Raw genomic sequence first — 72,089 nt, 5'->3', positions numbered from 1 at the left:
GGGATTACATAACAGGATTGCATTTTTGTTCGAGGTATACACTCACAAAGCACAGTGACTCGAGACACCGGTAAAACATATTTCATATATGTTTAATTTAATGAAAGAAATGCATATTTCTCAGAAGGAAAATCACAGAGTTCGAGCCCAGCTATGATTTTACAGGATACAGCCACAGCTTCTTCGGTAACTCCAAAGATTAATGTATGTAATATGATATGGGTAATATTGTATCACTCATTCACCCAATTCCTTGTTATTGAGACGTAGGCGATGGAAGCATGTTTCTCGATCGAATAGTGTTTACCTGAATCTAATACTGTAGAAATATATGACTAGGGAAGTTTATTTAATTGTATGTGATTCGTGGCATACAGTTACAATTATTGCATTTGCTCCCAGAGAACCATTCTGAAAACTTTTTTAGAGCAAATAATCACTTGTAATAATATAGATCAAGAAAACCAAACCCTAATCTTTTTCACCTGTGTTCCATGGCAATTTAAGCCTTTTTCTCCTGGCCACCTAGAAACTTCCCATTTGATTTCTGTACTTGTTTTAATTGTTTTTAATCGTATAACTCAAATAGAATGATGTAACTTATCTGTTTTAATGCCATTAATATTACCTCATAAGGTGACTGACTGAGTGAATGGATACATAGATTTATTATATGTGAACTTGGTGCTTTTCTAGGTCACCAGTTTCACGAGGTCATTCAGGCAGCACTGACCCTCTTCTCCCTCCCCCCCCCTTGCTTTACGTTTTCCATCAGAGCAGGGGCCCAGAGGTGCTGATGACGTCTTCAAAGATGCAGGCTCCGAAGCTGTACCACAAAGAGAGGGAATCAATGGCGGAGTCTGAAAGCTGCTCCCTGGGGTCCCACCTGCCTTTGTTCTCCTTTGATACAGTTTATTTGACCTTCAGTTCTCCATTAGGGCTGAAATAATTCAATGCAAAGCCCGACGCGCCTTCTCAGAGGCGGCCCAACCCCAGTGCAGAGCGGGGAGTAGACGTGAGCAGAGCCCTGGGGTGTTCTATATTATGTTAACTATTGCATATATAACATGTTTATTGTGGTGCAATGACCTTTGAAAATGCATGCTTCCAAACGGGTACACACTTAGGGAAAACAGCAGGTTAAATAATAGACTTTTCTGGTTGATTACATCTTAAAAATTGGAATCTGTTCCGTGGCTTCATTCAGATTGAGCAACAGAAGACATTTGCCCCTTGAAGTGAGAGATTTTGAATCTGTACTCTTCAGTGCAAGGTTCATCGAAGGTTTGTCTCTCGTTGCAATTGATGAACTCACATTGAGATTAGTAAAATATTCACATGAAAAAATAATGAGGATTTGCCTACCTTTCGGGAGAAAATACAGATTAAACTCAGGAGAGGGGTTACTTAGTCGAGCACTGGGTTTATGCTCATTATCTAAATGCATATTCATGCTTAGAGATTAATTAATTTGTGAGAAGGAAATCCAACTGGGTTCATCCCCCACCTTAGATGAAATTTAATATTCAAGGCTTCACACCTGTAACATGCTTTAGAAACTACCCTATTTGTACAACCTGGAAAGCCACAACACCTCATCCTTACAGGAGAGCCTCCCCACCATCGGACTAAAACAACTGGTCATAATGCCAACCCACTCAACAGGAAACATGCTTGACCCTATCTCCTCCGCAAGCAACAAAATCACCTTCAGCCACTCCTCCGACCACACTGGACCGACCACCACTGCGTCCACTTCTTCTTCACCTAACCCATCATATGCCACCATGCCCACCGCAATCCTAGTAGAAGCTGAAACAAGACCAGCTCACCACAACAAAACCCCACCACTGGCATTCACGGATGCTAACACCTCAGCATGCAACCTCCACCACTGGATCTCCGGCTGCGCCAACACGCTGGCTCCCCTCAGGGAACCCTCAGGCAGGCAGCCTTCCAAGGAAGCCAGCTGGTTCTCCCCCACCCTCCAGAAGTTCAGGTGCACCTGCAGATGGCTCGAGAAAAGATGGAGGAGCCGTAAGATGTTGGCAGACCACACAGCCTTCAAAACCACCGTCACCACACACCACCACCTCATCAGAACAACAAAGAAAGCAGCCATCCAGGAACACATCAACGCCAATGCACACAACAGCAAAGAACTCTTTTTCATGGTCAAAGAATTTGCCAAACCCAGCAAAGAGACAACAGACATTCCCCCCTCTCAGGACCTCTGTGACAACCTCGCCACCTTCTTCAACCACAAGATTACGGAGCTCTACAACAGCTTTGCTACCCAAAACCCACCAACCCTAACCACAACCACTACACCCAATGGCTCCAGACCCCGGCAGACCTCACCCAACTGGACCACCCTCACCTCTGATGACACCCTCAGGATCTTGAAGAGCATCCACTTCATAGCCCCCTCGGATCTCTGCCCTCATCACTTCTTCGACAGTGCCGGCACCACCATTGCACCTCAACTCTGCCGCACCATCAACTGCTCCATCAAGTACGCCACCTTCCTGGAAGACGGTAGCATGCAGCGATCAACCCCCTGCTGAATAAACCCTCTCCCAACTGGAAAGACCTCAAGAACTACAGAAAAATCTCTCTGCTCCCCTCCCAGCCAAAGCCATTGAGGAAGCTATCAACACACAACTCTCTGAGTTCATCGAAACAAACCACATCCTAGACCTCTCCCAATCGTGATTCCGAAGCAACCACAGCACTGAGACCACTCTCCTCTGCGCTACAGATGACATCCGCACCTTCCATGATTGAGGCGAAACTGCGGCCCTCATCCTCCTGGACCTATCAGTTGCCTTCAACACCGTCTCCCACCACTCTCTCAGCGCAAGACTCAATAATGACGGCACCCGCAACAAATCCCTAGAATGGATTTGCTTGTTCCTCACCGTCCGGACACAGAGAGTCAGACTTCCGCCAGTCAACTCAGAACCCACAGAGATCCTCCCTAAGTCCCACCCTCTTCAACATCTACATGACCCTGCTTGCATACGTCATCAAAAGCTGCAGACTCAACATCGTCTCCTACGCCGGCGACACCTAGCTCTTTCTCTCCCTCACAGACAAACCCACAGCCATCAAGAACAACATCCACAATCGGATGAAGGCAATCCCCACCTGGATGAAGGACAGCTGCCTCATACTTTTATTTATTTATTTATTTTAAAGGTTTTATATAGCGCTGGCTAGAGCCGGAGGTGTCAGAGCGCTTTACATGGTCGTGGACCTTGGTCAGCGGACTCGATAATTCTCGCTTCGGTGCTTACTCTAATCAGGGGTTCCACTCGGCAACTCTGGGCATTAGCTTGCCTAATCTCCACAACGGCCCCACCAATTCGGGGATGCCTGGCTCCACCTTGGGGACTCCCAGCAAGGGACCATCCCACAGGGAAAGCCAGGACGGGTTCCCCAGAGTTATACAGCGCCGGGACGCCCCGTTGCTGGGGCAGCTGTGCGCTTTACAAGTATACTACATTTACATTTACATGAGCATCAGATCATAGTTACAGGTTACATCGTTACAAAGGTTACACAGTTATTAGAGCCTGGCAACATAGTTACTTGTAAATCAAACATAAACAATAAGCACAAATACGTAAGGGGAAAAGCAGGCAAGGGGAAAGATTCAGGGGAGGGGGGAAGGAGCTGGTGAAGTAGACAGGTAATGAAGGCGGGACAGAGGAGGGGAGGGTGAAGGACATCGCAAGGAAAGAGGAGGGGAAGGGCGACGGGGACACAAACCAGTAGATGTGTCAAAGCAACGTCCAAGGGTCCAGTAAGCTGTGATCCCAGGGGAAGTGGTATCACTTCCCTATCTCTGTTGTGGGAGTCTCCCTTTACGCAGTGGACTCTGTCAGAGGGGTCTCCGAGACTCCAAGGCCTACATACTGGATCCTTCCCCAAAAAGGGGAGAGAGAGTACTTTGGCAAGGGGTGCCATACCATACCTCAGCTGTGAGTGGTTCCCTTGGCTCAGTGGACTCTCTCAGCGGGTTTGCTAGACTCCAGAGTATAAATATTGGATCTTTCCCCAACAAGGGGAGAAGGAGTGCTAAGTCAAAGGGCACAAAGGACAGGGGGCTAGGCAGACTAGCAGGCAAGGTGAGAGATCCAGGGGAGAGTGGATAGGAGCTAGGGAGGTAGACAAACAGAGAAAGATTACTAGATGGGAACACATTTAATTAATGAGTTAATATATAGCGCTGGCTAGACCCGATGGAATGAGAGCGCTTTACATGAGGGACAATAATGTTGCAATTTACATCAGTTAAACGTTACATACGTATCAAGAAAAGCATTTAAAGAACATAGGGGACAAGGTGAATGGAGCAAGGAAGGCTAAGGCATAGGGTAAAGGGGTAGGAGGAAGATAGGACGTAGAGACGAGGGGAAAATCTACCCAAGGTCTGGCTGGGTAGGTGACAGCAGGGAGGGGGAGTCCACAACCCATCTCCTCTTTAGCTATATGGTAGCTCCACCGAGCATCAGCCAAATCGCTAGGTCTCCACAGTCTGGGGTAAGTTCTGCAGGATCCAAGTCCTGATGTGTAGGCAGGTTAGGGGATAGGTTCAAGGTCTGGTCAATGTCCAATTGTTGTCCCAGGAAAGTAAAACAACGTGTAGGGGACCACTATGGAAGCCATCTTGGGGTCAGGCAGGGGACAATACTGTACACTGGTGGTCATCCTAAGGTCAGGCATCAGGCAGTTAAAAACAATATCCAGGACAGTGGCCCCCAGAAAATAACAAATCCAGCGTGCACACACCATCACATGCACAGACATGCACAAGCACACTCCAATGTGAGCACACACTCTCATATGCACACTGACGCACACAGACACACACATAGACAGAAACATCCAAGAACACAAGCACACATAAAATCTCATGCTCTAATACTAAAACACCCAAATACATGCACACGCAAACACCATCACATGCACAGACATGCACAAGCACACACAAATGCGCTCACTCTCATACATGCAGACACGCACAAACACACAAGCACACATACAATCACATGCTCCAGAACAAAAATACCCAAGGACGTACACACAAACACATGCACACACACACACACACCAACAAGCACAGACATGCACAAGCTCACAAAAAATGTGCACACATACTCTCATACGCAAACAGAGGGCGCACATATAGAAACATCCACACGTACCCATACAATTCAATGCTCTAATACAAAAACACTCAAATACATGCACACACCATCACACACACAGACATAAGCACACATGTAGAAACATCTGCGCGCACAGACACAAGCACACATAGAATCGTATGCTCTAATACAAAAACACCCAAATACATGTCCACACCATCACACGCACAGACATGCACAAGCACACACAAATGAGAACACGTGCGTCCGCGCAAACCCCCTCATACACGCACAGACGCACACACAAAAGCACTCCCATGACACATTTCTCCAAGACTGCTGCAGCATTGATGGCACACAAAGGCAGAGTCAGCGGTACCGATGTCCTGAGGGCGCCGCCATCTTAGGACCAAGCAGTCGGTCCATGTTTTAGCGCAGATGGGTGTGTTCCTCATAAGAGAGCAATGGGTGCACACTGATGGTCACGCTGTTGCTCCCGGGTCCGACCAGATGCCACCAGGTCCCAGGAGCTCGCAGGGTGGTCTGCGGCACCTATGTCATTAGGGCGCCGCCATCTTAAGGTCAGGTGTCGGCACGCGTGGCGTCTCTGCCGGGTGTACATCTCACAGTGGAGCAGCACCTCTGCTCTGTTTATGCCCTGCCTTATGTCCTCAGGTTTACTAGTAGGTGTGCGGCTCTTTCTTTGGCCTGTGCGCCCCAATGCCTGGGTACTCCTCCTTACGGTCCAATACTGGTTTTGCGCGCCACTGCCTTCACCTGCTGCTTTTGCCCCTCTGTGCCCACAGTGAGTTGCAGAAACTGTCACACAGTCTTCCGATATGGCGGCCATGCCCGCTCCCAAGCCCCATTCAGCCCTATTCCATGACGTCCGAGGCGGGAGACCCCACCAGGTCCCTCGCAAGTCTCTGCTTCCCAGATGCGTCTCTATGTCCTTCCGCCATTGAATTCACTCCGACCCACAGCTCTCTAGGGCTCCTCCCCGCAATTAGGGGGGCTCACACCTTCGGTTTGCCACAACGTTCCTTCCTCAGCTTGTGGCGCAGGGGTCCCAGCAGTCAACCAGAGGAGGCATAATGGGACCCAGTCGCTAAAGAACGTACCGCCTGGGGTTTGGCAGCTGTGTAGCGCTAGACAGTTCCGGCCGTCGTCCACACAAGGTCTCTTAAGGTGGCGGATCCCCGTATATAGCCCCCTCAACCGCATCGGTTCTGCAGATCCTCAGCTCAGGGGGTCCCTCCGATTTCCACACTAGGCTTCAATCAGTAGGCTTCAATCAGCTGGGGTTGCCCCATGTCGTCCGTCTATTTCCGGCGCTCCGTACCTCTTTCAGCCTTGCCACTAGTTTCTGCGATTGTCAGGCAGGTCTTCAAGGATGAGACCAAAGTCCTCATCCTGGGCTCCAATCCCTGCGCATGGGATGACTAATGGAGGCCCGCTGCACTCGGAACACCCCTCACCCACGGACGATGAATAAAACCTTGACATCGACTTGGACTTCTCGTTCTTAATGAAACGCCAAATCAATGTTGTTTCATCCTCCTGCTTCTACATGCACCGCCTGCTTTGTAAGATGGTCAAGTGGATCCCCAGAGAGTCCATAAAGACCGCCCCCCAGGTACTCATCAGTAGCAGAATCGACTATGACAATGCACTCTATGACGGCATCTCCCAGAAACACCTCGCGAAACTGCAGAATATTCACAATGCATCCGCCAGCCTCATCCTCAACATCCGCCACCGCAGCCACATCACCGACCTCCACTAGCTCCCAGTCAACAAAAGAATCAACTTCAAGCTCCTCACACATGCCTGGGTCTGAATTTCTTGTGGTCCATCGGGTAGGCAGATAATTAGATGGGTTAATATATGAGTTTACATTGAAAGCTTTTCTTGGGCTGGTTTTAATATAAACATGAAAATTATAATATCCTTTACAAACCCAGGAAAGGGCATTTAACAGGATCAAGAAATAATATAATGTGACAATACACAGAGTAAGAAAGTATGTGTGAATGGCTTTGTGACTCTGTCCCATCGTAATAAGTAAATAGTAGGGATGTGCATAGCTCTTCGATTTGTTAAACAACATTTTCTTGAAATAATAAAAAAAACTTTTTAATTTTTTAAGTTATGAAACTCAACACAGTTTTAAACAGGGAGGATCCAATATTATCAGCATTTTCACGTCCTCTTTTCTAGGCCTCCACATGTGGGCAAGTGATGCCTGCATCCCATGCATTTGCCCAGGCTAGTCGACAAATAATGCGTACCCCATTTCGAAACAGCTATGATCTGAGCTCCCACCGAGAACCTGATAATCACGCCCCACCATTTGCACCACCCCACTTCCTCAAAAGGCCTCATTCTGCTAAAGGAGAGTTTACTGTAGTTGTCTTGGGTGTCCTTGGAATTTATTAGCTCAGGATGTCTTGCCCATGGTAAAATTTACACATGGGAATATAGTGTTTAGACTGGCTAGATTGACTTTCACTGCTCTATCACAAAGTCATCTGCACTCTTCAGTTTTGAAACTTTGGGTTGTTTCCAAAGGCATATATTTTGAACGTTCTGTAGAAATAGATGTCCACCCCAGGAAAGATTTAGAAGCCCCTTTATTCAGAGCACATCATCCACATACCATCAGCATCCCAGGTCCAGCTTCAGCTGACTTCAATGGAACAAGCAGAATACTGACTTCTGGTGCTTCTATGACAACAATACTGGTTGCCATAGACGCATAGACGCATAGAAGGTGATTTAAACATGTGTGGTTAAATCATACCTATGAATGAAAAGATCAATTTTACATTAACTGATTTTATTAAAGAGACGCAGTGCCCATTTGTGTAAAATCTTCTAGCCCTCAAACCCTGCCATGGTTTGGTTGGTCTCTTCTCTCAACAGTGTGTATGTAGAATATATATGTGTTTTTGCTGCATGCTTGTGTAATGCAGATCTCAGATGCAGATCTCTGTGGGACCATGCTGAGACAAAACTCCCATCTTTGCTTGGACTTTGCTGATTATTTACAAGATATGGGGCCAGATGTAATAACCTTTAAGTGGTCACAAACACTGCAATATAGTATTTTCTTATGTACTAATCCCATTTTGGGAGTCAGAAATGTTTTCCAACTTCCTTGCCTGGAGGGTGTAGTTCTTCGTTCCAGAGGCATTGCACTTGAACACACTGTCATGGCGATTTGTTCATTCTCCAGTTAGACCAAGGAGGGGTTCTATGTCAGAATAATGGTAACATAAATATGGTCTGATATAAATATTGTGTACTAAATATTGTTTACAAAAATATTGTTCCTTTAGGTGTAGACTGGGGCAATATGCATTAGTAAAGGATATTTGGGAGACAATATTTCTGTCCAACTACATTTTGATTTGGATCTTCTGGTACCTTACCTGGATGAGCCAGTCCACCAAGGAGGGTTTCAACCCACCTCTTCATGTTAGCAGCCTCCTCCTGGAGGCCTGTAAAGGGGGTTCCTGGGCTGAGCCTCACTGAATGACATCACTGCCAACCTTCTCTGCTCCATCTGCATCTTCACGGTAGGGTGCCATGACATGCCACATGTATGTATTCCATCCCAAATGCATTGCTGTGGTCTTGATGCTTCAAGGCTCCATTGCTTCTGGCTAAGTCCTATTTGAACATTCAGAGGCACAGAGCATCCTGTATCCTAAAATATAGAAACCGCACCTTGCTCCTCAAATATTGAAACCACAGTGCTTCTGTACAACCCCCTGGAAATCCCTGACTGGGATCTCATTACAAAATATCCTGTCAAGGTCCAGCACTCCCACAAATCATAAAGGCATTCTGAAATACATTAAAAATACATTATTCTCCAGCTGTCGGCACATTGCAAATTAAAAGGAAATGTGCATGAATTTTGAAGCAAGCGTGCTATTATGAAGGATAGAATTAATTCTAAATTCATTTTAAATTTTACAAATGAGCAAATTAGAGAAAAGACATTTGTAAATTTGTGCTAAAGAGAAGTGCTCACTAAGACACATTTGCCTTTGATAAAGGGAGCAGATGTTTCATGTCACCAGCTAGCTGAGCCTCCCTCCCCCACCTCCATGAAAGATTCAAGGTAAAAGGCAGCACCTGCCCGACACGTTGCTGCATTTCAATTCTCACTCTCACCAAATCAGCTATAGTCAAAGGATTATCACCTTGTAAAATGAAATGTAATAAGGGTTTAGGGTGAACACTTACAATACAGCCTGTAAACGCTCTGATCTGCAGTCAGAGCCTTTAGGGCTGCATCATAATGGGCTGCTCGATTTACTTTCTGACTGCCTCATTAAGTTGGAGGCGGTTGGAAAGTAAACCTGCCGGTCATTCTGGCTGGCTTCTGGTGGGCTCGGAGAGCCCGTCCGCCAGTCAGAAGCTGGCAAGTAAACTCAAGGGCGGAAGTCGGCGGAAGTGATTCGGCCCGACATCGAAATCGGCCCAATACTATCTTTATTGCACCGTTTAGTAGGCATGTTTACCTGAAACCATAATGGGGATTGTATGTATGTATATGGTATTTTTATATTTCAATCCTAGCCAAAAGACAACCAAGCAATGTATATGGTAAAAGACAAGCTTAAGTCCACAAGCAAGAAGAGAGGAAGCTGAGTTGTGGATGGTTAATGCATTGTGATGTACTGTTTTTAAAGAGGTGAGTATTCAACTTTCCTGAGTTGGAGCAGCATTGGGGCAGTCTTGATGGACACAAGGATGATGAGCTTGTCTTCAAGATAAGTTCATGATGGCTTTATAAATGATGCAGCTTCTTTCGAAGGTGGTGCGAGCCAGCAAGTGGACCTAATGGAGTTCCATAAGGATGGGGGTGATGTGATTATATTTTTTCGGACCTTGGATGAGATGTGCTGTAGTGGAAAGAATGCCCCAGCGGGTGCCAGCGTAGAGTCTGGAAGGCAATGGAGTCAGGCATTATCAAGATCCAGTATTGAGAATATGAGAGCTTGAACAGAAATTCTTAAGTCACTTTCTGGAAGAAACAATTTGACCTCCTTTACAAGAGAAAGCTGGTACAAAACCATCTTTGTGGTTTTTTGGTAATATGTTCCTTGAAGGCTACCTTGATGTCCAGGTTAAATCTAAGTGACTTAGCAATCTGAGAAAGTTGAGATTTAAAGCTGTGAAGGTCGAGGTCAGTGAGGAAGGTTTTTAGTGTATCTTGTTTGCTGTTCTTCGTAAATACAATAAATTCTGTCTTGATTGGGTTGAGCTTCAAGAAGGTGCTGGACATCCAGGGCTGGATGATATGTAAGAAGTGTTTGAAATGCTGAATGCCTGAAGTAGAGCAGACTTTCAAGAAGAGTTGTTTGTCATAGGCATATTGGTGAATATTGATGCTGTTTTCGGTGAGAACAGCAACAAGTGGCTCCATGTGAAGAATGAAGATGACAGTAGACAGTATGGAAACCCGGGGCACTCCATATCTAATAGGAATATTTTGCGACTTGAAGGTGCCCATGTGAACATGTGTCAGTTTGAAATGTAGGAGGAAAACCAATGAAGGACAATGCAGGTGTATCCCATTCAAAACTCCAGGGTGTGTATGAGAGTGGGATGATCAAGCGTGTCGAAGGAACGGAGAGGTCCAGAAATTTCAGGAGAAAAGGGTCATCTTCATCTGTGTTCAAGAGTGCATCATCTATGATGTGTAAGGTAGTGATCTCTGTGCTGCAGCGTGATTGGATACCAGACTGTTAGTCATCCAGTAGATGGTTCGAATTGATGTGGTCTTGGAGTTGAACATAGACTGCTTTTTCAATGATCTTGCAGATGAATGGTAGGTAAGATGTGGACCAGTACTATACAAGGCCATCAGAGTCTGGTATAGGTTTCTTTAAGACTGGTAAGATGTGGAATGTCTTGTAAGCTTCTGGGAAGCTGCCTTGAATGAAGGAGAGATTTACAATGGTAAGTAATAGTAAGAAAATAGTCCCAGAGACAGCCCTGATGAAGGACGAAGGTCAGACATGATGCCCAAAAGAATTGGCTTTGAGGAAGTTGAAATTGTCAGCGAGATCTGGGAGAAATTTAAGGCTGAATATTGTGGGATTCTGCAAATAGGGGTTGATGTACGAAGTGAAGCAGGTTTGATGTTTTCGCTGTATTGCTGTATTTTCTGTATTTTATCACTGAAGATGAGGTTGATGGCATTGCAGTTCTCTATAAAGTGAGGAACAGGTCGGTCCAGTAGGGGATTGATGCAGTACTGGCTTGTCTTGAACAGTATTCTGCTTCCATTGGTGGCTTGATTGATGGTGTTACTATAGTACTTGGAGCTGAGTTTGAGCAATCCTAATGAATGCAGGGATGATGTTCCAGATCTTGGGTGAACACAACTGAAGGAGTATCCTCAGAAACCAGCAGTGCTATGTCCCACCAAGGTTGCAACATCCGAGAAGGTCATTTCATAAAAGGCGAACCAAGGATTCCTTTCAGGATCCCATTTTATTTCCAATAGTAAAGAAATGTCCCAATCCTTCCCAAGAAGCTACCCGTTGCCACCATTATTGAATAATTAAAGTAGATCTTCTGGATGTTAGTGCATTCAAGGAAACCAAATGTTCCACTCCAGCATTACTGTAAAAAGATTTGCACTTGGAATGGTTTTGCCATGTATTTGCTGCCGTCTGGTACTAGTAGACTTTATTTTCTGTGACCTTGTTACCATCGGAACAGACAATGTTATTTCTGGAAATGGTTGTTTTTAACTCAAGAAGGTTATGACTGAACCCTCTGTTCACAAATCACCCATTCTCAAAGAAAGGCATTACTCTGATAAAAGCTAATAAAGGGGGAGTTAAGGATCCTTTAGAAGGGTCCTTCCATCAGTTCTGGGAGTTTAACAATAGTACCTACATGACTTTGGAAATTCTTCCCACACACAAATATCTGGTCAGAAGGATTTCATAAAAGAAGATTTGGGAATATGAAAAGACAGAAACAGATCAGAATGCACCAGTTCTCTATACCTAAATCATTGGTATACAAAGATTGCTGGATATTTTGGAATCCACGCCAATGTACTTTGGTTTAATTCTCAATGTCTTAACCATTATCAGTGGTTAAGGCCTTCTCTTTAATGATTTCCATCTAGAAGATTAAGACAGAGCTGTTGTTGACATCAATCCTCATTTGGGATTTATCGTCATGGCTAATCCCCCACCAAAGTCAACATTCCCAATTTTTAATCATGAAGGTAGAATTTCCATGGTCATATGGTTAAGATGGCCCCTGAACACTGAGAATCTGGCGTAGTGTGCTCTAAGTAAGCATGTTCCTGCAGAGGCTAAATTATAAGAACGATCACAGTCAAACTATTGAGGGAGTACTCCCAGATAAGAGGCTATCTAAAGAGAGGCTCAGGTCTCCTAGTTTTGTCTTCTGTTGTGGTGTCTGATGGACTGTGAACTGGACCGCAGAGCTCCCTTCCAGACACAACCAGCAAAGCTTCAGAGAGTGTCATCTGGGCTACTAACACACCCAATTAGTCCATAGACCCCTTTGAAATGACCATCATAAGGACTCTGAGAGGCGGAACTTAATAGGCCAAAATGTCCTGGTTTTCAGTGACATCTCCTATCTAACAAGTCCACTTGACTAATCTCTGCTCTGTTGTCCCCTTCGTTGGTCCTGATGTTGCGTCACTGAACTTTGTGCCATAAACTTCTCTAATAACACCAGAGCCCTGCACAGGGTTGCAGAGAGAACTGGCTACATTAAGGAGTTTTGTTTAAGGAAATACTGTTTAGGAATAACCACATACACTTTTCTTTCTGACCGTCCACTTGAAATGGACACTGCAGAGAATTTTACTGCAACGCGTGAATAAAAGGGACTCCGTAGTCATGCATAGCATGATATGTGCATTGTGCACCACATCCGTCCATGAGATTACCTTCAGTACAGTTGCTGGTTTGTCTTTCATTGGATCATGTGCTGAGGATCTATTGCAGACAACTGTAGGGGAATCTGGAACAACAGGTATTCTAGCATAGTGGGAGGATTCCACCATGGGGAGCTTAGTGACCTTCCTTGTGTTCCTTTCCCTGAGAGTAGTTGAGTTAGATTGATAACACAGCATCAATCCAGAACATTTGCATCACTGACACTGGTGGTGCTAAGGAAATACATTACAATAAATAAAAAAGGTAATCAATAAGGAATATAAGCAATAAGACAGTGTCCTTTTGACCCACTCCTTTTCAGTGTAACAATGCTAAGGCACCGAAGATGCCAGTAGGATTTTCAGATGATATGAGGACACACACTCAACCACTGTTGTTCTCTACAGTACAGACAAGGAATCAGTGTGTCAGTCACTTAGTGAAAAAGCAGAGAACACAAGACTGATGTGCTTGGTCGAGGGTTGTGGTTGTACATGCAAGGATGAGCACTGAAATGTGGTGCTGCTTCAGTGAATAGCTGTACATTCTTGGAGTAGCTACTGATTGTATGTGAAGGGTGATCGTATCATTTACTCTTAATATACCACTTCTAGTAAGCACCATTAAGGCAGGCACTTAACTCACCAAGCCTAGCGTCCATGAGCAATCAAGGCTGAAGGCTGTATGGATTTGAATCACAGATACTGTACAACACACATAATTAAAAGCAATAATCCCATTGTTCAGTCACAGCCACAGCTTTAAAAAAAGAGGCATCTGTCTTAACACATGGCAGTTAAAATTAAGATATTTACCAGAGCAAAACTGGCCTGCTTATTTTGTAAGATGCTACAAAGTAAATAGGGTCAATCTCATTCTATGGTGAAAAGGTTTACTTTGGATGTCCTAAGTCTCACGTCGTCTCCTGTGGGCTATATGTACGGTGATTAGCCAATGGGGTTAAAGTACAAGATGGAGCATTACAAATCATTGAGCTTGTGATGATACATATGCCCTTTATCCCAACTTTTTATCAACTCAGTCAATATGATCCCTGGAGTATGAGAATATGCAAAGGAGAACCAAACGTGAACTTACCAAAGGATCTGCTACCTCAAATGAGTGAGCTTAGACAGCCAAAGGCAAAGTACTGACAATCAAAGGAGTATTTGTGTCTTCTTAAGAACCAAAGAACCAACAGTGGCAGTGTCATGAATTTCAATGGAGATCAAACGCTACTGGTTCCTAAATCAGTGTTCAAAGCACTGGGTCTCAGCCAAGAGGACACTAGATAAGATGTGGGCATATGAGGCAGATCTCTGTGTTCTTATTGGGCAAAAATGGCAGATGTGTAGTCTCACAAAGGCAGGGATCATAGAGAGTCAGTCAGAGGCATTGTATGCTCATTGAGCCTATAGTCCTGGAATTTTCTCAGAAGGTCATTAAATTTATTGAGCATGGCCAATCTCACCAGTAGTGCTGCAAGGTGCTTGTGGCTCCTAAGTTTCTAAATTCATTTTAGGAACCTCAACGTAGGTTTCAATCCACTGACCCTGCATGTGCCTTCATGGCTGAGACTGTGGCCCTATCCAGAGTGGACACTCCAGCTTTCATTTTCTTACAGGAATGAATCACACCAGCAGAAGGTCTTAGTATATCCTAGAAATGACCCTAACCTTGAGTGTAACAGCAACATGTTGCAGCAAAAGATCTCTCTGGACTGGTGCAAAGAGCTCCTACTCGCGCCAACGTGGAATACAAGGTACTGGCTCTTTAGATCCTGTATTTACCTCACTTTGAGGGTACCGGTGTGTAGGGAATTCAAGGAACCTTTTAACTTTTAACTTTCTTAATTTTGACAAAGAGCATCTTTCCATACTGGACTTTCTAAGAGCATGGAAGCAGGCTGAATTAAATGGTCAATCTACTGCTATTGGGAATCAGAATCCAAAACGATACCCTTCAAGTTCAAGGATGATTGTCCTGACAGCTACATAGACACATTTGTCAATCCCCCACAAGCTATCAACCGGATGATAATACCAGGAATACCCTTTCTCTAAGGAGTCTTATTTTTACGGATTATGAACAGTGTACACTTGCCCATGCTCACAGTTTTCCAGTTACACCATAAACAATTTCTTGGTTTTAGGTCGAGCATTCGAGTCCTCTTGTATATACTTAAGTATATACTTATATGTGTATGTATTTTGTGGGACCTGGAGATCAGCCCTAGGATTTGTCTGCTTCCGCTGAGGGACTTTTTTTCTGTTTAACTGCCTCTATTTAACTGTCTTGATAGAAAACGACCAGTAGAGGTCAGTGCAATAACAGAATTGCTTTTTGCTTGTTCAACTGCCTCTATTTAACTGTCTTGAGAGAAAACGACCAGTAGAGGTCAGTAAAATACCAGGATTGCTTTCTGCTGAGGGACTTTTATTAATTTTTCAGGCAACTGCCTCTATTTAACTTTCTTGATAGAAAACGACCAGCAAAGGTCAGTAAAATAAAAGAATCAATTTAGCATTCTCTCGATTCGAGTCCATGGAAATTGTCTTCCGCAAGCACCCGTAGACAATAATATTTTTTTCAAATCTTGTATTTTCAGTGATATGACCACAGCAGGCCCTGATTTTATATTAAAAAGCAGAGCTTTGGACTATACCATTTCCCGCTGAAAGGCAATGTTTCTCACCATGAGTTTCCAAACCTGGCGTGTCACGCAGTTTGGCGCTTACTTTCCCTCCATGGTAAAAAACAGTAGATGTTTCAGCACCCAGGCTAATGTGCTGCATAGCTAAATACATATAAGGTCCCAAAGTTGAGACCGATTGCATTGCAAATGCTTGATTCTTTTTTCTAGTAAGCAGAGATATACACATTTCTTATTTCCGAGCCCTCGCCCACAGTGTCCCACTTGCGTCATTTCTTACCAAAGAGCCACCGATCCCCATGCTTCTAATGTTGTGGTGGATCCACCAGCAGCCCTTGCTCTCGTCTAGCAGTCTCAGCATGTGCTCACATCTGGGACAATAGATCATGCTGACCTGGATCCACAACACTGCCCATCACATCTGTCCTGATGCTGGTTTCGTACCAGAGCTGTGGCTTTTGATCCCCGAGTCCAGCAAATCCACTCAAAATTATTGATATCTAGAATGCAGCAGTTTCGCTTTAAGGCTTCACGGGTGATTTGCCGCGCTTTATAAATGTCTGATTGATTGATCATCTCCTTTTTTAAACTGCCACTTAATTCTTAGTGGAGGTAGCTATAGCAGATGGTATTCAGCATTTTGGAACTCAATGAGCATAATACATTTAATTTCTCCATGTAAGCGGAATTTACCTCAAACCAATTAAGGGTTTGCGCTCTTGATATCTCGGCGAATGAATGCGACCTCTGCAGGAATCTGTGCTTGACATCATTGTAATAAATGTTAATTCTTGCAAGTCCACTCAGCTTTTCAGCTTCACAATATTGATAAAATCATTAACATTGATTTGTGTAATAATAAATGTCTCCTATTCAGTGCCTAGATGGCTCTCAGGGTAACCATGTGCTTTACAAATATATGTTATAATACTAGATGGAAATACAGTAGTCCTTGTATCTTCTGTTAGGGTGACACATCAGCCTTTGGAACACTTTTATATCTACTCATTGTAGTGGTAGAAACCTTATTGAACATTGATAATATGATTTGAGGCAAGCCCCTAGTAACTAGTGGCTCCACTATTGGGGTGATGAGGCTCTGCCCCACCCATTAGAGAAATTGACATATGGGGGGAAATAGCAGGTCACAACATTTTCAGCAATGGGTACCAGGGATCATGTAGTGCACATGTGTGCACAGGATCAACAAAGAGATAAAGAGCCTATGCACAATTTAATGCAATAACAATGTGCCTGACTGCATGGATGCAGCTACCTGGAATCTTTTTCTAGTGCTTCAAATGACTCCTTGCTTCAAACTGTAGTTCTTTAACAACACAGACTCAATATTATTTTAATGTAAAATAAATATAAACCCCCACAGACAGAGATCTCCCTTCTCCTTAACCTCCCTCCCTTCCAGTTGAGGTACTCAACAGGTTATTTTACTGGAAATGGAACCTGTGACCTGGAGGTCGCACACAGATCATTCTCTTTTTCCTGAACCACCATGCTTTATCAGGAGACTGTGGAGAATGCGGGGTGGGTGAAAGTTTGAGGTTCCACACAGATTCCAGAACTTTCCATCATAGAAATGTGAGGAAAATGTTGTATTTTTTACAAAGATTGAGGTTTGTAAGGGATTATGTGTAACAGAACCTGGTGGGAGCCACACAGGTCACCCCATCCTGGATTCTCCTGGGTGTCTAGATTTTTTAAATGTATGGGTTTGCTAACTTTCCCTAGGTGCCGGCTGATCTAGGATTCAAAATCCACAGCTAGGCACATTGCAAAAAAGGGTCAGTTTTCACTAGAAAAATGTGATCTGTCCATGTTGCATTTCGGAATGTTTCCTGTCGCAGACACTAGGCCTACCCACACAAGTGAGGTACCATTTATATCGGGAGACTTAGGGGAACACAGAATTGTAGAGCAACTGTTATTACCTATTGACTTTCTATGCATTTCTGCCTTCCAAACGTAAGCCAATGTGTAAAAAAGAAGTCACTGTGAAAAATGTCCTATAATTCACATCCTAGTGTGGGTACCCACAAATTAGGAGATGTGCAAATTGCTACTGCTTCTAAACTCTATGTTTTGTTCCCATTACAGAAATACATAGGTGTTCTTGATATCTATTTTCCACTCTATATCCCCATAACGAGAAGAGTCCAGCGGATGTAACTGTATATTACTTTCAAAAATCTGTCATACTTTGAAGAAGTTACAGGTGAAAACGTTGGCACAAATGGTTGTTTTTTCAACTCATTTTCAATTTGTCTTATTTTCAACTGTTAGTTTCTATAAAAATAAATTTGAAGTATCTACCCAAAATACCCCTTGCTGAATTCAGAATTTAGCCTACTTTTCAGAAATGTATAGCTTACTGGGATCCATTATTTCTTTAACACCCATTTCTACCACTAACTGGAAGGAGGTTGAAAGCACACAAAGTAGCAAAAATAGGCTATGTCCCAGTAAAATGCCAAAACTGTGAAAAATGTTTTTCTTGTCTGACAAAGGTCTGCCTGTCCCTGAAAGCCGGGAAGATGGTGATTTAAGCACCACTAACCCTTTGTTGATACCCTTTGCAGGGAAAAACCCAGACACTTTTTTCTGCAGCACTTTTCCCCTCCAGGGGAATCTACAAACCCATGGTTACCTTTCAGAATCCTCACGATGTTGAAAAAAGGATGCACATTTGGCTTGGATACCTTATGTGGACAAAAAGGTACAGGGGCCTAATCACAAACTACCAGAAATAGTCAAAAAAAGGCACAGGGGGGGTAAGGGCCTAGCAGCGAAAGGGTTAAAAATGTGTTCTTGAGAACACAACAATCAGTAGGTGAGCCAGGTCACATCTTCTCGCTGTTTGGATAAATGTGGAGATCAAGTTAGCAGATATGTACATTTGTGGCACACAGGCCCGGACTGGCCGTTGTGGGCACCGGGCAATCCCCCGGTCGGCTGCAAGGGTGGGGGCCGGTTTTGGGCCCTGGGGGCCGTTTTTGTTGCAGAGCCGTTTTTGCAGCATAGCTGCAAAATCGGCCCTGTAACAAAATCGGCTGAAAAGAGGCCCTGGCAAAGCGCTCGCCCCCCTCCCGCCCGGGGGGCGGGGGGCCGGCCGAGCACTTTGCCAGGGCCGGTTTTGGTTCCCAGTCCGGCCCTGGTGGCACAGATGATGAAAAGGAGCAAGCAGCTTGAGGGGAGGTGAAAGGATGAAGTTGACAAATGGTACAGAAGGCTTCCATAATCCTGGCTGTGGACTTCAATCCATTAATAAGTATTTGTTAAGAGCTACTACTCACCTGCTAAGGTCTCAGGGTGCTGGGGGAGGCTTCAAGCACGCTATACTGTTGTTGGGGATCACCCCGAGGTCACATGAACCAACAGATTGTAGTTAGATGCATTGCTCTGCATGGGAGTAGCTCTGAACTCTAGACCCAGTAGCAAGACGAACACCCAGGAATAAGGGCGTGTCCAAACTCCCGGAGCCGTGACTGGCTGCTACTTTAATAATCCTGTACAATGCCAGCACCAGGCTCACACATTGAATCTGCCCTGCTTCATCCAGGGAAGGAGGGAATAAGTCTGAAAGAACATTGGTGGGGGGCCAATCAGAACAGACACTATTACTTCACTTTGTCCCAGGAAAGGATGTCACAGCTCTTTCATTATCTCCCTTTAGAAGGTTTTGGTTTGTGTTTCAGTCAAAGCTTTTCTTTTTACTGTCACTGGCGTTGTGGTTAAGTTGTCTCCCAACACAATACTGGGGGTAACTCCGCCATCTCCCATCACTTGTTCAGATCATTTTCTCATCAAGTTTAAAATTCCAAATCTTATCAAGGTTCCCCCACTAAAAACGACAAGGACGGAATATAGGTGCAGAGCATTACACAAAATATCCATCCCGGCACTGGCGGAGGCTCTTGAACTCTCCCACCCAACCCTACTTGGCAAGCCTGATTCTGACGCTCCTTTGCTTGAATCATGACTTAGGTCAAACATTGATGCCACTGCCCCTATGACCTCTCGCCCTTTAAGGAGGATTTATCCCTCCACTCCTTGGTTTAATGAATCTCTTAGAGCTAGTAAAAATATCTGTAGATGTCTTGAAAGGAAATGACAGAAACATTATTCTCCTGAAGACAGGAAGACTTATAAAGCCGCCCTGAAAAAGCATTAAAAGTAAGTGAGAGAGGCCAAGAAGAATTTCCTACAAAACAAAATTGAAATAACCCACAATAAGGGAAAGGAAATCTTTACTATTGTAAAATCCTTAATTTCCCCTAAGGCAGCCAAGAAAGAAGCCCCGCTGTCAGCTGACTGGACCAAGCCGGTAGCAATATCCCTCCACAATAAAATTGTTCTAATCCAACAGTCTTTTGACAAGGTGTCAGTGGAGGATCGGACATCCTATCAATCCCTGAATGAAAAATGATGTCCCTTGCGAACCACTGCACTTTTAGAGTTTCCAGAACTTCGATTAGACGAGTCGCTCAATTACCTCATTGGCCTCAAATCTGGTTCCCCTATACATGCCTGCCCGCTAAACTATTAGCACCTTTAGCTCCCACTATTAACCCCATAGTTAATAAGGTACTTAACTTATTCCTCTCCCCTGGCATAATGCTGCAGATCTGGAGAAAAGGCTAAAATTATTCCTCTGTTAAAGAAACCGACTGCATATCGGAACGACCCGGCCAACTACAAGCCTATCTCTCTCCTCCCAGCTTTCTCCAAGGTTTTAGATAAGTACATTGTGAGAAGTTGGCCTGGTATATGCTGTCCAAATTAAAGTGGGGACCTACACGTCCATACAACCCTTATGGTGATTTAAGAGGTCAAAGGTAACCTTAGAAAGCTATCCAAGTGGCAGCTGTGGAGAGCAGCCTCCAGGCTTAGTCTTGAAGGAATGTTCAGCAGTGTGTTTTACCAGAATGCAACCCTATAGTATTGGTTAAATGAAAGGAGAACCACACAGTAGTTATAAAAATATGTATTTATTAGCACTAATACACAGTGGGCGCCAGCGGGGGACCAAACCACATACTAAAATAGTGGTATTAGAATCACGACTCGAGTCAAGACAGTGACGAGAGGAAGTAGAATTGCTGGGACCCCAAGGAACCACCCAAGGTGAGTAAGTAGGGACCCCACGGAGGACGGGTGCAGTGTGGGAACACAACCGCATGCTCCGAACAATTCTATGGGAAAGTCGTGGTTGAAGTTTTAGAGTTTAAGGACCCTACCCAGTGGACTTCGAAGAAACCCTGTGGAAGATAGGAAGTTGGAGAGTCACCCCAGCCATGGATAGTGAGGTAGCCAAGTTAGCTATCCCAGGGAAGCCGGTTGCATATGTCTGAAGTGGCATCAGAAACCACTGTCAAACTCAATTGAGTACTTCGAAGAAGAGCTGCTGCTGGAAGGAAGAAAAGTGTCAGTTGGAGCCCAAAGGTGGAAACATTTCGAAGAGTACCTGAAAGCAGAGTGGATAGAGTATGGGTCACTCAGGAGTTACTAGGGGCTCAATAGACGAATGCCCACCGATGTCTGGTGCTTCGGTGTGTTGATGGAGTCCATTACTCTGCAGCTACGGGGACCAGGAGATGTTGAGGACAACCAGGAGCTGGATACAAGCTGTACCACAAAGGATGTTGAGTGCTGAGGGGTCAGGGTCCGGCAGGAGTACCAACAAATATTGTCAATGGCAACCAATGCAGAAGGTCAAAGATGTGCAAGCTTCAAAGCAGCAAGGTCCAGGAGACTCACCACAGCCAGGGGAGTCAGGGCAGACCTGCAGCAACCTGGGCAGCCCAAGAAAAGCAAAGTTGACTCTCAAATGGACTCACAGCCAGAGACACAGGAGTCGCAAGAGGACCTCAAGTGATTTCACCTAACAACAGCCCAAAGAGCACTCAGTGTGAGGAGGCTAAAGTTCTTGGTAGGAAATGGTGCCAGAGGTTGGGCCTACTCAGAGCCAAATGCATTTGTTCGGGAAACGACAACAAGTATATGCACTTACAAATGTACGCTGTGTACAGGGGTTCAGGTATTTCAGCCCCCACAAGGGATTCTGACCTCAAACTTAGTGAAAGGGCAGTTTGGACCTCGAGGGATGTATAAACCCACCTCCTGTGTTACTGAAGCCTTCGGAGTCTGTAGTAGCTCAGGGTCAGCAGAATGGACAGCAGCATTGCGGTGCCTGCAAATGCAGGGGAGTGATTTTTTACTCCAAGGGAGATATCTTTGGTTGTCCTTGATGCTCCACAGGTCCTACACGTATCCTGCATGGTGCACAGGCACAGAAGATGCTTCAGACTGAAAGGGAGATGCAGTCGGGCCCAAACGAAGTCCAGCAAAGTCCAGAGTGGCCAGGTGGTCGAAGTTCAGTGGTTTCTGCTGCAGAATCTTGTCCATGTTGAATTGAAGGTCCTACAGCCAGGTGAGCCCTGAGTACCCACGAAAGAGGGTTTGCAAGATTCAGGGGAGCCTCCCAGGGGAGGGTCTGAACAGTGGGGAGGTTACTCCCATGTTCTTTGTCCAGCTTTGCACCAGAGCTGGAGCCAACGGCTCCCAGGACTGGTTTGAACTGGTCTATGCCCAGGTGCACCAAATGTGCCCCTCATGCAGACTTTCAGTCGCTGTCAAGCGCACCCACCCAGCACTAATACACTAACTCATGTCTGGGAGGTGGTCACACCTCCCTGTGACAGGATGCCTATTGTTCTGCATTCCCCTGCTCGAGTTTGACTCAGCAGCAGGAGGGCGGAATTGTGTCTCTGGTCTGCAACAACTATTTTGTGCTGTCTGAGACTAAAAGGCTGGTACCGGGAACACCAGGGACCTCACAAAACTTGCCTCTGACGGAAGGAATCATACCTTCCACTTCCGTTACTGGTGTGGGGGTATGATTCCAACATGGTTGACAACAACCACAATAGGGTTTGTTTCAGCCATTTTAGAGTTGGTCATCATGCGGTCACATAATGCCACTCTATATGTCCTAAATGGCTGCTTCACTAACAACCCTAGAGAATGGACTCTGCAGGTTGAAATGAAACCCGGACAAATCAGAGATAGTCTTTTATGGCAAACCGGCAGTGAGTGACTGGAGTACACGGTGGCCAGTGGAGTTGTCTCCCCCTCAGTTAGCCCAAGAGAGGGTTAAAAACTTGGGTATTGTCATTGACAAGGCCCTCTCTATGGGTCCTCAGGATCAAACACTAATTGGCTCCTGTTTTGGTGTACTTCGTATGCTAAAACATTCCTCCCATTGCTGTCATTGGACAGTAGGAAGACCGTGGTTCAAGCCTTGGTGACATCAAAATTGGACTATGCTAATAGCCAGTACATGGGTCTGCCTGACTACCTTATCCAGCGCCTGCAAGTGGTGCAGAATGCAGAACGGAGCTGCTAGAGCAATCCTTAGACTAGGCCATGCCTGACTTCCCGCAGGTAATACAAAAGCCCCGCTTTCATGACCTGCAAATTTTTATGGAGGGCCGAGAAAAGAGTCTCCAAGAAGGATGTGGTCACAGGGCCATCCATATCCACGCGGTCTGCCGGGGAGACAGCATCTCCCATGGGTGATTTGTTGCCGCCCACTGGCCCAGTGGACCTCGTCAGTAGGTCTTGGATGGACTGTTCCTTTTTGACCTTGGTTGTTGGCACGGTGGGCGTACAGCGGAGTTGGGGGCTGTCTCTTAGTTAAGAATGCTGCCAGGTTGACAAGTGGCCCAGGCGGCAGCCAAAGGAGATGTCACTTCCATCAGGGAGGAACCAGAGGGCCCAGAACAGCCCAGATCATTGGCATAGCTAGCCCTTTGGCTGCTCGTGGGGGTCCCTGAGTTTGCCGCCTCGCAGCGGCCAATTGAAAAGCGGGAGGGAGTGCCCACCCGAGACTGCAGGTAAGAGTGTGGCCGCCACCCCCAAACTTGTGCCGGTTGAGGTGGACCACCGCCCCAATCTTGCCACACCACTGGCCCAGATCAAAGCAAGAAGGAAGTCCTGATGGACTGTGGGTTTCCCTTTATTGCCTCAGGCATTCAGGTATGCATCCGAAGCAACCACAAATCAGAGTCTACTCCCAACTGGGGAATGCGAGGAGGTAAAAATAACTATTGATGGACAGAATGCAGAACAATGTCATACATTCACCCCAGTACAGAGATCTGGGCCTAAATCCATCGTTTTTTTGCTCACCATGCCATTCTAGTTTGGACCCAGCCATATGCAAATCAGTCTTGACCCTGCGCCCAATGGGAACAGTCCAGCCCGAACTGCCAGACCAGGTCCTCCCTGGACTGGAAACAAGCATCCTAAGACCGGTTTCGGGGTTTCACCCCTCTTCAGCCTGGATAGCTTGATTCCAGTGGCATGGAGAGCACGGGACTCACGTCTGAGCAAACCCGTCCCACTCGGGGTGACAAATGCAAAAAGAACTATTGATGGACAGAATGCAGAACAATGTAATACATTCACCCCAGTACAGAGATCTGGGCATAAATCCATTGTTTTTTTGCTCACCATGCCATTCCAGTTTGGACCCAGAATCATCCCCGTTGGTATTGCTTTGTTTGCCCTAAGTTGGCAGGGTATGCCCAGACGTGGGTCCCTTGCTCACTTTGCCACTGGATTCAAGCTAGCCTGGCTGATGACAGCTGATTAGTCAGAAACCGGTCCCAGGATGCTTGTTTCCGGTCCAGGGAAGACATGGCTTGGCAGTTCGGGCTGGACTGTTCCCATGAGGCACAGGATCAGACTGATTTGCATATGGCCATATCTGAACTGTGGTGGTGGAGTGGGCTAAAGAACGGTGATGGATCAAACCCAGATCAGTTGACTGGGGGTGAGTGTTTGATTTGCTCAAGCACTCCGTCCATCATTGCCCTTTGGTATCGCTTTGAATGCGAGGAGGCACCATGGCAGGAAAACAACACAAGAGAAACACCCACCCCAACACAATGGTCAGCTGCGTCTCTATGCCTCTGTGGAGCTCAGGGTCTGCCTAGGGTGGCCAGTATTGGCAAACAGGAGTCTCATAGGTCGAGTGGCCCTCTGCAAACACTCCGGCATAGTGCAAGCGGCATGGGTGCAGTAGAATGTGGCACGCGGTCCAAATACAGGGAGTGTTAAAGAGGTTCCTAGGGCAGAGCAGGGTTGGCCCGCGACTATCCGCGTCTGGACCAGAGAGCTAAGTGAGTCTCCAGTGGAGTCTTTGTCTCTCCCGCACCACCAATGGAAGCCCACAGGGAGGAAAAAGGGAACTCAGGAGGCCCCGTCAGTCAGACCCTCTGGCAGGCTACTTAGAGCTGCAGTAGGGTCTGACCCAGGACCACATCGTCTTACCCCAAACTGGGCCTCCACGTCTCCCCTCTACCACCGCTCCCAGGTCCAGGCAAGTCTCCCTCACAAGGGATCAGATCTCTCAGGGCCCCATTAACCCAAAGCGAAAGCAGGGCATGAAAGGAGGGAGGGGGGGCATGTCACCTTGTCCACAACCCCCTGCCCCCCGAAAGCAGCAGTAAGTCCCCAGCAGGTCCTACGGTGGATCACGCAGCTGCATCAGGGCTCAGGCTGTCCTCACAGTTTTCTGTAGATTGTGGTCCTCAGCTGGGCAAACCTGAGGAAGCACCAGCCGGCAGCAACGCCCTCTACCCACAGCTGCTCCTAGGTCGGGTCGTTTATTCCCGCCCAGCGCAGAGTGCGGGGCAGGCGCTGAAGAAAATGGCAGCTGCCATCTTGTAGGTGTGGCCGCCGTACGTCTCTCCCAGGCCTCGTCTCCACACGCCTGTCCACAGCAGCAGGGGAGGTGCAGGGATCCGCTGGACCCCAGGCACGGTACTGAATGCCCTGAACCTCAGGGGGAGATCATCCTGGACAGGCAGGGAGGCCTCAATGAAGGCTAAATGCGCGGCAGGATGGAGAGACCATAAAAGACGTCTCATTTATCAGCCATCCTGGCCACGCCCCTCTGAAACTTATCTTTAAAAATGCACTATTTGACTTCATACTTTATTATTTCCTTTGAAAGGGTATTTGTGCCACATCAGTTTGAAAGTTTGCAGGCCACCAATGCAATGGTGACCTCAGAAGGATGGAGTGCTGAGAATGCCATGTCAGAATTCAAACCTATGACCCTGAGATTACTGAAGAGGTCAGAGGTGATCGCTACTCACTTAGCTAGCTTGGCGGAAAAGGGCACATCATTAAAACCGTATCTTCTACCACAACATTCAATGTGTGTTTTGATATCCTTTTCAATACCAAGGTGCCTACAGGTTGGTGCGACCAGAAGGAATGTGGGCGGGGATCGAGTCGGGGGTACACGCAGGTACACGACATCCCCCAGTCTTTTCACAGGGTGGACGCCGTCCCCCCTGCACATGTCCCGGTGTCATTTTCAGATACCGGGACACCTTCAGCAGCACCTGCATGCTGCCTGCTTTCCATTCCCAGCAGCAGCGTGCAGGCAGCGAGGGAGCTTTTGTTCTGTCCCTGTATATAAATGCAGACACTGTAAGACTTTCAGATGGGTTAGTCTATCCCAGTGTTTACACAAAATAAATTAAATAGCACTATTTTATTTCTTTTATAGCAGTACGTAGTGATGTCATGAGGTCATTTGCATATTGTCTTACTTGGTCAGTCCCCCTCACTTCTTTTTATAGGACCTGTGACCTAGATGTGGGGCTGGGTAGCCAGTGAGGCCAGCCCTAAATCTGCTTACATTACAGAGGCAGCGGACTGTCTGAAATATCCAAAGGACCCTTAGGCTGATGCTCCTGGGGAGGTGCCCCCCAAGGGGACTCCCCAGGAGTGAAGGAGGGACCATTCCAATACCCAGGTGTTTTTTCTATGAAGGGCAAATACAGGAAATACAGCCAAGGTTCAAGTAAACTGACAAGTCTACTGACAGCAGATAAGAAGCCAGTGCCTGCTGCCAAAGGTCGGCAACGACTGAAAATAGCGCATGACAATAGCACCCTGTCGGATGCCCTTTCGAGAGATAGAAGGTTTTATTATCTATTTTTTTAAACAATCTGGTCTGGGCGTGCAGATATGGAACTGGCAGATTACATTGGTTTCCTCTACTGCATTAGAAGATGCGGTGAAACTTATCAACATGAACTGACCTCCCTACTATCTGCCTGACTTCCTCATCACTGCCTGACCCTTCTTCACTCTCAAAATCTCTGCGCTTGGTGACATTTAAAGACTTGTTATTCATGTTTCGTCATGTTAGAAAATAAACTGGAAAGGGAGTGGGTAGGTGGGCAGTACTCCCCTCACGGGTGTTTGTATGAAAATGTGCCAAACTCTTTCATTTGTTAGCTCTGGAATCAAGAAAGGTGGCCTTGATCACCAGTGCATATATATAAGGTTTTTTAAACCATGTATCATTATTCACTCTTTTGTAAGTCACTAGGGGTCAGATGTATGAAGCATTTTACCGGTTACAACCAGCCCATTGCGCAATTTGCAACCGGTAAAATGCGTTTTGGCATGTACAGAACGCAAAATGCAACTCAGTAACTTTTTAAAGAATCGCATTTTACTTTTCTGATTATGTATTTGGAAGGGGGTGTGTTTAGGGCGTCCCTTGCTAATACCGAATAATACTGGTAAGTGTGAATGTTTTGATACCAGGAATGCGGTTGCAAAACATTTACAGTTGCCACCAACTTCAGGTTGGTGGTAACCCATTTGCAAATGGGAAGGACTGTTTGCGACCGGTGAAATGCTTCATACATCTGGCCCCTAGTGACTTACAAGTGTGAATAATGATACATGGTTTAAAAAACAATATACATATGCACTGATGATCAAGACCAACTTTTTTACAGAACAAACAGTGGTCCCATGGGCCACTGCCTACTATTAAAATATGAAACGGTAGCTTTTCATTTTTATTTTTGAAATGAATCCCCTTTTCCTTTAAGGAAAACGACTGCATTACAAAAAAAAAGTATTGCTTTTTTAAAAAGCAATCCCAGACATGGTAGTCCTAGCAGGCCACCATACCTGTGATTACAGCCATTCACAATGGGTTGCAAATTGCAATCTCAGTGGCGTAGCTAGGCCATTGGGCGCCCATGGCTGTGTGTCCGTTTTTTGCCCGGAGGCAGCCGCATTGAAGAGCGGGGGGATTTGCCTGATTGGATCGCTGCCTTGCAACGGGAGGGTCAAATTGCTGCCCTGACACTGTAGGTAAGAGCCGGAGGAGTCTGCCGCCCCTAAAACTTATGCCGCCCGGGCAGTCTGCCCCCCCGCACCTCCCTTGCTACACCACTGTGCAATCAGCCTCATGAATACTAATGAGACAGGTATTTTTGAGATCCACTGCCAATCGCCAACAGTATCAAGCACACTATTAGGAAATCGCAAGCACGTGATTTTGTACACCATTCCTAATAAGTGCTAAGGATATTTGCATGCACAGTGCTTAGAGGATGGATCTTTGTTTGAGAGGGGGATGATGTATGACCGTTTTTAGCTGTTACAAACGGAGATTCAGACCGTTTGCAACTACTAAAACAGCTTTTGCCATGTACCATCCCCAGTTTGAGAATTGGTAACCTATTAACGACTCATAAAATAGGTTTTGCGAGTCGCTATTAGAAAGGCCATGCCAAGGGCATCCCTTTCTAATAGTGAGTCACAAGAGAATGTAAGATTGTTTTACAACCGGAATACAGTCGCAAAGCAATCACAGTTTATTGCCCACTTCAAGTAGGTGGTAAGCCAGTTGCAAACGGGATGAGGTCCCTTGGGACACCTCCCACTTTCTGAATGGTAGCGAAAACATTTTTTAGGAGCAAACAGTAGTCCAATTTAAACTGAAATGTTTTGTTTTTCTTTTTTAAATGCATCCTGTTTTCCTTTAAGGAAAACAGGCTGCATGTTGAAGAAAAAAAAAAACATGCCTTATTTAAAAATCCGTCACAGAGATGGTGGTCTGCTGACCCCAGCAGGCCACCATCCCTGTGAGTGTCGGCTATTCCAAACGGGTTGCAAATTGTGACTTGCCTCATGAATATTACTGAGGCAGATCCCTTGCAACCCATTTCAGAATCGCAAACTATGTCTGAGACACTGTTGTACATCAGGTTTTGGGACTCGCAAAGTTCATGTCGCTAATAATCGTACCTGTGGCCCTTGTTGGTGCTTGCATGATCCAGGCTTGCCTGTGTGTGAATAGCAGTGTATGAGGTCATTAGGGTAAGGGTAATTGCTAAGAACATGAACTATGTTTGCAGAATCTGCATGAAATGGTAAGAAAAAGTTTGTATATGACTGTTTCTGGCATGTCATGCGGATTGATCGAGGGTGTTACAGGTAACTGCGAAAAAGTTGCATTTGCAAATAATATTCTCAAAGCTGCAGTAAAAGCAGATCAGAAAACATGCATGAGTTGTTAGCATGATTTGGCCATTACAACTAGTTCAGTAGATTTTAGGAAACCTGAAAAGCGTGTAAAGTGTGTAAATATCACAGCCAATAATCATTTTTTGATAGCATGGGTTAAATTCTAATTGGTTTCGAAAAACAAACACGTTTAGCACTGGTAGGCAGTGTCCTGTTCCCGAAGCTTGTTGATAAAAATAGATGTACTGCAATTAGGAAGATCAAACCTGCTCCCAGTAGGTCCAATCCACCCCACTCTCAATTTGAAGAGAGACAGAAATAACTTTTTTCCCTTGGGTTACATTTTGTATTTGTATTTATAAAGCGCGACAATTATCCAAAGGATATCACGGCGCTATGCTAGGACTTCTAGCGGATGGCTGAGTGGTTTATGGGTGGTTCCTGATGGTGGCCCTTATTTTTTTCCTGAGAATAGATATGTTTTAAGTTTTTTTCTATAAATGAGATAGTTCTCTGTGAGGCGGAGTTCTTGTGGTAGGCCATTCCAGTGTTTAGCTGCCAGGTATGAGAAGCTGTGAACCCCTGTTCTTGTTTTCTTAATGCGTTTTGTCCTTGCTAGAGCTAGGGATCGTGATCTGAGGCACCTCGAGGGTACATAGAATTCAACTTTCCTCTGTACAATAATAGGCCCCTGTTGGTGCAGGACCTTGTGTGTGTAACTGAGCAGCTTAAATTTCGCTCTTTGGCGCATTGGCAGCCAGTGGAGTGATTTGAGGTTCTCAGACGAAGAACTGAGTCTGTCTTTGTTGCATACCAGTTTGGCTGGTGCATTCTGCATTGCCTGCAATCAAGTGAAGAGGTAGTCTGCCATGCCATATATAATGCATTGCCATAATCGAGCCTGCTGGTAAGTAAAGCCTGTGTGACAGTTCTCCTACAAGCTTGCAGGATCCAGGGAAATAGCCTTCTTAGAAGTTTCAGCATCGCGAAGCATCTTCCACACAGGGCCGGCACATGATCCTGCATGGATAGAGTGTTATCCATGAGAATCCCCAGATTTTTTGTGCATTGCTTTAGGGTTGGGGCATCGCCCAGTGACTGGAGCCACCAAGTGGAGTTTCAGACAAGTTTGGCTCCTCCGAAAAGTAGGATTTCGGATTTCCCAGCATTTAATTTGAGACAATGTTCTGGCATCCAGGTTGCCATGTCCGTGAGACAGTTCTTTAGTTTTAGTCTTGTGTTATCATGCTCTTCTTCCATGGATATCAGCAGCTGAGTGTCATCAGCATAGGAGCAGATACCCAAGCCCCACTTTTCGCTGATTTTTGCCAGGGATGACATGTAGACATTGAAGAGAGTGGGGCTTAGGAATGCCACCTGAGGAACACCACATCTGATAAGTTTAGGTTTAGATGAGAAACTCCCCATTTGAAAACTCTGTGTTCTATAAGTCAGGAAGGAGCTCAGCCATTTAGGGGCTTTAGCATAGACTCATTTTTCATAAAGAATCTCCAGTAGGTGATTGTGGGAAACAGTGTCGAACGCCGCCGATAGGTCTAATAAAATTTGGGTGACGGCTTTCCCTTGATCAACAAGCGATCTTATATTGTCGGACACAGCTAGGAGAGTTGCTTCCGTGCTATTGGTGGATCTAAAGCCGGGTTGGGAAGGGTCTAATAGATCGTTTGACTCGAGATAATTAGATAGCTGTTTATTAACCAATTTTTCCATAACTTTGGAGAGGTATGGCAGTTGGGAGATAGGTCGGTTTTTTGCCGGATAATGTATGTCTGTTCCTGCTTTCTTTAGAAGGGGGATTACTAAGGCCTGTTTCCAAGAATCTGGGAATACAGCGGTATCCAGCGAGTTATTGAGTAGCTGGGTGACATATGGACGGATTATACGTATGATCTGAGCAAAGATAAAGTGAGGGCAGGGGTAAAGGGGAGACCCTGACTTAATTTCACCCATGGTTTTTGCAACTTCAGCCTCTGAAAATGGGGAGAAGTTGCTAATGCGAGCAGATGCATTAGAGAGAAGGGTTGAGGTTTCGTGGTTGGTTGCTAGCAGCGAAGTGCAGATAATAAAGGTGGAATATATTTTATTAATTTTATCTGAAAAGAATTCGCTGAATTCTTCGCAGCCTTCCTCTGAGGGTGGCAAGGTCTGGGATAGGTTTACTGGGTTACATAACTCCCTTACTATTTTATACAGCTTCTTACTTGAATCACAGTTCTCATTAATTCTACTGGCAAAATAGGACTTTTTGGCTTTCTTAATGGCATTATTGTAGTTCCTCAGCTCAGTCTTGTATGCCTGTCTATCTGATTGTAGTTTAGATAGCCTCCAGTGATGCTCTGAGGTTTGGCACTTTCTTTTCAGTGCCTTGAGTTTGTGCGTGTACCACTTTCCTTGTTGGGATTTGTTGGACATCTTTAATGGCAGCTTTGGTGCAAGTAAATCTAGGATGTTAATGATTTCTTTTTCGAGATTCATTCTAAGGGTTTAGATTTCTAAGGGTTTGCTAACTCTTTAGATCCACAAATCAATATACTATGGTCACTTTTTTTTTTTTTTTTTAAACAGTTTTTATTGGCTTTTTAGCATTGTGACAATACAGGTACAGGTCGTTATCACTCTTATGAGAACATTCAGTAAAGTTCACTCTTTGGTTTGATCATTACTTTGCATTTTTATTCAGCAGTATACAACATAAGAAATGTATTCCTACAATATACGGGGTTACCAAATGTTCTTACATCTACATATAACTTTACTTCAATGAATAGTCACATCAACAAAAATAGTATTCAAATTCCCTTTTGGTTCCCCTCTTGCTCATAAATATGACGTCATCATACAAATATTACTGCTTGTATCCCAGCTTACGGGCTTATTTCAGGTTCTGACAGTTCCTGCGGGGGTTCACATATGTTACCTCGGTATATGTTCCATTTCTCCCAGATCTTGGACCACTTTTTCGGGCATCCCCTATGGACATAGACCGCCCTTTCTGCCACCATCGCCGCATCCATATCATTTTCCCATTGTGTTCTCGAAGGTAGTAGGTTGGATCCCCATTGTCTAGCGATATTCCGTTTTGCTAGAGTCATGCCTAGTGTAGCCCATGTTTGTAACCCCCATCTGTGGGTGACCATATATTTAATATGCAGCATCTAGGTTCCGGCTGCAGTTCTACTCCGCTTGCTTCAGAAATGTCCGACATGACATATGTCCAATATGTTTGTATTTTAGGACAGTCCCACAGTGTATGGTAGTATGTACCTCGCAATCCACAACCTCTCAGGCATTCGGGTTCCGGTATGTGTCCCAGTTTGTGCAAAAGGGTGCGTGGATAGTATACTCTGTGTAGTATCTTTAGTTGTATGAGTTTTAGCCGAGATGGTATGGAGGCGTCTCTTGCCGAGGCTAGTGCATATAACCAGTCCTCGTCATCTATGTCCCCTAGTTCCACCTCCCACTTGCTCCGAAGCACTACCGTGGGGTCTGGAAGATTGTTTATGAGTTTACGGTACGTGAGCGAGATTGCCTTTTTTTCAAGATGATCAGTAAGGAGTTTATCCTCCAGTGGGGAGGAGTCAGCTAGTGTGGTCCCTGATGGAATGGCACCTTGTAAGGCGTGTCTGATTTGTGTATAGCGGCATAGTTCAGTATCCGCCATTCCATACTTTTCTTTAAGGGCCTCAAATGTAATGATTGCTCCCTGGTTCCACATGTCTCCTATTTTTGAAATACCTATTAGGTCCCATTGTCTGAATCCCTTAGTGTTAGCCAGGGTACCAAGACGCCGTGTGTCCCAGAGTGGGGTGGCAAGTGTAAATACTCCCTCCCATCCCAAGGCTCTTTGAGCTGTGTGCCAGATCCTGACAGTATGGGCCGTCGGGCCTGTGAGCGCGTGTCGTCGTTTGTTGGTGTATAGGGCTTTCATCAGTTTGTCTGTGGGGAGGATAGTTCTGTCTAGGCTGTACGCTGGATCGTGTTGTGGGGCATGTAACCACTGGTTAATGACCGTTAGTTGTGCGGCCCAGTAGTATAGTTTAACACTTGGTAGTGTGATCCCTCCATCGTACCAGCTGCGGATAAGTTTGGAGTGTGCTATACGAGCCGGTTTACCGTCCCATAACAGTGAGGAGATTTCTACATCTATCGCTTTGAAGTAGGTGAGGGGGATCGGAAATGGGGTATTCTGCAGTGCGTATAGGAATCGTGGAGGCGAGAGCATTTTGAAAAGTGCTGCCCTTCCTAATAGTGTCAGAGGGAGGGAGCACCAGTGTTTCACATCCGAATTGAGCTGCTGTAGGGGTTTTAACAGATTTTCTTCCATAAAGATGGAATTTTGTGGCGTGACGTAGATTCCGAGGTACCGGAACCCTTTGGTTACTGTTTCTAATGTACACGTAGGAGGTAGTGTGGGCGTTTGACCGTGTAGTATGTACAGGAGTGATTTAGTCCAATTAATTGTGTAGCCCGATATTTCTCTATATTTCTCCAGGACGTCTAGTAGGGTCAACAGTGACGTGGTCGGGGACATTAAGTAAAGCAATACGTTATCGGCATAAAGGGAGATACGGTCTTCCCATCCCGGTTCCCATGTGATCCCCCGGATCTGCGGCTCTGTGCGTATTTTCACAGCTAAAGGTTCCAGTATGAGCGCGAACAAGAGTGGGGACAGTGGGCACCCCTGTCTTGTGCCGCGACCCAGCGTGATCGTACGTGAGGTGTGGCCGTTGGCAACCACCTGAGACAGGGGAGCCGTGTATAGCAATTTAATCCAGTTACAAAATTTGGGCCCAAATCCCATCTTTCGGAGCACTGCAAAAAGAAAGGGCCACTCCACCAGATCAAATGCCATAGTGGCGTCTAAGGATAGAATGGCCGCCTCTTCACGCAGCATTGGAATACGGTGAAGTACGCCGTTAGGACGTCTCAGATTGAGAGATGTATTTCTCCCGGGCATGAAGCCCGATTGGTCTGGGTGTATTAAAGTTGTGAGGTGCGGTTGTAGCCGTAGAGCCAAGAGTTTCGCTAGAACTTTTGCGTCTGTATTCATTAGTGAGATCGGACGATATGAGGACGTTTGGTCAGGTGGTTTGCCAGGTTTATGTATAGCGACAATAGTGGCCAAACGTTGATCTTCTGACAATATACCCCATTCAAGACAGTCATTATACATGGGAAGCATGTGAGGGATGAGTCGGTTGGCCATTGTTTTATATAGTTCCCATGGCAGGCCATTTGGCCCCATTGCTTTGCCCGTGTGTAGGGCTGCTAGCGCCTTCCCCAACTCTTCCACCGTTAAATCCTCGTCTAGGGCTTGGGCGTCTACCTGTGATAAAGTGACCAGTGGTATGTCATGTAGGAATTGTGTGCTGTCTTCTTCTGTCACAGTGCTACGCGCAGTGTATACTTTTTCGTAATATGAGGCTTGTTCTTCAACTATTCTTTGGGGGATGGTAGTGTGTGTGCCATCAGTGAGTGTTAGATGGGCTATCCATCTGTCAGCTTTTTCCTTTTTTTTGAGCCAGGCGAGCATTTTCCCTGTTTTGTCTCCCAGCTCGTAGATCCTATGTAGGGTATCAGTGTGCCTAGCTTTGGCCATCTCTTCTGCATATGCCCTGTATTCGCGCGAGTGCAGGGCAAGCGTTTGCGCTGTGTCGTCTGTGGGATCAGATGTGTGGGCTAGTTCTGCTGTGAGGACGGCTGATTCTAATTGTTCCATGGTCTCCCTCTGACTCTTTTTATGTCTGGTAATAGTGGAAATGGCTTGTCCTCTGATGACCGTTTTATATGCTTCCCATAGGATTGACGGCGAGTCAACTGATGATAGGTTTTCCTCAAAGTAGTGTGTGGTTGCAGTGTTCAAAGCTTTTGCAATGTTGTGATTCTCCAGGTAACCTGGGTAAATTGGATAGATTCTCTGTCGCCTTGTGGGCTGTGTGGTGTAGGTGAGGTGAACTAGGGAGTGATCCGATATCCCTCTCGGTAGATGTTCTATGGAAGTTACTGTTTCAGGGGGTATTGCTAGTGTTAGCATATAGTCTATACAGGAGAGACTGTTGTGTGCTCCCGAGTGAAATGTGTAGTAACGGTCATCAGGATGTTTAATCCTCCACATGTCCACAAGCCCTATTGCGTCCTGAAATGCTTTAAAGAGTTGGCTCGGTCCAGTCGTGTCTCGGGGAGGTTGACGGTCTATAGCGGCATTAAGCACCACATTAAAGTCGCCCCCAATGATTAGGTTTCCTTCAGGGAGTTCGAGTAGTAGTTTCCCTAGATCCTGAAAGGTCCCTTGATGTAGCAACGGGGGGACATATACCGACAATACATTATAGGTCCGTCCTTCCCATTGACATGTAATCCCTGCAAAACGCCCTTGGTTGTCCGTCCATGTGTGTTTAATTATCAATGGAGCAGTCTTACTGACTAGGACTCCGACTCCCCGGGAGCCGGAGGAGAACTCAGCATGTGTGACCATTTTGAATCCCCAACGATTCATTGCTTGACTGGCTCTGCCCGTGAGGTGCGTTTCCTGTAAGAGGACAATCGTGGGTGCCCTTCGCTTTAGGTATTGCAGGACCAGCCCCCGTTTAATTTTGTGTCCTAGACCGTTCACATTCCAAGAAATAATTGTCAGTGGGGGGGAAGTCAATTTTTGCAACTGGGAATTAGGGCCCATTAAATTGTTATCCACCATAGTGTCCAGTACGTGGGTGTGTCCGTAGTAGTGCGGAGGGTATTTGTGTCATAGCCGGTGGCAAGCTGCTGCCCGGGGAGGGAATCCGAGCTGTAGACACTCGTCCCGCTGGGTGGGTGAAGCGCCAGTAGCGAGTATTGAATGTGTGATGTGAGTCGGCCTCGGTCGAGGCAGTACGTCTGAGTGTGTGAGGGAGAACCATAGTGAGTGTGGCATGTATACATGCTAGAGCTAACCAAGCCATAAACCTAGAACAAAAACAGAACAAGTACATTACGTGTAAACACCTTGCCCCCCCTCCCTGCCTCCCTGCCTGGTGGGTTAAGAATTTCCCACCTCCCCAATAGAGCAGAGTGCTTATAGTCCCAACTTATGAGTATTGTTCGTGGGGGTGAGACTTCTGTGGTCTTCGTAGAGTCCCTCTCTCCGCAAATATCAAGCAATGTCTTTCAGATTAGGGTTTCTTATCTGCATGATTTCTTATGCCCTCGGTCCGAGTCTTACCACGTTCGCCATTGCGAATACGGCCAAGCAGTTTCACCGCCGTTGGCATACTCCTTGTCCCATCGGAGAGTGTGGTTGGAGTTTCTAGTCAATCAGTCTGTATCCAACGTGCCGAGTGAAAGACAAACCGCCATGTTGGCTGTGGGTTGTCTCCTGTCTATTCGGTGTCGTCGGTGATCTGTGGGCTCCTATTTCCGTTGTTTGCCGTGGGTCGCGATTCTTGGGTCCTCTAGCCGGTCTCCAGCCTTCCAGCCAGTCTTGGGCGTCCCGCGGCAATTCAAAAACCATGTTTTTCCTTCCGATTCGACACGGGAAGATCATTGAGTATTTAAGTTCTCGAGCTCGCAATTCTTTCTTCACGTCTATGAAGCCCCTTCTTTGTTGGGCTACTGCAGCTGTGTAGTCTGGGTAGAAATTAACGTCTGAATTGTCAATTTTGATCGGTGGGCGTGTTCGTGCTGCTTGTAAAATGGCGTCCCGGTCCCTGAAGTTGAAGATGCACGCCAAAATGGGGCAGGGTGGGGCCCCTGGTTTGGCCTTTCCACCGGGTACCCGGTGGGCCCGCTCCACCGAGAAGTAGTTGGATAATCCCCTGGGTTTGAGCTGCTTTTGTATGAGGTCCTCAATGTATAGATCCAGGGCCGGGCCACCTTCCGTTTCTGGCACACCTATCAGGCAAACGTTATTGCGCCTTGAGCGCCCTTCTTGATCATCAAGTTTGGCCCGTAGTGTGATATTGTCATTTTCCAGTTGTAAGACCCTACGTTGCAGATCCGATGTGTCCCCAACGAGTCCTGTGGTGGTCTTCTCCACCTCCCCAAGGCGATCCGACATCTTTGCTAAGTCGGCCCGTATCAGGGACACGTCCGTAGATATGGTGCCCATTGAGGATTGCGTCATTTTTAGGGTGGCCATCACATCGTGAAGGGTGACTTTTTGAGTATCATTGGGGGCGCTACCGGGCTGCGGTGACATTCGCTGTGCGTCCCCTCTGGAATTGTCAGGCGGGTCTTTGTGGTATGCGAATTTGTCTAGCTTCGAGGTCTGTTGGCCCCTTGTCCCCCTGCCACTCATACTGTATCACACAGGATTTGTCCCCCTGAGTGTAGTTGATATTCGCCCCTGGTTGTGTCAGGGTCACAGTGGGGCAGCGGGTCCCGTGTCGTAGTCCCTGGGCGAGCCGGGTAGGGCGGTCGTGCTCTGGTGCCAGTAATGTGGGCTGCAGTTATTGTCAGTGTGAGTTAGTCTGCCAGGTCGTCGCAGCAATAGGGCACAGGGTAGAGAATCCAGGGCTTGGCAGATAGGTCGGTCTGTTGGCAGTTAGATCGGCTTTAGGCAGGTCGGGGCGCAATGGGTGGTGCGGGTATTCGCGCCTCTTACCCCTGGGATGCGTCTGGTCGCTGGCGGTTGGAGCGCTGCAGTGGCCCGTGGTCCGTTGTTGTGCCTTCTCCCCTCGATGCAGCGTTCGCACAGGGGCTATGTGGGGCCTTGCTGGGGTTACGGAGGCTGTGGTATCGTTACGGGAGGGTAGCGCACCCGTGTGTGGTACACGCCCACCCGTGCTTCGGAGTGTTTTGCCTGGCCGGGTACGCCTCCTACTTTAATCCGGGGCTGCAGGCGCCAAAATAGGCCTCAGGGTGCACCGCGGTGTAACTCCTCGAGTCAGTTGTGTACCGGAACCCAGGGTGGCTTGTCGTGCACCGGAGGATTAGCCGAGTCAGGCGGTGCGGAGCAGGAGTTGCAGTTACGCGGATAAATGAGCGGATTTGTCGAGAGAGGGCTCTTCAGTCACAGAGCTCCGTTATTCTGCGGCCATCTTGGCTGGTAGCTAGCCACGCCTCCCCGGTCACTTTTAATATAGGACAAAGTGACATACCTGCAGCGCAAGGGGCTTGTAAATAAGCCCCTATGTCTTTCCATTCCTGGCCAGCCTGGGCTTAGAAATGTTTCACATCTCCCCACATCAACAATCCTTTGAAGAAATTCATCTTTTAGCATGGTTCCTTTATTTTACTCTAGATTTGTGGTACTGAGAGTTCTGCTGTGGTTACACAGCCTCCTCATTAGTTCCAGACGTGTGTGCTGTGCTAAAGTTGTTCACTTTTAACTCTTCACATTGTCATAATAACAACTATTTTATGCCATGTGCAGAGCCCTGGGACACGTATGGGGAGTGGCAGTGAACAACAGGTTGTGCAAAATCTTTCCAAAACTGCACTGTGCAATTTAGCTGCATTTTCCACTAGCATTCCACGTTATAAGGATAGGCCTACTGCTAAGAAAAGCATAATGTGGCTTTAACTGTGTACATTCCTAATAAACAGGCATTTGCAATGCAATCAGTCTCGCCTTTGGACCGTATGTGTATTAAGCTATGCAGCACATTAGCGTGGTGTTAAAACATCTTCTGTTCTTTAACATGGAGGCAAACTAAGCACCAAACTGCAGAATACACCAGGCATGGGAACACACGGAGAGAAATTTTGCCTATGAGTGGGAAATGGTATATTCCAAAGCTCTGTTTTTAATATAAAAGTGGGGCCTTCAGTGGTCATATTACTGACAATTTAAGATTTGACAAAAATATTATTGTCTACTCATGGAAGACAAGTTTCTACGGCCTGGAATCTAGGGAATGCTAAAGTAATTCTGGTATTTTACTGACCCCTGCTGGTCGTTTTCTATCAGGTAAGTTAAGTAAAGGCAGTTGCCAGAAGAAAAAAAAACAGAAAGTTCTTAAGCAGAAAGCATTTTCTGGTATTTAACTGACCTCTATTGGACGTTTTCTATCAAGACAGTTAATTAGAGGCAGTTGAGCAGGCAGAAAGCAATTCTGGTATTATACTGACCTCCACTGGTCGCTTTCTTTCAAGACAGTTAAATAGAGGCAGTTGAACAGAAAAAATGCCCCTAAGAAAAAGTGGAATCAGACAAGTCCTGGGGCTGATCTCCAGAGCACACAAAGTACATACAACTGATCTTCCAGACAGTGCAAGCGTTGTTTAGGCTTGACCTAAAGAGTGATGTGGGACCCGTGCACGCTTAACCTACTGAAACCGCAGTCACAGGGGGAGCTACACCTGAGCTGATTTACCTGCACTCAGTGGCATAACCCAAAATGATGGGGTCCCCCGCAGAATGTGATGAGTGGACCTTGAGTCTCCCATATCTCACAAATAGCTGGATGGTCGAAAGACTACTAATGAACAAACGTTTACGCGTTGATCATGCTCGTGTGTTTTGTTAATAACCAAAATCTTGAAGTATTTTCACTGGTGTTCTATAATATAGTTTTACCTAACCCTGGGCGTAGTTCGCGAAATAGCGCTATGCGAAGTGTACTTCGCACTATGCGAGCTACTCGTAGCACTACGTGAACTACGTAGTTGCCTATTCGCAATGATTGCAGAGTGCCGGATGCTTGTCCGCACTGTGCAATCATTGCAAACGGTATTTTGCACAGTGCAAGCGGTCATTTTCTGACGCTCGAGTAGATTTCTACTCAAGCGGCAGCTTTCTCAATGCAGACTGGTAGTTTCTCATCGCGAGCGGTCGCGAGCATACACGAACACTCGCAATGAGAAACCTGACCTTCCCACGTTGAGAATCTTAATGGGAGGTTTATCTTCCACGCTCGCGATCGGCAACTTGATGTTGCTGATCGTGAATGAAGAAAAAGTCTCGCTGGGATGTCATTTTGCTCGGTTGCGGTCTCCAACTTGACATTGAGGACCGCAAGCAAGCAAACAATGACTGCTGAACTACGCTAAGCATGTTTACACTGTGCTATGTGCAATTCACGTAATGTGAAGTAGCGCAAACTTCAAAAACTACGCGAGCGTAGCATAGTGCTTTGCCCAGGGTTAGTTTTGCCTTCTTTTTGTTCTAGTCCTTGATAGCTCCTTTAACTGCAATAACTGTTGATTTTTGCTCGTTCCCTTTTTGTTAATATTTCTTCATGCACATCGCACATCTTGGTTCTTTCTATTGTATGAGGTTTTGCTTGGAGCGCTCTATGGCACCTCTGTTACAGCCTACTCTCTATTCGTGAATGTTTCCCAAAGGTTTATTTCACTTACCTTCTTTATATTCCGGATAATTGCTGACGATAACGCTGTACAGCGCTCTGATACCCCTTTGGGTCTTGTTCGCGCTCTATAAAACTTTTCAAATAAAATAAATAAAATAAAATGGTGCGCACCCAAAGGGCTATGGGTCCCCAAAAGGTTGGAGGCCACCCTACGCTGCAGGGGCTACAGGGGCCACCATTAAACCCTTACCTGCACCCAGAATAGGAGACACAGAGATCACAAATCGATCTTTGTTTCTTATTGTACATGTGTGTATGTACGTTGTGATACGTGTACCGCATGAACTAGCTAGGAAGCTATGGAGCATGGACCAGGGAGCAGCAGCTGAAGGGGGCGCCTGAAGATTGTATACAAACAGGTTCTTATGTGTGTGGTGGTAATGACCGTTAAAGACATGCACCTTCAGATTCTTTCTGGATTGCAGGTGGACGGAAGTAGTTTGGGTATCTGTGGGGATGTTCTTCCCGGTCCTGATAGTGTTCACTTATGTTATTGTTATTTGAAGGACACATATCACCCGGGTGGGTATCCTGGCACCTGCGAAGGACCAGGCAGTCTCGGAGAAGCCTCTTGGGAGAGCCAGGCATTCAGGTTCTCAATGCAAGGACTGAGCTGGCCACTCCTATGGGGAAGGGGCGCTCATTTCAAGCCTTGGGGGAGATGCGGGAGGAAGCCGGTTCACCCATGTTGGCATGCCAGATGCGGGGGACTTGGTGAACATTAGGTCATTCAAGCGGAGGTATCAGGTGGGAAGGAGGGAGTTAGGATGGAGAAGGTCTGTCTTCTATTTTTTTCAGTTTCCTCTAAGGAAGACAGGAACCGGAAATGGACTCTTATGCCTTTTTTGAGCTGGACCTCTAGTGCCTCATCCTGCTTCTTCGAGGCCTGAGATTTGCTCACCTTGATTCCCCTTGCTTCTAAGTTTAGTCCTGTCTGACTGATCTTTGCGAACATTTCCAAAGTAGGAAAAAAGATGGCCACCAGCATTTTGTCTTGCATTGTGGGGCAGATAGTTCAATGGGAAAGTCACGTTGGAATCCCAAAAGATTCTGTTGCCATCACTCTTCTCAGAGGGACGTTTTTGAAGGACAGATCTTAAACACTGTTGTCCACGCCCATCGAGACTGTGGGAAGTTGTAGGAGCCACCAAGGATAGCCAAAACCATGCCCTCTGCACAGCCAACACTCTGGGTGGGCACAGTATACCAATAGAGCTAAGTGCATAATAGCTACTCAGTTCTCTGTGAGACCTAAGGGCAGGGGTACAGGTCAGAGGATGTGGTTGAAGGCCAAGAGCTGTGAGCATAACTCACAGGGTACAGCTGAAGCCCATATTCTGAAGGGTTCGGGGTGGGAATGTGGGGACAAAATGTGGTCCCAGGGTAACCTTTGCGCTCTAAGGTGAACACTGCTGAATATATGGCATGGGAGCTCTGCAGCATAGGGTTCAGGTACAAGGCATAGTCTACAGCAGCAAGCAGAGTGATCAGAGGGCCTGTTCAAGATCAGGCACTATGCCAACAGGAAAAGCAAAACATCCAAGGGCCACACCCGGTATGTTCTGAGACAAAGGAAGTAAACAAAGCGACCAGTCTCTATACCAAGGGCAGTCTCTGCCACTCACTGCGCCTAGTCTGTGTGTGCCCAGAGTTACATTTCAGAGCATTCACTGCTGAAGCTTCTAGCCCACCAGCTGGAAGAATTAGGCTGTTCTTTGTAGATTTTAATTCTGAAGTAATTTAAAAGGTGACCTCCCACTGTGTATTCGGTACTCGGAGTACAGCTCACACCTTTGCTGGAACCCCCACCAGCATTAATAGAAACTTCTAAATAACAAGGGGTAGCAGAAAGAGATTTAAGGGTCCAACCCACACATCCTGCAGTGTTATTGCAACGTGATAAACTATAATGTGCCAAACGAAGAGAAACATAATTGACTGTATTCAGTGTAGAAAGTCTGATTCTTTGTCTAGTGTGAACTCGACCCAGGTATAAGAGCGCTTTACATGAGCATCAGTTACGTTGCACAAGAACACATTCACTTTTAGTAGGCATGGGGAAATATGGGGGCATATTAGTGATGTTTTTCGCTAAATAAGCTTAGCAACATTTTTTTTATTGCCGCGGTTCACCGGATTTTATCGCAGAGATAACGTGCTATTAGCAACGTTCATCTCCAATGCGATAAAATATCCGGCGATAGCGGCAAAATGTGTGAATATCGCTGGAAATCCAGCGATATTCAGTTATTGCTAATAGGGTCTTAACCTGAATATCTACCTCCCATTGGATATACAGGCTAAGAACTGGTCTGAGAAGGCGTTTTGGCGATATTCGCGCTTAGCGCGAATATTTCCATTGCTACACCTGTGTTGATAATAGGATAATGAGACTGCTTTCAGTCACTAACAGGTTGGGTAGGCCCACTTTGCATGTCATTAGCGATAAATATCGCTGACATGCAAAGCGGGCCCCAAACCGCTCGCTATCGACTACAAGCTGTTGCTAACTGCTGTTAGCGACAGCTTGCTAATAGGGCAATAAAATTATCGCCGCTTTAGGGGCCGTTTTCACCGCAAAGCGGCAATAATCTCATATCGCCCACCTTGATAATATGCCCCTAAGTGATTTGCCCAGAATCACAGGATGTTGAGCGTCCCTGCCGAGAACCGAACTCGCTTCCCCAGATTTGAGGTCAAGGGCTCTAGCCGTTAAGCAACATCCTCTCCCCTCACACACCACCCCTCCCTGGCAGCCCTCGATCGCTCCTGCCTGGAGTTCTCTGCTCAAAAGTTGGTGCTGTTTGAGGATGAACACAAAAGATGGTGCTATTTGAGGATGAACACAGCTCTGTTGTGCTATGTTTTCTTAAGACTATTTGTAAAGCTCAAATTTCACATTGGAGGGTATCCAGGCGCTAGATAAGAGGGTACTGAGCTGACCGAGCCTAGCATCTAGGGAAAGAGCCATGTCTTCAGTTTCTTGTAGAATTCAAGGACTGGGAATATGGCTCTTATGTGCGGGGGGGTCATTCTAGGCCGGGGTCGGACTGGCCGTAAAGGGCACTGGGAGGTTTCCCCGGCAGGCCGCCATGGTGGGGGCCGGTTTTGGGCCCTTGGGGGACTGTTTTTGTCACCGGGGCTGGCAATATCGGCCCCTGTAACAAAATCGGCCGAAATCGGCCCTAACAAACAACTCAGCCACACACACTCCGCCCACCCCTGGGTGGCCGACCGAGCAGTTTTTCAGGGCCGGTTTCCCAGTCCGGCCCTGATTCTAGGCCTTGGGTTTGAGGTATGAGAAGGTGCAGCTGTTGGTTCTTAGGGTACAGAGAATGTGAGCGGGCAGGAGGCCAGCTGAACAATGTTTTCTGGTGGGGGTGGGAAAATTGATGTTGCCGTTGAGGTAAGAGGGATCAGAATTGTGTAAGGCTTTAAAAGTGTGGATGAGGAGCTTGAAAAGTGCACATTTGTGGAAAGGTATCTAGTTGAGCTCTCAGGGGGAAGGAGACTTAGAGCCTGATTTACAATATTTTAATGTAGGGGAATGCAGCAATCCTTCCTGCTGCACTCCCGTGGATCAAAGGAAAAAGGCAGGAATGCACAGTAGATACATGACACTGTGCATTCCTGTCCTTTTCCGCTGCGTTGTGCCAGCCCAGGTACCCTTGCGCCATGGTGCAAGTGTGTCTCTGTTGTAGGGGTGATTGTTATTGTGCAGGGAGGGGCACCTTCCTGCGTACAAAAAATGACGAGTGGCGTTTCCTCATTCTATGTGTGCTGCAGAATGCAGCACACATAGATAAAGGAAAAATGTGGAGAAATAAAGGTATTTCTCCTAGTTGTGCCTCCACTACTCCTCCCATTGCGAGGCATAGGAATCTAACGCACTCCCTAGTTAACAAAACCTTGTAAATCTGAGAACGTGTGAGGCTCCATGGATGCTATGTGGGAACACCCACAGCAACACCCATGAAACGCCTCTTTTATGCAGAGTAATACATGAAAGTGGGCCATATTTACAAGGCCATGAAAAGCCATGCAGGGTGACTTTACATGGCCTTGTAAATATGGACAGGCTCACTGCACTGCCGGTGCATCAAAAAAGGTGACGCACCAGTGATACAATGGGCTTGCAAATAGGCGCCTGTGTGTGAGCCTGGCCACTGATGTTTGCTGGTCCATTAAGCGGTGATGCAAACACTGAGTACATTACTGTCATCCAGTGTACTGATGATGAGGGCCTGGGGACAATTCTGCTTGTGTTGATTTGCAACCATTTGAAGATTTTTCTGAGGCTCTTTAGAGTGTAGAAGCAGGATGAGGTGACTGTGTTGACTTTGTTAGGAATCGAGAGTTGGTTGTTCACCATCATACCCAGGTTCTTGCCTTGATTGGCCTGGCAGGATGTTGATCCTACATCTGCTGGCCACCAAATAGACTTCCATATTGAAGTGTTCATGCCTAAGAGTTCCACTTCTGTTTTGTGTGTGTTGAGTTGTGTAGGTCTTCACCCAGCTGGTGACTTCAGACATTCATGGGCTGAAGTTGGTCTCAGTGTTGGATGTTTGATTGAAGAGCAAAAGGATGTCCAATATTGTTGGTCAAGGAGATGATGTTTATTCCGTGGAATCAAATGATGTTGTTGAGCAGTGTCATGTAGATGTTGAATGGTGAGGGGCTGAAAGAGGATCCTTGGGGGATTGTGCAAATGAGGTTGGCTGTGGTTGAGATGTAGGAAGCCAGGCTGAGTGCTTAGGTATTCATTGAAGAAGGAGCAGATACAGCAGAGAGTGGGCCTTTGTATGTCAACTTTGTGGAGGCGTTGAATGAGAATGGGGTGGGGGATGGTGTCAATAGTGGTGGATAGGTCGAGTCGGATTTGAGCTGTGATGTCTCCTCTGTCCTTCATCAGTCAGACTCATTTTTGGTGGCAACAATGGCAGTCTTGGTGCTGTGATTGGGCCTGAGTCTGGATGTTTTGTTATGGTATGTGTATTTGGATAGCGCAGAACCCAGTCAGGAAGGTATCTTAGTGGGATCACTGACAGAATACCAGAATCGAAAATATTGTATGGACAGAATATCATGTAAAAAATATCAAGGACCAAAATATCGAGAAGGTAAGTGCAAATAGGTAAGCATAGATTTACTATTCTCAACTCCACATCTACATATCTTGATGTATGCATCATCAATGTAAATATATGTGAAGTTATATATAGTAAAACTTTACTTACCTACAGAAACTTACCGTCACAATATTGTTGTCCTTGATGTTCTTGACACAATAATTTGTCCCACGATATTTTTGAGTCCGATATTCTGTGTAAACAGCCTCCTGGTGCTGAAGCAAGAGCTATGTGGACTTACCCAGATCTTCAGTTTCTTGCAGAATTCAAGAGCTGAGGTTGGATGGGGTTGAAGAGGTGGCTGTTGTCCATCTATTTGTTGATGACTTTCTGCAGGATTTTGGCACAATAGGGAGCAAGGCGATTGATTGTGGTTAGCCCACATGTTAAGGTCTGATGTGGGTTTCTTTAGAAGGGGGATGTATAGCAGCATGCTTCCATGCATCTGGGAAATTGTCTCTGCTGATGATGCTGTTGAGTATCGGGGTCAAGGTTGTGCAGATGGGGGTCCAGTCCTTTGATGAAGATAAAGTGTGGGCAGGGATCTACTGGAGCACCTGAGTTAACACATTGCATGTTTGCTGCAGTTTCTGCAGTGGTGATGATGGGCCAGGAATTCCTACTGATATCCGTGGCGTTCGTTTCATCATGCAGGAGGGCTGTATTGATGTAATGTATAGTGGGTTTGGCTGGGGGTTGAAATAGATGAGTAGATGATGATGATGACTTCTTCATCAGGTACTGCCTCCAAAAAAGCATTTATGAGTATGGATAGTAGTACTATTAGAGTACTCTTTTAAATACTCTTAGATAGCTTTGTGAATCCTACCTGATACATTCAACTCCCTATTAGTAAAAATGCAAAGTAGGCAGAGTCCTTTCTATTTGTATTTATTGCAAGTTAATACTTCCATTGTATTTCTATTTTAGATGTTTTGCAGATAGTTTTACTACAAGAGTTCTAATGAACATACTCCACAATACCTTTGTGAATAGGCCTAACTGTGTCTACATTTCGAGCTGGGAGCGGAGAGTTGAGCTTCCAAAAATGAAGTATTCCCAGTAAAGGGGACAAGCCAGTGATTTTTGAGTTGAATTAGAAATGAGTATCTTTCCGCTAAGGAGGAGGATTTTAAAGCAGAGTAACACATGTCAGACTTAGTGTGTGATGTTCTTTTAGGTTTAAGACACAAATAGTAGTAAACATGTAGTCTTAGGATGAGAGGTTGCTGAGAATTGACTGAGGGAAACCAGTAGATTGAACTAGACTTTATTTTAAAGAAGAAGACGGTAACTACAGCCACAAAATACAGCCTTTCCTGATTTTAACCATCATTTCATCTTCCTTAGCTAGTGACAGTTGTCTTCAGTAGTGGGCCTAAGCTTGGATTTCCATCAGCTTTCTGAAGTTTGAAGTTTTCCCTAAAATTTGGTGAACTTGTTTAACTTCATGAGGTTGTCGAAATAATTAGGGGGCATATTATCAAGGGGGTTTATCTCCGCTTTTTTGGCTTTAAAAGCCAAGAAAGCGGAGATAAAATTATCTCCCTATTACCAAGCTGTCGCTAACACCAGTTAGTGACAGCTAATAGGAGATAGCGACCATCTTGGGCCCCGCTTTGCATGTCAGTGATATTTATCACTAATGACATGCAAAGTGGGCGTGCCAAGATGTTAGCGACTGGAAACAGTCGCTAACATCGCTATCTCCTATTACCAACTTTTGGAGATATTCGTGCTAAGCGCGAATATCTCCAAAAGCTAACACCTGCCCTGAGCAGTTCTTCACCATGTTATCCAATGGGAGGTGGATAACATGGCTAAGAGCATTTGCTTGATAATGCATGAATATCGCTGACTTTTCAGCGATATTCATGCATTGCGGCCGTTTTTTATCGCATTTGCGATAAACCTCGCTAATAGCAAGGTTTATCTGCGATAAAAATCGCCGATGTGCGGCGATAATTTTTGTCTCTAAACAAGTTAGAGACAAAAATTATCGCTAGTTGTTGGTAATATGCCCCTAGATGCTTTAAAATTCTCCAAAAGGCAGAGGGTGATATAAAAATGCCTATCCCATCTTTGCTGGATTGCTCTTCAGCCACAGAAAAAAGTCCCCAAAAAGTGTTTCTATTAAAAATATTGCGTGCTGCTGAGGTTTTGCAGACGTAACAAATTCCAAAACTTTGGGGCCAATTACGATTCCGCCCAACACCGTCTCGGAGTCGTGACCGACCAACTCACGGTTGGCGGTTCTGCCTGACTGATTACGATGTGACCGAACACTGTCCCATTTTTCCCTTTGGGAGCTTGTGTTCCACCCGACAACACAGGCTCCTATGAGGAAATGGGTGTGTGTGTGTAAAACCCTGCACCATGTCACGAGCACCCTATTGTGCCTGCCCCACAGTGCATGGTTTTACAGGGGGTTCCTTAGGTACCCTCTTGACCAACAATCGTAAACAGCGGAAGCAAGGGTGCCCTGCTAGGGGCCCCCAAAGTTGCTTTTTGAGAGCCTTTTCATGTCGGACAGGCCGACTCTGAAAGGTTGAAGGAAACCAACATTGTTATCGGTCAGTCATAAATGCTGTCCCTAGAGGTGCACAATGCGGTTGCGACTGACACAAATGCTCCAAGAGGCAGTCGGAACCAATTCAGAACAACGGACCGTTTTTTCTTCCAACCGCGTACATAGCGATATCATGAACACTATCCTCTCCGGATCTCTGTTAGACCCACATCTTCAACAAAGCCTGCACAGCCATCGCACCCCTTCTCTGGAAAGTAATCAACATTTCCTTCCCGGAAAGCTGGAAGCACGCCGAGATGAACGCCTCACTCAAGAAACTCAAGGCGCACCCCAGAGACCTCAAGAACTTCCGACTCATCTCCCTGCTCCCGTTCCGGGCGAAGGTCACCGAGAAAATTGTCAACAAACAACTGACCTGCTACCTCGAGGAAAACAGCATCCTGGACACGACCCAGTCCAGGTTCCGCAGCAACCACAGCACCGACACCTCCCTCAATACCGCCACCGATGACATCAGGACCCTGCTTTACAATGGAGAAACAGCGGCCCTCATCCTCTTGGACCTGACAGCCGCCTTCGACACGGTCTGACACCACACACTACGAACACGCCTACACGACGCCGGGATCCAAGAGAAGGTCCTGGACTGGAACACATCCTTCCTCTCTGGCAGAACTCAGAGCGTCCGCCTCCCCCCCTTCCGCTCCAATGCCACCGAAATCATTGGCGGCCTACCCCAGGGGTCTTCCCTCAGCCCGACGCTGTTCAACATCTACATGGCACCCCTCGCCCACGTTGCCCGACAGCACGACCCCAACACCATCTCCAACGCCGATGACATCCAGCGGATCCTGTCCCTCACCAAAGACTCTCACACCGCCAACACAAACCTCCATGAAGGAAAGAATGCCATCGCCGAATGGATGAGGAACAGCCCACTGAAGCTGAACTCGGACAAGACGGAGGTCCTTATCCTCGGCTCCACTCCTTCAGCCTGGGATGACTCCTGGTGGCCAACACCACTAGGAACTACCCCGACACCCACCGACCACACAGGCAACCTAGGGGTCATCCTCTACGCCACCCTCTCCATGACTGAGCAGGTCAACGCCATCTCCTCATCCTGCTTCAAAACCCTCAGAATGCTCCGCAGGATCTTCAAGTGGACCCCAATCAAAACGAGAAGAAGAGTCACCCAGGCCCCAGTCACCCAGGCCCCAGTCACCCAGGCACTCGTCACCAGCAGGCTAGACTACGTAAACGCCCTCTACGCAGGAACGTCGGCCAAGCTCCTGAGACGACTGCAACGAATCCAGAGTCCCTCGGCATGTCTGATCCTCGACATACCCCCTCCGCAGCCACATCTCACCCCACCTGAGAGACCTGCACTGGCTCCCCATCAACAAGAGGATAACCTTCAAGCTCCTCATCCACGCACACAAAGCACTCCACAACACCGGCCCAGCATACCTCAACAGACGACTCAGCTTCTACACCCCCACCCTCCAGCTCCGCTCCACCGGCCGCGGCATCGCCCTCACCACAGTCTTCCACATCTGAAAAACAACCGCTGGCGGCAGATCTTTTTCCCACCTCGCCGCCAAGACCTTAAACACCCTCCCCACCAACCTACGGCAGGCCTTCAGCGGACTCCTAAAGACCTGTCTCTTCGATCAGTAGCAGCGCCCCCCCCCCCAGTGCCTTGAGACTCTCACGGGTATGTAGTGTGCTCTGAAAGTGTATTGATTGATTGATTGATTGATTGAATGATTGATAGTAATCAGTCAGTCGGAATGTAAAGCGACCGAGTCGGTCATAAGGTTTCCAACACAGGGGAGGAAAGTTCGACTGTTGGGAGGAGGCTTTCCGCACGACACCATAATCAGCCCGTTAGTGTCATTTGCACATGCTGAATTAGTTACTACAATTATCGACCTCAGTTCATCCTTAAAACGACGACCCTTAATTCCCAGAGGTGCTTTATACAAATCACTGAGGCCCAAACATTCCGCTATGTTTACTTCTTCCACTCCTCTAATGGTTGTGGACGTAGTTTATTTTTAGTGTGATTGATTTATTAGGTTGTATTATACAGTTTTTAGTACCCTGCTGTGCATTGTTTCCACATTATCTTGGTGATTTTCTTGGTCTCGAGGTGCATGATGGATTGTGGTGGGTGGGGTCTTTCGGGGGATCAAGTCAGATGAGCTTCCTCCCAAACCATATGGCTGTGTCCTCCCCCCAGAGTCATATCAATCAATGCGTCTTTATTTGAGGAGTTCTTTTTTGGAACCCAAATGATTATTAGGTCGAACCCACAGCACACATGCGCTGTCTGCTAGACCTGCTGTAATCAATCAAACCACTTTTTTTCCCGCCTGCTACTTACCATTAATTCACTCCAGTGTTGCTGTTCTTTGATGCCTCCTAACTCATTCGCTTTGCCGATAGTCAGTTCCATTCAAGGCTGAGGTGCAACAGGCAATTACAGTTTCCTTGCACTTTCCCTCTTCAGATGTTGTGTGGGAGAACTCTTTTTTTAATGGTCCTTTCACCCACCACGCATCGCTGCTTGTATTTACTGTCCTTGCCTTTACCTAATGTTAGGCTTCTTTTTGTAGAACTCACACGTTTGGGCGTCTTTTCATGGCTAATCCTGCTTGTTTTTTTTGTAGTCCAGATTTAATTTATATGCTTTTCTTTAAAATATTTTAAAACCTGATTAACCCCTTCCCTAATTAGCATTTTTCTTCCATTCACTGCATTGTGTACCCGAGTTTTGAACTCCTTCTCAGTGACAGTGTCCCTGTGAAGTCTTTGTCTGGCTCCACCTCATTAGAACCAATACATGCTTTAGAGCACAGCTGCACATTTGGGTCAAGATTTATGTTTCGCTATCTCTCTCCACCCCACTACACCCCACGAAGGGTTTGAATGTGCATTGTTAGTGTTGAGGAAGGTCTTGTGAGCTCTCTCTGAAACACCCAACCCTCTCAACACACATGCACATCTCCCAGATGTCCGCTGCTTTGACACAGGCTGACACTCCCTGCCGTGCATGACATGGCGCCCAACGGTTTCGGTGGTCTTATATCATGACACTCGAGTAGTTTATCGTTCATGCCTTAACCCCTTCACGTCCGTTTCCGGAAAACGGGGTGTCGGTGAAACTTACCTATTTTTTGAAATAGGTCTTTATTGAAGCTTGATTCTTTCTTAAACGGTTTCTTTGAATTACTACCCAGTTGTGCTACAAAGTATTCTTTGTGTTTTCTTGTTTCCAGTGTTGTCATGGCGGCGGTGGCTATTGCGCAGCATAGTCGCGTAGCGGTACGCAATCATCTTCAGACGTACCAAGTCCCAGTAGATGGGATGGCTGTCATTTTCGTGGTATGTGCAGATCCGGCGTTTCCCTACGAGTTGTTTTACTCTTGGGTTACGTTTCCGGCTGTGGACGCTAATTCTGGTTTGTTCCACTCCTACACCGCCTCGGATGTCACAGCTGAATATAAGCCGTACAGGGCATTGGAAATACCTATTGATCATTGGCAGCATCGAGTTTGGTTTGATGGCGCCCTCCCCCACTCTTTGTCCGCTGCGAGGTTAGGTCCACTCTCAATTCCAGGTACAAATTGGCCTGCGTTGGGTGGCTTTACCACGCACCCGAATCACGGGGCTTGTACCATGGCAGAAATTCGCAGGCTACATGTTGTTTCCATTTCCGTGATTCGTGCTTTAGTGCAATACATCGGTCGACATCTTCCTGGTGGTCCCCAGGGGGGTGCGGCCGCTCCCATGGAACGAGGCGGAATGCGTCTCAATCGAGTGATGGTTAATTCGGTTTTTGGTGCGCGTCCTGTTGACAACGATGACTTCCCATTCTGGCTAGCAGAGAAGTTTGATCAACTGGAGGCGGTTTTTCCGAATTCTACTCCTGCTGATAAACATAGAATGTTAACGATTACTCTACCGAAGGATATAACTCCTGAACTTGCTGACTGTGAAAGATGGGGAAAAACGTTTGCGGCAGTTTATACGAGGTGCTTCGGCACCCCGTCTATGAATGCCCTGCCTGAAATCATTAGACGTGTTCAGAATGATCACGGTCCAGAGGCAGCGGTTGAATTGGGTATGCGCCTGTGTGGTTCCTTTGAGATTGTAAGTGATCTCATTCTCTCCAATGTTAAAGGAGATGCAGTTAACTTTCAGGTGTCGAATGCTTTGGCTGCTCTGCCCGATGCCGACAAACCCCGCCAGTTAGCAAAGATTGTGGTGGCCGCTTATAAGACAATTGGCCGCACAAGTAGAGGTCTGAAATATTTTCCAGTGAAGGATAAAAAACAACATCAGGGACAATCTGCAGTGACAGATGTCCAGCCCAAGTCCAAAAAACAGAATTGGCCTAAGAAACAGACACAGGGGAAGCAGACTAGGCAAACTAAGGATTCTGTTCCTGCAATACAAGCTCCTGCGCCGGCAGAAAGAGTTTATGATTTGCGCGATCGCGCGATGATTAAATCACCTGATCGTTTTCAGGGTTCTGATCAACGCTCTCCTCGTTCCTTTCAGGAAACATCGGCCCAGAAGACCGGTGGTGGAGGAGGGGGTGGACGTGGACGTGGTGGCCAGCAAGGACGTGGTCAGTCCCGCCAGACAGAGGGCGCAGTGAAGAAGGAGGATTCTACGCCTAAGAGTCCGCAGTTTGCGAAGAAGAAAGTCGCGGCCTTAACAGCGCATAGATATGCCACAGATAGTGAGAACGCGGCTTCGGAATATGATGTGGGCTCTGACCTTGCTGGACAGCGCGGCGGAGATTACCATAGTCAGAGAGGCGCTCCGTCCACTACTGAGGGTGACAGCGACTGAAGTTTTTGTTGTTATAGAAACAGCAGATACGAGATTGGCTCCCCCTGAAAGACTTTTTGAAATTGTCCTGTTAATTGAAGGTGACATACAGCGTACTGTCAGAGGGGTATTTTGGGAGAACCTTTCGTCTACGTACGACATTTTGCTTTCCGAGGCTGACTGGCCCCCACCTTTTGTGCTCGCAGCGCCGCGAGGGGAGGAGGTAATGCTTCCCAGTTTCGCGCACACTGTCTCAACTGAGCATGCGCAGCATTTTGCAGAAGAGTGGGCTCGTGCTCTTGCACCGGCTCTCTACCGCAACCAATGTGGTTGGGACAAATTGTCCCCATGCCACGAAATTCCTTTGCGGTCTGAGCCGCAGCCTCAGCCTCAATATCCCATACGGCGTGAAGCTAAAGCGGCCGTCGCAGAAATACTTGAACAATTGGAATATCAGGGAGTTATTGAAATGTGTGTGTCACCAATGAATAATCCCCTTTTTACTGTGACCAAACCTGACGGATCATATCGTTTGGTATTGGATTACCGGCATTTGAACTCGCATTGCCGTAACTGTGCAGTACAGAATAATTACGGCTCTGCCCTAGTGGATAGTCTAGTGCGTAAGCGTTTCAAGACAACGCTTGACATTTCCAATGGTTTTTATGCCCACAGACTGGATGGCTTTAGCTCCCAATGGACAAGTTTTACGTCCGCTGGTGTGCAAAAATGCTTCCGGCGACTCCCAATGGGCTACAAAAATAGTCCTGGGGTCTTCACCTCCAGAATAGTCACACTATTGGAGGGAATAGATCCGGATGCATGTTCTTATGTGGATGATATTTATCTCACAGACGACGAAATTTGGATGCATCTGTGTCGAGTGAATTCCATAATTTGTACCTTTGCAGACATGGGTTACAAATTTAATTTTGCAAAATCGCACATTGCAGAACACACAGTGTTGTTTTTGGGCTATGAGCTCAACAATGAAGGTAGAGGTTTGGCTCCTCACTTCTTAGAGAAGTGCGCACAATTGCGCGCTCCAACAACACTGAAAAAATTACAATCTTTACTGGGCTTTTTGAATTTCGGCAGAACTTACATTCCGGATTATGCCCAGCGTATCAAGCCTTTGTATGCTTTGATACAACTAACTTTCTCAAAATCATGCTGGCTGCCTGAGCATTCAGCCATTTTGCAATCCTTGCAGGCTGATCTGCTCGCTTCTAAATATTTACTGACTGGTGATAACCACACCAACATGGTAATAAGAATAATTCCCGGGACGGTGGGTTTCACATACCTCACTTTTAATGAAGGTGACACAGTACCTATCGCTTACAAGTCACACTTGTACACTTCGGCTGAGATGCGGTTTCCCACAGTGGAAAAAGTTTTAACTGCTGTACAGATGGCAATTCTAAAAGAACGAGCACTGTCTCAGGGGAAACGCATGCTAGTGGTAACACCCTGTCCTCATTTGGAGGCAGTGACGAAAGCAAGTGTACCGAATTCAAAGGCTTTGCACCCTCGGTGGATTCAGTGGGCTGCGTCATTGTCATCCACGGATGTCATGTTTATTTTTGACGCTTCCTTACGGTCGCAGGAGTACTTGCAGTATGAATTCGTTCATCCTGCTCCTCTGGCGATGCGGCCTTTGGAGGACTTCCATTGCATCATTTACACTGATGGGTCGGCGCAGGTTGCGCATGGCTCTAAACATGCCTACGTTTCCGCATGCGCCATTGTGGTCGGTGCTATGTTGAATGATGAGTTCATTTCCAGGGAGGTACACACGTTGCCCCTGGGCGATTGCACCGCACAATTGGCAGAGCTTCGTGCTCTCTTACTAGCTTTGGAGTACGCAGATCCAAGTGTTACTACTCTAATTGTAAGTGATTCTTACTACTGTGTCCAGTCTTACAATGAAAACTTGTTCTTTTGGATTCAAAATGATTTTCATGATTCCAAGGGTAGCACAATAAAACATAAAATGATCTGGGTTCGAGTGGCAGAGCTTAAGGCTATGTTGCCACTCGTTTATGTGATTCATACTCTCGGTCATCAGCGCGTAGGAGTTCACGCTGTTGGCAACTCGCTTGCTGATGAAGCAGCAAAATCAGCAGTATCTACATACTTAGTTGCAGCAGTTACTAGGTCTAAAACCAAGATTGATAGCGACATCTTGGCAGCGATTGCTGCCTCTGAGAAGGGAAGTAAACATTCTGTGGGATTCCCTTCGAAGTATAAATACCACTTAAGTCCTGAAAAGATTCCTTTTGTGACAATTCCTGATGTTGGGGAACGGCTGATTCCCAACTCAGATCGCAGAGCAGACTTGATTACAGCGGCTCATGAAGGTGTGGCGTCTGCGCATGCGGGCGTCTCGGCCACTGTAACTCAATTACAATTACGTTTCTGGTGGCGGGGACTGTACAAACAGACGCGTGATTATGTCCTTCTTTGTGACATATGCCAGCAGATTAAACCTTCAACTGCTACGCGTCCGCCACAGACTCAGTTGTACATTTCTAATAAACCACTAGGCTGTGTTTATTTAGATCACTGCGGTCCTTTTTCATCTGATACTGCGTATAAGTACATCTTAGTAGCAGTTGACTCATGCACACGCTTTGTGTGGGTATGGCCACATCGCAGCGCTGATTCACGGACTGTCATTAGAGATTTGCGTATCTTTATAGGGATTTTTGCCTGTGGTACCTTCCATTCGGATCAGGGTCCGGCTTTCGCCTCTAAGGGGTATAAGGATGCCATGACTTCGATGGGGGTCCAAGTCAAGTTTTCGTCACCCTACAGACCTGAGGGTAATAGTGTAGTTGAACGAATGAACCGTGATTTAAAGCAATCTTTGACAGCCCGAGTTATAGGCACTGGCAGAAACTGGCTGGCTCACCTCTATGGCGTGCAGCGTGCTCTTAATAATCTCCCTAGAAGGTCTCTGGGTGGGCGGACCCCATACGAAATGCTCTTTGGCATCAAGATGTACGTCCCTGACCTTGACGGTCTAGAATATGTGGTTCGCGCCACTTCCTTTGACGCCGATGAACATTGCAATGTTTTACAGAATCTACAAAAGACCAGAGACAGTCTTGCAAAGGAACATTTGCCCTCCACATCGGATGATGCATTGCAGATCCCGGTAGTTGGCTGGCTACCCCAAGTTGGAGAACTGGTTCGGGAAAAGATCGACAACAAGAAAGAGTTTGGTCCCTCCTATCGAGCTCCAGTCCCAGTGCTTGGAGTGAAGGGCACAAGAACAGTCATTTTACCACCACTTCCAGGTCGTAAGGAAAACAGGTTTATTTCTATTGACAATGTCAAGATACACAGAGTGGCCGATTCTTCTTAGCATGACACCAGCTGTTTCCTGTCCTTCCATTGTGAGAAATTCAATTATGCCCACTGCTTCTAATAATGAACCTGAGGTGGCCATCGAATTACCTGCTGTTTCCAGTCCATTATTGAATAATTTACCAGGAACTAACCTTGATGAGACAGACTATACATACCACACTGATTTGTCCATGCCTGACCTGCAAGCTCGTTTAGCAACGGAATAAAGATTTTCATTTGACTCTGCTTCCCTTGCCTCGAAAAGAGCTTCTCACATTGCGGTATATGCTAGCATGTTTAAAAGACATTTTTTGATTCCTCCTTGAATATACATTTGGCTGGTCCTTTTTTCGGTTTACCTTTTTATGTCAATTGGTTTTGTGTTTTATTTTTTTCGGATTATGAATGGTCACTATGTCGAGGAGAGAACTTGCATTACTCTTTTAAATGGAACATTGGCCCCACTTTCCTCTTCACATTCTACACACAGATTAAAAAGAGACTTGACTTTGGTTAACATCACAGCATGGCCTGTTCTGGATGGAATCACGTGGGATGCAGTTCGTTTTCAGATTCATGGCCCAACGGAAGTCGTTAATGTTCCTAATGTACTAAGAGTTAATATGGGGGATGTGGTGAAACAAAACATTCGTTCTGATGATTGGGATGTTAATGCTGTGGAAAGTTTGTTTTCTGATTTGAAGTACTATGCTGCTTTTGATGCTGAGGATTTATATTTAGATCAATATCCCATACGGCGTGAAGCTAAAGCGGCCGTCGCAGAAATCTTTGAACAATTGGAATATCAGGGAGTTATTGAAAAGTGTGTGTCACCAATGAATAATTACCTTTTTACTGTGACCAAACATGACGGATCATATCGTTTGGTATTGGATTACCGGCATTTGAACTAGCATTGCCGTAACTGTGCAGTACAGAATACTAACGGCTCTGCCCTAGTGGATAGTGTAGTGCGTAAGCGTTTCAAGACAACGCTTGACATTTCCAATGGTTTTTATGCCCACAGACTGGATGGCTTTAGCTCCCAATGGACAAGTTTTACGTCCGCTGGTGTGCAAAAATGTTTCCGGCGACTCCCAATGGGCTACAAAAATAGTACTGGGGTCTTCACCTCCAGAATAGTCACACTATTGGAGGGAATCGATCTGGATGCATGTTCTTATGTGGATGATATTTATCTCACAGACGACGAAATTTGGATGCATCTGTGTCGAGCGAATTCCATAATTTGTACCTTTGCAGACATGGGTTACAAATTTAATTTTGCAAAATCGCACATTGCAGAACACAGAGTGTTGTTTTTGGGCTATGAGCTCAACAATGAAGGTAGAGGTTTGGCTCCTCACTTCTTAGAGAAGTGCGCACAATTGCGCGCTCCAACAACACTGAAAAAATTACAATCTTTACTGGGCTTTTTGAATTTCGGCAGAACTTACATTCCGGATTATGTCCAGCGTATCAAGCCTTTGTATGCTTTGATACAACCAACTTTCTCAAAATCATGCTGGCTGCCTGAGCATTCAGCCATTTTGCAATCCTTGCAGGCTGATCTGCTCGCTTCTAAATATTTACTGACTCGTGATAACCACAGCAACATGGTAATAAGAATAATTGACGGGACGGTGGGTTTCACATACCTCACTTTTAATGAAGGTGACACAGTACCTATCGCTTACAAGTCACACTTGTACACTTCGGCTGAGATGCGGTTTCCCACAGTGGAAAAAGTTTTAACTGCTGTACAGATGGCAATTCTAAAAGAACGAGCACTGTCTCAGGGGAAACGCATGCTAGTGGTAACACCATGTCCTCATTTGGAGGCAGTCACGAAAGCCAGTGTACCGAATTAAAAAGCTTTGCACCCTCGGTGGATTGAGTGGGCTGCGTCATTGTCATCGACGGATGTCATGTTTATTTTTGACGCTTCCTTACGGTCGCAGGAGTACTTGCAGTATGAATTCGTTCATCCTGCTCCTCTGGCGATGCGGCCTTTGGAGGACTTCCATTGCATCATTTACACTGATGGGTCGGCGCAGGTTGCGCATGGCTCTAAACATGCCTACGTTTCCGCATGCGCCATTGTGGTCGGTGCTATGTTGAATGATGAGTTCATTTCCAGGGAGGTACACACGTTGCCCCTGGGCGATTGCACCGCACAATTGGCAGAGCTTCGTGCTCTCTTACTAGCTTTGGAGTAGGAAGATCCAAGTGTTACTACTCTAATTGTAAGTGATTCTTACTACTGTGTCCAGTCTTACAATGAAAACTTGTTCTTTTGGATTCAAAATGATTTTCATGATTCCAAGGGTAGCACAATAAAACATAAAATGATCTGGGTTCGAGTGGCAGAGCTTAAGGCTATGTTGCCACTGGTTTATGTGATTAATACTGTCGGTCATCAGCGCGTAGGAGTTAAGGCTGTTGGCAACTGGCTTGCTGATGAAGCAGCGAAATCAGCAGTATCTACATACTTAGTTGCAGCAGTTACTAGGTCTAAAACCAAGATTGATAGCGACATCTTGGCAGCGATTGCTGCCTCTGAGAAGGGAAGTAAACATCCTGCGGGATTCCCTTCGAAGTATAAATAACACTTAAGTCGCGAAAAGGTTCCTTTTGTGACAATTGCTGATGTTGGGGAACGGCTGATTACCAACTAAGATCGCAGAGCAGACTTGATTACAGCGGCTCATGAAGGTGTGGCGTCTGCGCATGCGGGCGTCTCGGCCACTGTAACTCAATTACAATTACGTTTCTGGTGGCGGGGACTGTACAAACAGACGAGTGATTATGTCCTTCTTTGTGACATATGCCAGCAGATTAAACCTTCAACTGCTACGCGTCCGCCACAGACTCAGTTGTACATTTCTAATAAACTACTAGGCTGTGTTTATTTAGATCACTGCGGTCCTTTTTCATCTGATACTGCGTATAAGTACATCTTAGTAGCAGTTGACTAATGGACACGCTTTGTGTGGGTATGGCCACATCGCAGCGCTGATTCACGGACTGTCATTAGAGATTTGCGTATCTTTATAGGGATTTTTGCCTGTGGTACCTTCCATTCGGATCAGGGTCCGGCTTTCGCCTCTAAGGCGTATAAGGATGCCATGACTTCGATGGGGGTCCAGGTCAAGTTTTCGTCACCCTACAGACCTGAGGGTAATAGTGTAGTTGAACGAATGAACTGTGATTTAAAGCAATCTTTGACAGCTCGAGTTATAGGCACTGGCAGAAACTGGCTGGCTCACCTCTATGGCGTGCAGCGTGCTCTTAATAATCTCCCTAGAAGGTCTCTGGGTGGGCGGACCCCATAGGAAATGATCTTTGGCATCAAGATGTACGTCCCTGACCTTGACGGTCTAGACTCTGTGGTTCGCGCCACTTCCTTTGACGCGATGAACATTGCAATGTTTTACAGAATCTACAAAAGAGCAGAGACAGTCTTGCAAAGGAACATTTGCCCTCCACATCGGATGATGAGTTGCAGATCCCGGTAGTTGGCTGGCTACCGCAAGTTGGAGAACTGGTTCGGGAAAAGATCGACAACAAGAAAGAGTTTGGTCCCTCCTATCGAGCTCCAGTCCCAGTGCTTGGAGTGAAGGGCACAAGAACAGTCATTTTACCACCACTTCCAGGTCGTAAGGAAAAACGGTTTATTTCTATTGACAATGTCAAGATACACAGAGTGGCCGATTCTTCTTAGCATGACACCAGCTGTTTCCTGTCCTTCCATTGTGAGAAATTCAATTATGCCCACTGCTTCTAATAATGAACCTGAGGTGGCCATCGAATTACCTGCTGTTTCCAGTCCATTATTGAATAATTTACCAGGAACTAACATTGATGAGACAGACTATACATATCTCACTGATTTGTGACCTGCGACCGTAAGGAAGCGTCAAAAATAAACATGACATCCGTGGATGACAATGACGCAGCCCACTGAATCCACCGAGGGTGCAAAACCTTTTGAATTCGGTACACTCTCTTTCGTGACTGCCTCCAAATGAGGACAGGGTGTTACCACTAGCATGCGTTTCCCCTGAGACAGTGCTCGTTCTTTTATAATTGCCATCTGTACAGCAGTTAAAACTTTTTCCACTGTGGGAAACCGCATCTCAGCCGAAGTGTACAAGTGTGACTTGTAAGCGATAGGTACTGTGTCACCTTCATTAAAAGTCAGGTATGTGAAACCCACCGTCCCGGTAATTATTCTTATTACCAGGTTGGTGTGGTTATCACCAGTCAGTAAATATTTAGAAGCGAGCAGATCAGCCTGCAAGGATGTCCCAAAACTTACCTTAGCAGCCGACAAACCCCGCCAGTTAGCAAAGATTGTGGTGGCCGCTTATAAGACAATTGGCCGCACAAGTAGAGGTCTGAAATATTTTCCAGTGAAGGATAAAAAACAACCTCAGGGACAATCTGCAGTGACAGATGTCCAGCCCAAGTCCAAAAAACAGAATTGGCCTAAGAAACAGACACAGGGGAAGCAGACTAGGCAAACTCAGGATTCTGTTCCTGCAATACAAGCTCCTGCGCCGGCAGAAAGAGTTTATGATTTGCGCGATCGCGCGATGATTAAATGAGCTGATCGTTTTCAGGGTTCTGATCAACGCTCTCCTCGTTCCTTTCAGGAAACATCGGCCCAGAAGACCGGTGGTGGAGGAGGGGGTGGACGTGGACGTGGTGGCCAGCAAGGACGTGGTCAGTCCCGCCAGACAGACGGCGCAGTGAAGCAGGAGGATTCTACGCCTAAGCGTCCGCAGTTTGCGAAGAAGAAAGTCGCGGCCTTAACAGCGCATAGATATGCCACAGATAGTGAGAACGCGGCTTCGGAATCTGACGTGGGCTCTGACCTTGCTGGACAGCGCGGCGGAGATTACCATAGTCAGAGAGGCGCTCCGTCCACTACTGAGGGTGACAGCGACTGAAGTTTTTGTTGTTATAGAAACAGCAGATACGAGATTGGCTCCCCCTGAAAGACTTTTTGAAATTGTCCTGTTAATTGAAGGTGACATACAGCGTACTGTCAGAGGGGTATTTTGGGAGAACCTTTCGTCTACGTACGACATTTTGCTTTCCGAGGCTGACTGGCCCCCACCTTTTGTGCTCGCAGCGCCGCGAGGGGAGGAGGTAATCCTTCCCAGTTTCGCGCACACTGTCTCAACTGAGCATGCGCAGCATTTTGCAGAAGAGTGGGCTCGTGCTCTTGCACCGGCTCTCTACCGCAACCAATGTGGTTGGGACAAATTGTCCCCATGCCACGAAATTCCTTTGCGGTCTGAGCCGCAGCCTCAGCATCAATATCGCATACGGCGTGAAGCTAAAGCGGCCGTCGCAGAAATCCTTGAGCAATTGGAATATCAGGGAGTTATTGAAACGTGTGTGTCACCAATGAATAATCCCCTTTTTACTGTGACCAAACCTGACGGATCATATCGTTTGGTATTGGATTAACGGCATTTGAACTCGCATTGCCGTAACTGTGCAGTACAGAATACTCACGGCTCTGCCCTAGTGGATAGTCTAGTGCGTAAGCGTTTTAAGACAACGCTTGACATTTCCAATGGTTTTTATGCCCACAGACTGGATGGCTTTAGCTCCCAATGGACAAGTTTTACGTCCGCTGGTGTGCAAAAATGATTCCGGCGACTCCCAATGGGCTACAAAAATAGTCCTGGGGTCTTCACCTCCAGAATAGTCACACTATTGGAGGGAATCGATCCGGATGCATGTTCTTATGTGGATGATATTTATCTCACAGATGACGAAATTTGGATGCATCTGTGTCGAGTGAATTCCATAATTTGTACCTTTGCAGACATGGGTTACAAATTTAATTTTGCAAAATCGCACATTGCAGAACACACAGTGTTGTTTTTGGGCTATGAGCTCAACAATGAAGGTAGAGGTTTGGCTCCTCACTTCTTAGAGAAGTGCGCACAATTGCGCGCTCCAACAACACTGAAAAAATTACAATCTTTACTGGGCTTTTTGAATTTCGGCAGAACTTACATTCCGGATTATGCCCAGCGTATCAAGCCTTTGTATGCTTTGATACAACCAACTTTCTCAAAATGATGCTGGCTGCCTGAGTATTCAGCCATTTTGCAATCCTTGCAGGCTGATCTGCTCGCTTCTAAATATTTACTGACTCGTGATAACCACACCAACCTGGTAATAAGAATAATTCCCGGGACGGTGGGTTTCACATACCTCACTTTTAATGAAGGTGACACAGTACCTATCGCTTACAAGTCACACTTGTACACTTCGGCTGAGATGCGGTTTCCCACAGTGGAAAAAGTTTTAACTGCTGTACAGATGGCAATTCTAAAAGAACGAGCACTGTCTCAGGGGAAACGCATGCTAGTGGTAACACCCTGTCCTCATTTGGAGGCAGTCACGAAAGCAAGTGTACCGAATTCAAAGGCTTTGCACCCTCGGTGGATTCAGTGGGCTGCGTCATTGTCATCCACGGATGTCATGTTTATTTTTGACGCTTCCTTACGGTCGCAGGAGTACTTGCAGTATGAATTCGTTCATCCTGCTCCTCTGGCGATGCGGCCTTTGGAGGACTTCCATTGCATCATTTACACTGATGGGTCGGCGCAGGTTGCGCATGGCTCTAAACATGCCTACGTTTCCGCATGCGCCATTGTGGTCGGTGCTATGTTGAATGATGAGTTCATTTCCAGGGAGGTACACACGTTGCCCCTGGGCGATTGCACCGCACAATTGGCAGAGCTTCGTGCTCTCTTACTAGCTTTGGAGTACGCAGATCCAAGTGTTACTACTCTAATTGTAAGTGATTCTTACTACTGTGTCCAGTCTTACAATGAAAACTTGTTCTTTTGGATTCAAAATGATTTTCATGATTCCAAGGGTAGCACAATAAAACATAAAATTATCTGGGTTCGAGTGGCAGAGCTTAAGGCTATGTTGCCACTCGTTTATGTGATTCATACTGTCGGTCATCAGCGCGTAGGAGTTCACGCTGTTGGCAACTCGCTTGCTGATGAAGCAGCGAAATAAGCAGTATCTACATACTTAGTTGCAGCAGTTACTAGGTCTAAAACCAAGATTGATAGCGACATCTTGGCAGCGATTGCTGCCTCTGAGAAGGGAAGTAAACATGCTGCGGGATTCCCTTCGAAGTATAAATACCACTTAAGTCCCGAAAAGGTTCCTTTTGTGACAATTCCTGATGTTGGGGAACGGCTGATTCCCAACTCAGATCGCAGAGCAGACTTGATTACAGCGGCTCATGAAGGTGTGGCGTCTGCGCATGCGGGCGTCTCGGCCACTGTAACTAAATTACAATTACGTTTCTGGTGGCGGGGACTGTACAAACAGACGCGTGATTATGTCCTTCTTTGTGACATATGCCAGCAGATTAAACCTTCAACTGCTACGCGTCCGCCACAGACTCAGTTGTACATTTCTAATAAACCACTACGCTGTGTTTATTTAGATCACTGCGGTCCTTTTTCATCTGATACTGCGTATAAGTACATCTTAGTAGCAGTTGACTCATGCACACGCTTTGTGTGGGTATGGCCACATCGCAGCGCTGATTCACGGACTGTCATTAGAGATTTGCGTATCTTTATAGGGATTTTTGCCTGTGGTACCTTCCATTGGGATCAGGGTCCGGCTTTCGCCTCTAAGGCGTATAAGGATGCCATGACTTCGATGGGGGTCCAAGTCAAGTTTTCGTCACCCTACAGACCTGAGGGTAATAGTGTAGTTGAACGAATGAACCGTGATTTAAAGCAATCTTTGACAGCCCGAGTTATAGGCACTGGCAGAAACTGGCTGGCTCACCTCTATGGCGTGCAGCGTGCTCTTAATAATCTGCCTAGAAGGTCTCTGGGTGGGCGGACCCCATACGAAATGCTCTTTGGCATCAAGATGTACGTCCCTGACCTTGACGGTCTAGACTCTGTGGTTCGCGCCACTTCCTTTGACGCCGATGAACATTGCAATGTTTTACAGAATATACAAAAGACCAGAGACAGTCTTGCAAAGGAACATTTGCCCTCCACATCGGATGATGCGTTGCAGATCCCGGTAGTTGGCTGGCTACCCCAAGTTGGAGAACTGGTTCGGGAAAAGATCGACAACAAGAAAGAGTTTGGTCCCTCCTATCGAGCTCCAGTCCCAGTGCTTGGAGTGAAGGGCACAAGAACAGTCATTTTACCACCACTTCCAGGTCGTAAGGAAAACAGGTTTATTTCTATTGACAATGTCAAGATACACAGAGTGGCCGATTGTTCTTAGCATGACACCAGCTGTTTCCTGTCCTTCCATTGTGAGAAATTCAATTATGCCCACTGCTTCTAATAATGAACGTGAGGTGGCCATCGAATTACCTGCTGTTTCCAGTCCATTATTGAATAATTTACCAGGAACTAACCTTGATGAGACAGACTATACATACCCCACTGATTTGTCCATGCCTGACCTGCAAGCTCGTTTAGCCACGGAATCCAGATTTTCATTTGACTCTGCTTCCCTTGCCTCGAAAAGACCGTCTGACATTGCGGTATATGCTAGCATGTTTAAAAGACATTTTTTGATTCCTCCTTGGATATACATTTGGCTGGTCCTTTTTTCGGTTTACCTTTTTATGTCAATTGGTTTTGTGTTTTATTTTTTTCGGATTATGAATGGTCACTATGTCGAGGAGAGAACTTGCATTACTCTTTTAAATGGAACATTGGCCCCACTTTCCTCTTCACATTCTACACAAAGATTATAAAGAGACTTGACTTTGGTTAACATCACAGCATGGCCTGTTCTGGATGGAATCGCGTGGGATGAAGTTGGTTTTCAGATTCATGGCCCAACGAAAGTGGTTAATGTTCCTAATGTACTAAGAGTTAATATGGGGGATGTGGTGAAACAAAACATTCGTTCTGATGATTGGGATGTTAATGCTGTGGAAAGTTTGTTTTCTGATTTGAAGTACTATGCTGCTTTTGATGCTGAGGATTTATATTTAGAATCTGCTAATTATGGTGAATTGTTCTGTTACCAACATTATGGCAATCACTTCTTACACAAAACATCTTCCCGAAGGGATGCTGTTAATTTTACTCAGTGGGAACATTGCCCAGCTCCTACACAAGGGAGTTCAGAAACGTTTCTTAAAAAGTATACTTATTTCACTGACTTTAACCAGTCCAATCCCGAGTCCTTTTATTTTAAATTTCACAAACAGCCACTGTCCAAGGTTAGACTTACCGATACAAAATTTTGTACTCGAAGGCCTTCCTAGATCAATTAGTTACTGGGGGCTATGAGTTATGGAAGGAAACAATAGACCTTAAATGAGTTTGGGGTTCAAGGGCCTGGCAGGTACGAGGCACTGAGGCTTTGCACCGTGCATGTCTCATCCCGAATCATATGTTGTTTTTAAATGAAACCATTTCCCAGACCACATGCTTTGGATTGGCTACATCTAAAAGGTTAAACACCCCGTCTTTCCCGGAGTTGGAGGAATATGAGGATTGGAGTAATTTTACTCGATTGTCCATTAAAGATATACAGGCTCTGCTTCTTAATTGCTCCTTTAACATTTCCAGTATGAATGACAAAGGTTGGCTGCTTTGGCACCGTAGTGCTGATTCTTGCCAAAAAAGATTTTTAAATATAACTGACGGTTTTAAGACTGTTAGATCTGATCCCCGGTTTGATTTGAGTCATACTGTCACCTCTTACTCTGTGGGCAAGTTGTGTCAAGCTTGGCTGAAACATTCAACTTTACCTGCGGTTAAGTATCACCTTTCCAAACTGAATGCAGACGTGGATTTGAATGATTTCATTAAGGGCCCAGCTAGTGGCAGGTCGAAACGGTGGTTATATGGGGTTTACAATGAAATTTGGAAACTCTCACAGATTGAGGCTGCTTCACGCCTTAGGGCTATTGATCAGGCGAATCTTGAGAAAGTGCTTGCAGTTGTTGACAATAGCATTAACGTGCTTTCCTCTAGAATTTACACATTAGATAATATTGTGTCGTCTGTTGTTGATATTGTGCATGATGAAGTGTCAGTATTATACCATGGTCAAAATCAATTAGGGTCAATCATGCAGTTTGCATGGACACTTCAGACTCTGAAAATGGGTAAAGTTCCCTGGGGGGTTTTCAAGAAAACTTTGTTCCAAGAAATTTTGCGCTGCCGACAACACATCCCAGGGACCCATTAGTCCATGTGCCACCGCCAAGGCCATAATCCTTTCGTCAGAACAAACCAACTCGTGAGCAATGATAGGACTCATCAGTTGATCAAAATCGACGTCAGAAGATATTGGTCCGCAGAGACACAAATCAATGGCCCAAAGGAAATCACAGGTCAGGCAGCGAAATACAGGCTGGACACAGGTGAAATAGGAGAACCGAAAAGATAATCCAAACGCCGTGCTTAGAGTCGCCAACGGCAGTGTGCCATAATAATCAAGCATGCGGTTGCGAAACCGCGTCAGTAGCAGCTGAGCGTGGTCTTGCACAGGAAGGGCATCCATATTTAAAAAGGCAGAAAACCACCAATGCGCCAGCCGCTAATGCAAGTAAAAACGGGAACCCTCCAAATAAGGATGAAAAAATAGAATGGAAGAAGGCAGGGATGACTCCAAAAATCTTCTCAAAGGAAGTCACGAGACCACCGCTAATAACTTTAAAAAAATGTGCTAGGCCCGTTGTGGAGGATGCGTTAAAGATAGAACGGACCATGGCTCCGAAATGCAAAGGCAAATCAGTATTTAAAAGAGCCTGAACCTCCGTACGGGTGTTAGCAATGTGAAGCACGAAAGTTTCACGGGCCGAGCTCAAGGCCACCTCTTTCTGGGACAATAGAGCTCTTATTCTAGCCATGCCGCTGAATTCTGCTCCCAAGGTCGGTATCTGTGGCCAAATGGAAGACTCCCTATGTTCACGTGTGGGAGGATAAAGAACATTTCTGCAGCAAATAACTCGCTCACTAACTGTTACTATGAAAGCTTTACCTTTAATTAAACCACAACAGTTTTCATTATTGAGCATTAAATAACTACCATTCTCTAACAATTTAAACGTGGGGATGATAGCAGGAACTGGCGTGCCCTGTAAAACGCAAGCCATATTCGGTCGGTCCTTGTTACATGAACCGTGTAACTGTATGTGTCTGCACATTAAAGAATGATCTGGCGTCTCAGTACACTCATCCCCTGTTAGATAAACTTCTTGTTCATCCTTGAAACATCTGTATGTGTATGGGAGTGACCAGACCTCATGAAGAAAACCGCTACCTAAGGGTTCAAAACGACCTATTGGCACATATTTCATACAATTTGAAAACTTATATAAAGCAAAAGGCAGTGTTATTAAACCGTGGATAAGCCACGTAGCAGTAGTGGCTTCTGCCACAGGAAAAGGTAAATATTCCAACCTTTCAATATGGAGCATAGAAAAGGAAGCATCACGCATTGAAAGCAAGCGTTGTTTGTCTGTCAAATTAAACGGTGAAAATAAAGAGGAAACGTTCATGTATCCCCAGGGAACTTTACCCATTTTCAGAGTCTGAAGTGTCCATGCAAACTGCATGATTGACCGTAATTTGATTTTGACCATGGTATAATACTGACACTTCATCATGCACAATATCAACAACAGACGACACAATATTATCTAATGTGTAAATTCTAGAGGAAAGCACGTTAATGCTATTGTCAACAACTGCAAGCACTTTCTCAAGATTCGCCTGATCAATAGCCCTAAGGCGTGAAGCAGCCTCAATCTGTGAGAGTTTCCAAATTTCATTGTAAACCCCATATAACCACCGTTTCGACCTGCCACTAGCTGGGCCCTTAATGAAATCATTCAAATCCACGTCTGCATTCAGTTTGGAAAGGTGATACTTAACCGCAGGTAAAGTTGAATGTTTCAGCCAAGCTTGACACAACTTGCCCACACAGTAAGAGGTGACAGTATCACTCAAATCAAACCGGGGATCAGATCTAACAGTCTTAAAACCGTCAGTTATATTTAAAAATCTTTTTTGGCAAGAATCAGCACTACGGTGCCAAAGCAGCCAACCTTTGGCATTCATACTGGAAATGTTAAAGGAGGAATTAAGAAGCAGAGCCTGTATATCTTTAATGGACAATCGAGTAAAATTACTCCAATCCTCATATTCCTCCAACTCCGGGAAAGACGGGGTGTTTAACCTTTTAGATGTAGCCAATCTAAAGCATGTGGTCTGGGAAATAGTTTCATTTAAAAACAACATATGATTCGGGATGAGACATGCACGGTGCAAAGCCTCAGTGCCTCGTACCTGCCAGGCCCTTGAACCCCAAACTTATTTAACGTCTATTGTTTCCTTCCATAACTCATAGCCCCCAGTAACTAATTGATCTAGGAAGGCCTTCTAGTACAACAATTTTGTATCGGTAAGTCTAACCTTGGACAGTTGCTGTTTGTTAAATTTAAAATAAAAGGACTCGGGATTGGACTGGTTAAAGTCAGTGAAATAAGTATACTTTTTAAGAAACGTTTCTGAACTCCCTTGTGTAGGAGCTGGGCAATGTTCCCACTGAGTAAAATTAACAGCATCCCTTCGGGAAGATGTTTTGTGTAAGAAGTGATTGCCATAATGTTGGTAACAGAACAATTCACCATAATTAGCAGATTCTAAATATAAATCCTCAGCATCAAAAGCAGCATAGTACTTCAAATCAGAAAACAAACTTTCCACAGCATTAACATCCCAATCATCAGAACGAATGTTTTGTTTCACCACATCCCCCATATTAACTCTTAGTACATTAGGAACATTAACGACTTCCGTTGGGCCATGAATCTGAAAACGAACTGCATCCCACGCGATTCCATCCAGAACAGGCCATGCTGTGATGTTAACCAAAGTCAAGTCTCTTTTTAATCTGTGTGTAGAATGTGAAGAGGAAAGTGGGGCCAATGTTCCATTTAAAAGAGTAATGCAAGTTCTCTCCTCGACATAGTGACCATTCATAATCCGAAAAAAATAAAACACAAAACTAATTGACATAAAAAGGTAAACCGAAAAAAGGACCAGCCAAATGTATATCCAAGGAGGAATCAAAAAATGTCTTTTAAACAGGCTAGCATATACCGCAATGTGAGAGTGTCTTTTCGAGGCAAGGGAAGCAGAGTCAAATGAAAATCTGGATTCCGTGGCTAAACGAGCTTGCAGGTCAGGCATGGACAAATCAGTGGGGTATGTATAGTCTGTCTCATCAATGTTAGTTCCTGGTAAATTATTCAATAATGGACTGGAAACAGCAGGTAATTCGATGGCCACCTCAGGTTCATTATTAGAAGCAGTGGGCATAATTGAATTTCTCACAATGGAAGGACAGGAAACAGCTGGTGTCATGCTAAGAAGAATCGGCCACTCTGTGTATCTTGACATTGTCAATAGAAATAAACCTGTTTTCCTTACGACCTGGAAGTGGTGGTAAAATGACTGTTCTTGTGCCCTTCACTCCAAGCACTGGGACTGGAGCTCGATAGGAGGGACCAAACTCTTTCTTGTTGTCCATCTTTTCCCGAACCAGTTCTCCAACTTGGGGTAGCCAGCCAACTACCGGGATCTGCAACGCATCATCCGATGTGGAGGGCAAATGTTCCTTTGCAAGACTGTCTCTGGTCTTTTGTATATTCTGTAAAACATTGCAATGTTCATCGGCGTCAAAGGAAGTGGCGCGAATCACAGAGTCTAGACCGTCAAGGTCAGGGACGTACATCTTGATGCCAAAGAGCATTTCGTATGGGGTCCGCCCACCCAGAGACCTTCTAGGGAGATTATTAAGAGCACGCTGCACGCCATAGAGGTGAGCCAGCCACTTTCTGCCAGTGCCTATAACTCGAGCTGTCAAATATTCCTTTAAATCACGGTTCATTCGTTCAACTACACTATTACCCTCAGGTCTGTAGGGTGACGAAAACTTGACTTGGACCCCCATCGAAGTCATGGCATCCTTATACGCCTTAGAGGCGAAAGCCGGACCCTGATCCGAATGGAAGGTACCACAGGCAAAAATCCCTATAAAGATACGCAAATCTCTAATGACAGTCCGTGAATCAGCGCTGCGATGTGGCCATACCCACACAAAGCGTGTGCATGAGTCAACTGCTACTAAGATGTACTTATACGCAGTATCAGATGAAAAAGGACCGCAGTGATCTAAATAAACACAGCCTAGTGGTTTATTAGAAATGTACAACTTAGTCTGTGGCGGACGCGTAGCAGTTGAACATTTAATCTGCTGGCATATGTCACAAAGAAGGACATAATCACGCGTCTGTTTGTACAGTCCCCGCCACCAGAAACGTAATTGTAATTGAGTTACAGTGGCCGAGACGCCCGCATGCGCAGACGCCACCCCTTCATGAGCCGCTGTAATCAAGTCTGCTCTGCGATCCGAGTTGGGAATCAGCCGTTCCCCAACATCAGGAATTGTCACAAAAGGAACCTTTTCGGGACTTAAGTGGTATTTATACTTCGAAGGGAATCCCGCAGGATTTTTACTTCCCTTCTCAGAGGCAGCAATCGCTGCCAAGATGTCGCTATCAATCTTTGTTTTAGACCTAGTAACTGCTGCAACTAAGTATGTAGATACTGCTTATTTCGCTGCTTCATCAGCAAGCGAGTTGCCAACAGCGTGAACTCCTACGCGCTGATGACCGAGAGTATGAATCACATAAACGAGTGGCAACATAGCCTTAAGCTCTGCCACTCGAACCCAGATCATTTTATGTTTTATTGTGCTACCCTTGGAATCATGAAAATCATTTTGAATCCAAAAGAACAAGTTTTCATTGTAAGACTGGACACAGTAGTAAGAATCACTTACAATTAGAGTAGTAACACTTAGATCTGCGTACTCCAAAGCTAGTAAGAGAGCACGAAGCTCTGCCATTTGTGCGGTGCAATCGCCCAGGGGCAACGTGTGTACCTCCCTGGAAATGAACTCATCATTCAACATAGCACCGACCACAATGGCGCATGCGGAAACGTAGGCATGTTTAGAGCCATGCGCAACCTGCGCCGACCCATCAGTGTAAATGATGCAATGGAAGTCCTCCAAAGGCCGCATCGCCAGAGGAGCAGGATGAACGAATTCATACTGCAAGTACTCCTGCGACCGTAAGGAAGCGTCAAAAATAAACATGACATCCGTGGATGACAATGACGCAGCCCACTTAATCCACCGAGGGTGCAAATCCTTTGAATTCGGTACACTGGCTTTCGTGACTGCCTCCAAATGAGGACAGGGTGTTACCACTATCATGCGTTTCCCCTGAGACAGTGCTCGTTCTTTTAGAATTGCCATCTGTACAGCAGTTAAAACTTTTTCCACTGTGGGAAACCGCATCTCAGCCGAAGTGTACAAGTGTGACTTGTAAGCGATAGGTACTGTATCACCTTCATTAAAAGAGAGGTATGTGAAACCCACCGTCCCGGGAATTATTCTTATTACCATGTTGTTGTGGTTATCACGAGTCAGTAAATATTTAGAAGCGAGCAGATCAGCCTGCAAGGATTGCAAAATGGCTGAATGCTCAGGCAGCCAGCATGATTTTGAGAAAGTTGGTTGTATCAAAGCATACAAAGGCTTGATACGCTGGGCATAATCCGGAATGTAAGTTCTGCCGAAATTCAAAAAGCCCAGTAAAGATTGTAATTTTTTCAGTGTTGTTGGAGCGCGCAATTGTGCGCACTTCTCTAAG

The sequence above is a fragment of the Lissotriton helveticus genome, chromosome 11 (genome assembly GCF_964261635.1).
Source record: "Lissotriton helveticus chromosome 11, aLisHel1.1, whole genome shotgun sequence".
NCBI lineage: Eukaryota > Metazoa > Chordata > Amphibia > Caudata > Salamandridae > Lissotriton > Lissotriton helveticus.
Note: the sequence above shows the minus strand (reverse complement) of the source record.